This window comes from Erythranthe guttata, chromosome 5, assembly GCF_056151865.1.
Source record: "Erythranthe guttata isolate IM_541 chromosome 5, IM_541, whole genome shotgun sequence".
NCBI lineage: Eukaryota > Viridiplantae > Streptophyta > Magnoliopsida > Lamiales > Phrymaceae > Erythranthe > Erythranthe guttata.
This window is the reverse complement of record NC_142537.1, coordinates 14,752,238-14,823,181: the sequence shown is the minus strand read 5'-3', so window position 1 is coordinate 14,823,181 and position 70,944 is coordinate 14,752,238. Positions and strand designations below refer to the sequence as shown.

Sequence of the window (70,944 nt, the reverse complement as noted above, 5' to 3'; positions counted from 1 at the left end):
ACCCCGTTTTGTGGACCCCAAATCTTACTTATACCTAAGAACCCTACCGAGCTCTATGTAGATTATGGGCTTAATTAATTCCAACTTTTTGTTTAGCTAGTTTCACTTGATTATATGCCATATAATTAATCCAACTTTAGAAAATTTAGAGGTTCGTCATCTTTCCTCATATATATATATATATATATATATATATATATATATATATATATATATATATATATGTGTGTGTGTGTGTGAAGATTCTTTGTATGTATGTACACACAAGAGTGTACTGTTTCCAGTTAGTATGATTTTCAATATCCATAGGCGACTCGGTATGCATTTTTATTTGGGTTTTTTCATCATCGAAACATGTATTAAAGTGTTATTTTGGTTATTAGTACACATAATCTGATATTTGATGCCGAAAAAGGAACTGAAAATTTGATTTTCCGCTGTACTTCTCTTGTAGGTTATGCTCCTCTTTCATTGCACCGAGTAGAATTTCTAACATGAAAATATTATTTTTTCTTTTCTGTATTATTTCTAGGATCAAAGAATATGATGCAACGGTAGAGTGCTTTTATCAAAATTGGCTGGAAAGAAGCTCTATTGAGAAGGTATTCAACGAACCCTGTCCGTTTCTTCGAACCTCCTACTATCAGCTGTTTCGTTGATTATATCATTTCTATTTACTGTGCTCATTTTGCTTTTGGGGTATGTTGGAAATTAATCGAGGAAAAGGATTGGGTCTTGATGGCTGTAATTACGATAAGAAACATTTCGGCCATTCTTAACCATTTTCCTTTTTTTTTTTTTTTTTTTATTTATTTATAATTACTAGTGAAAAGTCGATTTATCCAGGCTACGGCCATCCTCGATGGAGATTTTAAAATGGGTCCTCGGTATATTACAAAATACACATTTAGTGACTTGTTAGAACTTCATAGTCTCGACAAAATATAAATTGATCAACGGGTTCTATAAAAGTGAGTTTTCTTGTGAATTTCCTAGGAATCTTCAAACACAAACTTGAATTAGGTGAAATTTTTTACAGTCTTTGGGAAAGTCGTTATTTTTGGAGATCCACTTAGTTCTCCGTTGGGGTCGATTTTTTTGGCCTATGTCTCGTAAAAATGCGGCTTAGTGGAGTTTGAAGACTGCATTGAGGATGTATACAATATATTTCCAATGTTACGGCCCATGATGGCGGCATGTTTACTCTTTATATAGTTATTTATCAATTTTTCCTCGTGTGTATGTTGTGACTTCCTTGTTATGCACTTTTGATTTCCATGGAAGTGTGAAGATTTGCTATTGAATGAAGCGGAGACCAAAATTAGACATTTAATTGTGTAAAGTGCGACAGTTGTCGATGATACCGTCAAATGATAGATGCCTGTCGTTTTCTATCTATCGGCCTATTCGTTTCCCTAATTGTTGTCTGTTGAATGTATTTTAGGGTTTATTCTATGTTGCAATGCAATGAGTAAACTCCAAAAAGTACCCATGTGTAATCTTCAAATAGCAAAAACCCCCTGTGATAAATAAACTAGCAAAAACTCCCCTATGAAATTTAGTCAAAGGCAAAAATCCCCCCGGTTGACTTAAGTGTGGCTCACTCGCGGTTGCGCGATTGGTAGTAGGTTTTTGGACGTGAAATGATGAAATTGTCCCTAAAAATGTATTTATATGTATAAATATAATATGTATATATATATATATATATATATATATATATATATATATATATATATATATATATATATATATATATATATATATATATATATATATATATATATATATATATATATATATATATATATATATATATATATATATATATATATATATTTTAATTTGATTGTTTAGAAATTAAAATATTGTTAAAAAATAGTAAATAATTAAATTTAAACATTATTAAAAATTTGTAATCAAATTAAGTATAGATTGTTTTTAATATATAATAACGGAATTTAAATTTTCTTTTGATGTAGCGATAATTTAAAATATATACAAAAACTATGTGATAATAAAAACAAAAATAAATTAAAGACCCCATTGTTCCTTTATAATTAAGATATAACAAAAATAAAATAATTAAAATATTTAAAAAATATAAGAATTTATTAATTGCAAAATCCTGGGGTATTTGTGTCTTTTTGTATGAAGTCAACACTCAAATGATAAATAGGCCAAGTGTGTTATTTAAATAATTTCACAGGGGGTTTTTGCTAGTTTATTTATCATAGGGGGTTTTTTGCTATTTAGAGATTACACAGAGGTACTTTTTGCAGTTTACTCGCAATGCAATGGGTGAAGTATATTGGGCTTCTGAGATCCTACGCCTGGTGAAATACACCATCTTGTTTTAAACCGGGGATCTGTGTAAATAACTACCCACTAAGCACACATACACATGAGTGTGTGTTGTTATGTGTAAATCAATGGTGTAAAGTTACGCAGTGTGATCCGGAATGGAAATTCTTAAAGCCCAAAAGGTCTTACTCAGCCCAAATCAGAATACCTCGTGAGCACTTGGCCTTAAGGCCCAATGAAGGGTGGGCCAAGGCCCAAACCCCCTCGACTAGAACATCGACCTCCCGAGGGGAACAGCTCCCGTGGGGTTCGTGGGTCCCTTCCAAGGCCCTTTTAGCGGCGATGAGAAGGACAGCATTAATGACGATTGACAGTTGCCCAGTGGACCGGTTCCGGCGCATTAACTACCCTGTCAAATTGCATTTAATGCCTGAAGGCCTGAAAGACCCGCCGTTAGTAAAAAGTCATTCTTCTGGGCTAGCCCGGGAGGTACGGAGGGAAGCCGCTCTAGCCTCCCGAGGGAATGATGCCCAACGCCGCCCGGAGAAAGGGGAAAGGCAGCCACCTCGGCAGTATATCCGGCTTTCCTGGAGACTCCAAGGTGGAGGGTTATAAATGCCTGCCCACACTCGGTAGGTAAAGGCAAGTAAGAATCCCAAAAAAAACATATACAACACTTTCCTCCATTCAAACCACTGGAACCAGTTGCTGACTTGATCGTCGGAGTGCTAACCCCGGCATCAGTCCGGCTAGCCCTTCTGTGCAGGTTAACAGGTTAGCAGCTCGTGTTGAAGTTAGAATACCTCAAAACACTCCGCCAAATCTCCAAGGTGGTTTCGGGAGGATCAATTGGCGCCGTCTGTGGGAAGCGCTTACTAAAAACAAGCCAATCTAGACTCCGCCGACAGGCGGTAACATCCGGCCCGTTCTAAGTAAAATAGAATGGGTTCCCCGTCTGGCGTCGTTCGTGACCTATCCAACCAGATGGAGCAAGAAGCTACCCCTCCCCCTTTGGGAGGAATAACGCGAGACCCAAGTTTGGAGCCCGTAGGACTCGGGACCACACCTGCTGAAGCAAGCACCCTGCGGGGAAATGAGGCTTCTACAGTGACCCTTACAGTGGAGCACTTGCAGGCCCTCATATCCGCTGCATCCAAGGGAGGACCTCTCCCAAGCCCAGCGAGCAACACGCCTCCCAAGCGAGGACCACAAGGCCATCTTGAGCCACATTGTGCCGACCAGGAGGAGGACGCACCCTTGCTCGAGGAGGACTACGAAACCGAGGGAACACCTTTCACTAGGAGAATACAGGGAGGTGGTCTGCCGGCCACGTTCCGACCTATTACATACGAATACACGGGGGTGACCGACCCGTGGGAGCACATATCGCGATTTAGTACCACCGCCTCATTACATCGACTGACAGATGGGGTTAGGTGTCTGGTGTTTGCAACCACGTTAGCGGGGCCGGCTCAGAGGTGGTTCAGCCAGCTCCCGAGAGACTCAGTGGACAGCTTCGCCCAACTAAGAGAAATCTTCTTAAACCACTTCGCGAGCTCCAAGAAACAAAAGAGAAGTACCCTCACGCTGTTCGCTGTTCGCCAGCGGGAGAACGAGCCATTGCGAAGTTATGTGCGAAGATTCAACACAGCAACATTGGAAATACCCACGACTAGCGAGGAGGTACTCATAAACGCATTGGCACAAGGACTGCGTATGGGAGAATTCTTTGATTCAATTTCTAAAAAGGCCCCGACCTCTTTCAACGACCTACTGAAGAGAGCGGAGAAGTACATAAATGCAGAAGAGGCACGCCAAAGCCGGGCCTCCGAAATAACGGGGATACCAGAAAGAAGAAAGGAAAAGGGTAAAGAAGACGGGAGGAAAACCCCGGAGGTATTCCCCCGAAGGGAAGGGGGCGCCGAAAGGCGCACGGGACCGCGATTTGAGAGTTACGCCCCCCTAAACGCGCCACCTTCGGAAATCTTGGTCGCCATCGCTAACCACCCGCGACTGAAGTGGCCCCGGACGTACTCGGAAGTCCCCAAAAGGCCAATAGGAACGGGTGCATACTGCCGTTTCCATAATGATCACGGCCACTCCACCGATGATTGCCAGCATCTGCGTGATGAGATAGAGAGGCTGATAAGAAATAGGAATTTATCGGAGTTCGTGAGGGAGGACCGAGAGGCGGCACCCAAGGGGCAAAGGAAACCCGGGCTGCCCCCGCCAGGTACGGAAAAGCTAGGAAAAAGTGAGGCCCCTCAACCCCCCAACAACTACATTCACACGATTTTTGGCGGACCCGCTGGGGGAGATTCGAACCGGGCTCGGCGAGCCCATCTGCGCGAGCTGCAGGAATTAAGAGGAGAGCTGGCCATGATGTATCGGGTGTCCCTCGCTCCACCAATCACGTTTGGGGTAGAGGACGAGACTGGTATACACCAGCCTCACAACGACGCGCTCGTCATCACGGCAATGGTAGCCAACTATGATGTCGCGAGGATATTAGTAGATACGGGAAGCTCGGCGGATATAATATACTACGACTGCTTCAGACAAATGCGTCTGAATCTGGAGGTACGACGAGTCGATACGGCGTTGGTAGGCTTCGCGGGAGAAGTAGTACAGCCAATGGGAGAAGTTACCCTACCTATATCCTTGGGGACTGAGCCCCTCCGAGCCACCCGATCGGTTAGGTTCCTAATCATTGACGCTCCGTCCACCTACAATATGATAATGGGCCGCCCTTCCATGAACGTCTTCGAAGCAATAGTATCTACCTTCCATATGAAAATGAAGTTCCCGGTAATGGATAGGGTAGGAGAAGTGAGAGGCGACCAGGAGCTCGCGAGAAAGTGCTACAACCTCGCCCTGCGGGAAAGCCGGCGCATCAATCCCGTAAGCTGGGGAAAAACAGAAAGGCCCCAGGAAGATGACATAGGAAGGTCCGAGGAAAAAAGACCCCGTATAGACCCAGAGGAGAAAGAAGAAACGCATATACAACCAATGGAGGAGCTAGCAGTAGTGTATTTAAGCGAGGAGGACCCAAGTCGGGTAACAAAGATGGGCACTAGAATGAGCCCGGATATCGCGGAAGAGCTGCGGTTGTTCCTCCAAGGAAACCAAGACGTGTTCGCGTGGACCCCCCGCGACCTGCGAGGAATTGACCCCACGGTCACGGAACACTGCTTAAACGTCAGACCTGACGCTCGACCGGTCAAGCAAAAGAGGAGACACTTTGGCGCCGAAAAGGACAAGGTGATAGAAGCTGAGGTTAAAAAGTTGCTTGAGGCAGGACACATCCGAGAGGTAAGATTCCCGTCCTGGTTATCAAACGCGGTCCTCGTCAAAAAAGCGGATGGATCATGGCGAATGTGCGTGGACTTTCGCGACCTCAACCAGGCCTGTCCCAAGGATCATTATCCGCTCCCGAGGATCGACCAGCTGGTAGACTCAACAGCCGGGTGCGCGATGTTAAGCATGATGGATGCATCCCAAGGGTACCACCAAATTCGTCTAAGGAAGGAGGATCAGGAGAAGGTCAGTTTCGTTACTTCCACGGGAACATACTGCTACGTAGTAATGCCTTTCGGGTTGAAGAACGCGGGAGCAACGTACCAAAGGCTGGTGGATAAAATGTTCCGAGAGCAGTTGGGAAAAAACATGGAAGTCTACGTGGACGACATGCTTGTCAAAAGCAAAGAAGTCGACACACATCTAAACGACCTAAGGGAGACATTCGGCACGCTGCGCAAGTATGGGATGAAGCTTAACCCATCCAAGTGCGCGTTCGGGGTACAAACGGGAAAATTTCTAGGCTATATGGTGACACAAAGAGGAGTCGAAGCCAACCCCGAAAAAGTGCGAGCCGTCATAGAAATGAGGGCACCAAGAAGCATAAAGGAGGTACAAACACTAGCGGGAAGGATAACCGCTTTGAGCCGTTTCATTTCCCGGGTGGCGGACGCCAGTCACCCATTTTTTAGGATCCTGCGAAGGAGTCAACGGTTTGAGTGGGACGAGACCGCCGACAAGGCATTCGAGCAATTGAAAGTAGCCTTGACACAACTCCCACTCCTAGTAAAACCAGAAACCGGGGAAAAATTATATGTGTACATGGCCGCAGGAGAACAAGCCATCAGCGCAGTGCTCCTCAGCGAGAGGAATAGGGCACAGCACCCGATCTACTACGTAAGCAGGATGCTCAAAGGTGCGGAGAAAAGGTACTCGGAAATCGAGAAGATGGGACTCGCGTTGGTTACTACTGCTCGGAAACTAAGGCCATACTTCCTCTCTCACTCAATTGTCGTCAGGACCAGCTTCCCCCTCAAAACAACTTTGGGGAAAATAGACGTCTCCGGGAGAATGGTCAAATGGGCAGTCGAGTTAGGGCAGTTTGATATAGAGTACGAGCCAAGGATTTCCATCAAGGCTCAGGCTTTAGCGGACTTCTTGCAAGAAACCACGCGAAGTGAAGAGGAGCAAGTGTGGAAAATATATATTGACGGGTCATCAAGTCCGGTCGGGAGCGGGGCCGGCGTGGTTATAACAAGTCCCGAGAAGGAAGAGTACGAATACGCTATCAAACTGACATTTAAGGCTTCTAACAACGAGGCCGAATACGAGGCCTTGATACATGCACTTCAGCTAGCCGCCGAGGTAGGAGCTGATGCGGTAGAAATATATTCAGACTCTCAATTGGTGGTACAGCAGGTCAACGGAACGTTCGAAACAAGGGACGAGAGGATGGAAGAATATAGGGCAAAGGCGAAAGCCTTGATGAGTAACTTTCGTCGGGCAGTCCTCGAGCAAATCCCTAGGGAGGAGAACGAGAAGGCAGACTTCTTGGCAAGAATAGGGAGCCTCTCCGCAGAGTGCTCCTCTAGGAACGTAACCATTCTGACGGGACTACCTAAGAAGCCGCAGGAGTTGTTTAGCACGGAGGCAACGGTCGATTGGCGAGCCAAAATCATACAGTGCTTACAAGGTGGAGTGATCCCGGACCGGCGAGAGCAAGCCAAGATGGAGTCCAAGGCCCGGTACTTTTGCCTAGACGGAGGCATCCTGTATAAGCGGGGATTTACGAGGCCACACCTCCGGTGTTTGGGGGAGGCAGAAGCTTCCCATGCTATCCGTGAGGTACACGAGGGATGTTGCGGAGACCACGCGGGCGGAAGGACCGTGGCGTTGCGATTGCTGAGGGCGGGGTACTTTTGGCCCACAATGAGGAAAGATGCATTTCGAATGGTAAGGAGTTGCGAGAAATGCCAGAAATACGGCCCTCGCATACATGTCCCTGGAGCAGACATGACAATCGTAGACGCACCGTGCCCGTTCGCGCAATGGGGAATAGATCTCGTCGGCCCTCTGCCTATGGCCTCGGGCCAGCGAAAATTTCTGGTAGTAGCCATCGATTATTTCTCCAAGTGGGTAGAGGCGGAAGCACTCGCCAGAATCACAGATACAGAAATAATGAAATTCATTTGGCAGAACATCTGTTGTAGGTATGGGATACCTAGGAACCTGGTATCGGATAACGGGACGCAGTTTAATTCTGCGAGAATCAGCAAGTGGTGCGAAGGGATGGGAATCAAGCAAAGGTTCGCAGCGGTGGCACACCCACAGGCCAATGGCCAAGTTGAGGTAACGAACAGAACGTTGATGGAGGGAATAAAGAAGCGTTTGGAAAGGGCGAAAGGCAGTTGGGTGGAAGAACTCCACTCGGTCCTATGGTCTTACCGGACATCTCCTAAGGAAGCCACGGGGGAAACACCGTTCGCACTAATACACGGTACTGAAGCAGTAATACCATTAGAAGTAGGCATGCCCTCGAGCCGTATACTAAGTTTCCATGAGAGGAGAAACAATGACGAAATGAGGGGGGACTTGGACTTGATCGTAGAGAAAAGAGAGCAAGCGGCGATCAAAATGGAAGCAAGTAAGGCCAGGATGAAGAACGCATATGACAAAAAAGTAAAAACGAGACAATTCCAAGTAGGCGACCTGGTCTTAAAGCAAGCGGATGCCTTGAAAGCGGTTGGAAAAATGGGCCCCAACTGGGAGGGCCCTTACATTGTCAAGAAAGTACTCAAAGGAGGGGCATACGAGCTGGCAAATGCGGAGGGAAAAAAATTGCCCCGGCCATGGAACATAGGCCATCTGAAGAAGTTTTTTACGTAAAACGAAGGATTGATATTTTGAAAAAAAAAAAAAAAAAAAAAAACGAAAAGTGTATTTTGAGGAATGTTTTTTGTAGTCGCGCGTCAACGTCGACGCCCATGTATTTTGAAGTAGTAAATGAAGAAGGTGTTTTGTGATAACTTACTGATAGGTTCGTCTGATATAAAGATATATTACGAGAACCTTGACCCCAGAGCTCGAGCTCGGGGCGAGACCTTGGCCCTTGGAAATTTTTTAGACAAATTTCTTCCAACGGTTAGGGTGGACCAGCTGAGCTCGAGCTCGCTGGCAACCGAGAAACTTGACCCCAGAGCTCGAGCTCGGGGCGAGACCTTGGCCCTTGGAAATTTTTTAAACAAATTTCTTCCAACGGTTAGGGTGGACCAGCTGAGCTCGAGCTCGCTGGCAACCGAGAAACTTGACCCCAGAGCTCGAGCTCGGGGCGAGACCTTGGCCCTTGGAAATTTTTTAAACAAATTTCTTCCAACGGTTAGGGTGGACCAGCTGAGCTCGAGCTCGCTGGCAACCGAGAAGCTTGACCCCAGAGCTCGAGCTCGGGGCGAGACCTTGGCCCTTGGAAATTTTTTAAACAAATTTCTTCCAACGGTTAGGGTGGACCAGCTGAGCTCGAGCTCGCTGGCAACCGAGAAGCTTGACCCCAGAGCTCGAGCTCGGGGCGAGACCTTGGCCCTTGGAAATTTTTTAAACAAATTTCTTCCAACGGTTAGGGTGGACCAGCTGAGCTCGAGCTCGCTGGCAACCGAGAAACTTGACCCCAGAGCTCGAGCTCGGGGCGAGACTTTGGCCCTTGGAAATTTAAAAAAAAAAAAAAAAAACAAATAAAATAAAAAATTACGAAGAGGCCACTGAAAAATCTCGCGGACAGAAAATCTATATTGGCAAAATAGAATAGGCAAAATAATATAGAAGCATTCCAAAGACAGATACGGATAATCGAAAAACAAACAAAACAAACATGTCTTAAAAACTGGAAAAACAAAACAGAGTCTGATCACAAGGATCGTAGCAAAAATCTAAGATTGGGCAGAAGAGGCGCGAGGATCGGGAACAGCTGCTGAAGTTGGCGGACCCACGGGCGCAGAGGCGGCAGGCAAAGAAGTAAGGCTGGAGGGAACCTCTTGAGCAGCCACAGATGAAGCAGGAGCAGACACACGGGTAGAACCCTCGGTGGGAGAGGGCCCCAAAGAAGCAAGTAACTGCCTAGTGAGGGGTTCCCACCATGGGTCGCCGATGAGCTCTTGTGGGTTGCCCTTCCAGAGAGGAAGCTCACGACGCATCTTGCTCAGGACTGATGTGGGAGGAAAGTCAACAGACACCCCCTTCTCTCCAGAAAGAACCTCGCAGGCCCGGATGGTCTCCTTCACATAATGCATCCCAATAGGGCAGGCTTGACTAAGGAAGAGCTTGGTGTGGGGATAGCGATCGACGAGGAGGGCTCGATATCGGTCTAGCACGGCCAGTCCTTCGGCCGTAGACAAGGTTTCTCCCAGGGATTTGTTTCTTTCTTCAGAGAGGCGCCGCTCCATCTCGACTCGACTCTCACGAGTCAAAACCTCGAGCTGCTCTAAAGCACGATCCCGCTCCTCATAAGCACGAGCCAACCGACCCTCCATCACACTCTTTATCTCATTATACCTGGCCATAGCATCAGCAAGTTTCTCCGAGAGATCTTCGCACTGTTTAACCACAGCCCCATTCTCGGTCATCAAAGCGTGAAGACGGGCCGAGATCCTTTCACTTTCGGCGCGAACCTGAGCTAGTTGGTCACTAAGCTCACGGTTGATTTGACATTGGGCTGAAGGATCCTCGTCGCCAAAACCGGAGGCCATGATCGAGCTCGCCTAGGATGTGGAAGGAAAAGTAGCGTCAAAAGTGTGCGCATTAAAAGATAACAATAAAAGAAAGAGGAAAAAGCGGGTTAAGATACCTGGGCCAAACATAAGGCCAACTGGGCGCGCTTCGAGGGATGAGGAAGACCGCGGAGATACGTGGCATCTGCGGAACTTTGCCCCCGGGCCAATTGGAGAAGCACTGAATCAATCTCGGCGGTAGGGTCCTGAATGGCGAACAAACAGGGAGACTCTGAGCAAAACCTCTTTGCGGGGGGAGAGAAATCACTCACGAGGGGTCGCTTGGAACTCACCCCAGCTGACTCACCCTGGGCCTCGGCCAGTCCATGGCTCGGGCTTGGCAGAGCGGTGGCCGTGTTGCCCCCCGTCTCGCTCCCGAGTATGTCAATCACCAGCCTAGGACTTGCAGAGGGCTCAGCGGGAGGAGAAGGACGAGGACTTGGCGAGCTTGAGCTAAGGGAGGGGGCTTGAGCCTCCCGGGATGGTTCACCAGTGGCACCGACCCCAGTAGAGGGACAAGAGGGGGCAGCCAGGCTTTTCTTCTCGGCCTCTGCCATTTCCATGAGCATGTCCAACATCATTTCACCTGCAAGAGTATTTTCTCGAGGGTCAATAAAAGAAGCATAAAAGAAAATGGGACTAAACAAAATAAATATACCCCAGGAGCGAGGGTCAGAAGAGGGAGTCCGCCAAAGGTGGGCGCGAGAGAAAAGGGATGGATTGTTCACTATCTTCTCAACGTTCCAAGAACGCGGTTGAGCAAGGGCAAGCAAGGAGGCCGTCTCGCTCTCATAGCCGTAATCCGTTTTAGCCCGTTTCGGGGACTTGGAGAGAGGAGTGGGATCAAAAGGCCAAGGGGAGGGCGAGCGGACAAAGAAGAACCGTCGCTGCCAAGAGTCTATTTTGGTAACCATTCCGCTGAAAAGGCGTTCGGGAATGCGGGTCGAGAGATGAAAGTAACCCGAGGCGGATTTATTATGGGTAAAAAGCTGAAAAAAGAAATCGGGCCTAGGGTCTATGCCATGACTAACACACACTATATAAAAGCACGACATGAACTTTATTGCATTGGGATGAAAATAATGTAAGGGAATTCGGTAAACTTGGCTAACCCCGATATAAAAAGGATGGAGAGGAAGGGTTAAACCCGCCCTAAATTGGTCTAGATACCATGTAAGGTACCCAGGCGGGGGTTGAGAAGGCAACTGAGAAGGGGTGGGAAGAAGAAGCTCGAAGGAAGGATCTAGACCCTGATAGGAGCGAAGGATGTCTAGATCCAGAGAGTCCACCAGAGAGTGGGTAGCCTTCCCCTTCGGAACGGCTCTCGCCCTCGAGGCTCGGTTCTGGGAAGGGGAGGAGCCCGAGGCTTTCTTCTTTAGAGGACGGCGCCGCCCCCGAGCAATCGGAGTGGGTCCCTGCCGGGGAGGAGAGGCCGTCCTCTCTGACGAAGAGGTGCTCCGGGAAATCATGAGCGGTCAATTTACTTTTACAGACTGAAATCAAATGAAAGGAAAGAGAAGGAGTACCTGTCAATGAGGGGAAGAACGTCAGAATGCTGAGGACAAAATAAAAAGAAATAAGGGGAAAAAGAGAAAGCAAGGAGGGAAAAGGCAAACGACTTTGTTTTCTTTTCAAATGCCCAGGTCACCATTAAATGAGCGCAGGAAACGAGGGGTCCCTCCGTAGGAAGCACGGTTTTCTAGGTAAAACACAAAAAGTCGGCAGACAAGGCCCAGGATGAGCCACGTGGCCTGAAGCTTGAATACTCCGACCCTCCAGGTCTCCCCTTCCGGTCGTAGAAGGCTCGGAGTGGGGGACTAGTTGATCCGGAATGGAAATTCTTAAAGCCCAAAAGGTCTTACTCAGCCCAAATCACAATACCTCGTGAGCACTTGGCCTTAAGGCCCAATGAAGGGTGGGCCAAGGCCCAAACCCCCTCGACTAGAACATCGACCTCCCGAGGGGAACAGCTCCCGTGGGGTTCGTGGGTCCCTTCCAAGGCCCTTTTAGCGGCGATGAGAAGGACAGCATTAATGACGATTGACAGTTGCCCAGTGGACCGGTTCCGGCGCATTAACTACCCTGTCAAATTGCATTTAATGCCTGAAGGCCTGAAAGACCCGCCGTTAGTAAAAAGTCCTTCTTCTGGGCTAGCCCGGGAGGTACGGAGGGAAGCCGCTCTAGCCTCCCGAGGGAATGATGCCCAACGCCGCCCGGAGAAAGGGGAAAGGCAGCCACCTCGGCAGTATATCCGGCTTTCCTGGAGACTCCAAGGTGGAGGGTTATAAATGCCTGCCCACACTCGGTAGGTAAAGGCAAGTAAGAATCCCAAAAAAAACATATACAACACTTTCCTCCATTCAAACCACTGGAACCAGTTGCTGACTTGATCGTCGGAGTGCTAACCCCGGCATCAGTCCGGCTAGCCCTTCTGTGCAGGTTAACAGGTTAGCAGCTCGTGTTGAAGTTAGAATACCTCAAAACACTCCGCCAAATCTCCAAGGTGGTTTCGGGAGGATCACAGTGCATTTCATCAGGTGTAGGTTCTACAAAACCAGTATATTGGGTATATCATATTCATTCATTCACACGAGTATAGAAATATTCGTGTTAGTGTAGATGAATTTTTAAGAAGTTGAAAGTTTCAATTGATCTAGTAGTAAGTAGTTGTAGGTAAGCGTTAAGATGGAATAAATTGAATTATCCACTATTAGAAAGTTTGGTTTGATTTCATAGTTTTGACAAAAAAAAATTAAAAATTGAAGACACCTCGTTCTAATTATTTTCTTTGATTTGTGTTCAATTCAAATACTTGAGCTGGAGTCACAAGTCACAACTCTGATTTAATGATGTAGAACAAGATGATTTTGGAGAATGTATATATATATATATATATATATATATATATATATATATATATATATATATATATATATATATATATATATATATATATATATATATATATGCACACATATATGGGTAAATTACAAAGATCCCTTGAACTTATGCTAAATTATAAAATATACCCCCACAAATCCGTGGTTACCAAAATCCTCCAATGTTTGTTTACATCTTACACCGACCTCTTTACTGATTCCCTTACTGTGTGATTTTTCATGGGCCTTTTTCATTCCAAATCATATTTCTCGTAAAATGTCGATTCTATTCTACTGACATGATATTTTTGTATGCTACTTTTTAAAGGCAAATATTACCCAAAGGAGCTTTAGACGAAATCTTTACTTCTTAAATATTACATCTTCACAACTTTTTGTTGGTAAGATAAATTATTATTAATTAAACAATGGGACATTATTTGGTGCTTGACTACTACAATATTCAATTAGAACAATGTGAAAATTAATTTCCAAGTAATATAAGCCTTTCTTTTAGTTTCCTGAGCAGTTTTATATTTGGAGTTTGGACTTTTCTAGTTCAACTGTATAATTGAATCTTAATAAAAATATATATTTTGATATTTTGACTAATATCGTTTTAATAACCAACAAAGCCGGATTTTTTTGGGAAATAAAATAGTATTTAATAAACTAACGCGCAACAATGAATTACAATTATTGATCTTGAACAAGTGTGACCGTGCGTCCGTGCCGTAGGCTTATGAGTTTATATTGTAGATGTATAAATAGTACTATTTCCAACTTCAAAGTATCTCAATTCAATGATTCACCATCAAATATTATAAAATATTATAAATATCCTTAAAAAAATTTATAATACATCACGCTTCATTCTATTCATTTAAGGGGGTCATTATAACAAATTCTAACTTTTGCTTACTTGAATACTACCAAGTTTAAAACCAAAATTGAGTACATATTTATAAGTTTTTTTCTTACTTTAATACCAAAATAAAAAGAAAAGTACAAAAACACCCTTTCATACAAAATATCAATTATATCAATTTTTTTTTGAAATTACCTATTCTAAAACCAAATAAAAAAATTAAAAAAAAAACTCTTTGTTGTAAAAAAAAAAAAACCCTCCACCATTTCTTCTCCTCTCCACCTTCGTTCACCGTCGCTCCAACCCTCGCCGCCGAACGCCGCCGCCGCTGAAACCTCCATTGTTATCAAGCCGCCGCCGCCTTTGTTGTACAAGTAATATTTGTTTTCGAATTTTTTTTTTCTTTAATATTTATTTAGGATTTGATTGTTTGATATGGGTAATTAGGATTTGATTGTTTTAGGTACAAATGATCGTTAATTAGTAATGGGTGCATCTAATTTCAGTCGATTTGAGCATTGATTTGAGATTCGTGGGTCGGTTCTTCGTTCAAAATAATCGACCTGTATATGTCGATTTTTTCAGGATTTTCGACAGATTGATGTCGAAAATTCTACGAAATTCGACATGTAGTTGTCGATTATTGTGAACGAAGGTTTGGTAATTCGACAGAACACTGTCGAAATGTGCTAGAAAATTCGACATCTATCTGTCGAATGCATTCTGTGTAATTTTTTTTTTAATTTTTTTATTAATTTTTTTTCTTTCCTATTTTTATTTGCTTGTGTTTATATTATGTATATTTATTTTTATTTGTGTGTTATTTTGCAGTGGAAGAACCACGTGAACCTCGTATACCTCCGACTGTCTCGAACCGTAAGAAGATGAATGAATTATCCGATAAGGGCAAGAGCAAGGCAATCACGACCAAGAAGAAGTTTGGAGAGGGTTCTTCCTCAACGAATCCGGTGCCGGCTCTACCTTCGACTGTGGACGTTGGTGATTCGAGCAACGAACCGGTCAGAGGTCCCGAGATACCGGAATTGTACACAAATTTTGATAAGCACATTGCTTATCATATTGTGAACGGAGGTCCAGAGCGATCGGAGCGCGGCTCAGAATTTCGAATTCGAAATCACACAGGAACTTTGAAAGGTTGGGTGCCGGCGCCGTTTATTACAGAGGCAGTACAAAGAGCTGAATTAATGTCAGTTGTACAAGCATCGTACAACACTGTGGACGGCCATCTACTTAGAGCCTTCATAGAGGGATGGCAGCCAGCTACCAACACATTTCATTTACCTGTTGGAGAGATGACCATCACACTTGATGATGTGAGTACGTTGGTCGGTTTGCCAGTTGTTGGGCGTACTGTATCTTGCGAGCGTTTGATCCGTGATTCCAAAACGAAGCCCAGTAGTTTGATGTTCGAGTTGCTAGGTGAGTACCCGGACGATGTAGACAAGAAGAAAGCGGTGAAGTTGGAATGGTTGAAGGCTAAATTTAGCAAAGTGACCATGAGAGACAGTGCGGAGAAGAGGACATACGCCATTCGGGCGTATTTGTTATTTTTGCTCGGGTGTTACTATACTGTGCGACAAGACCGGCAACATAGTAAGCGTGGAGTATCTAAATCTCGTCTCTGATTTGGATCGGATCGGCGAGTATGCTTGGGGCACTGCATGTCTTTGCCGGTTGTACGATGAGCTTTCGTCAGAGTCACAAAATTCAACGAACTCGATGGCTGGCTGGCTGACGCTCTTCCAATCATGGATTTATGAGCACTTTCCTTATTTGGCGGGTGGCACATTGAAGACGGAGTTCGAGGGGCCATTAGCGAGCCGATGGGAGCCTCGGTCAAAGACTACTTCAACGCCTGAACGAGCGACGTACTTGCGATCTCGATTAGATGATTTGATCCCCGATCAGGTAAAACACCACTTTAATAATTTGTTATTACTACTTAAATAGGTTTCTAAATCTAATTTTTTATTTCTTTTACTAGGTTTTATGGTGACCGTATACGGCTATTCGTGATCGTTTCCCGATGCCAGATTCTGTTTGGTTTAGTGGGATGATATGTTGCATGGACCACTTCGAGGCATATCATCCGGACAGAGTGTTGAGGCAGTTCAACCGGGTGCAAAGTATTCCAGGTCGTGTGTACATGTCAAAAGATATGTACAAATCTCTAGTTAACAAAGGTCGATCAGTCCAGAACTCAATATTCGTTGCGTATGGCGAACGATTCTCTGATCGGTGGGAGGAGTATTGTCTGGACGAGGAGTCAAGGTCCGTTGAAGTTGAACTCGGGGAGGCGGACACTTCGCCCGACTACATGAATTGGTTCCGGCCCAGATGCATGTTTCAACTCAGTAGGCATGGAGCCCATCCACCTCGACCCCAGGCGGATCGACCTCGACCACGTGAAGCTCGTCCAGGGGGTGGTACCGATAAGGAGGTCCAACTTTCACAAATTTTGGAGTTGGTGAAGGGTACACTTAGCGAGGTGCGGGGAATTGCGCCATCCGACGCTCATACGGTCATGTGGGGGACCCTAAATGATATTGTCAGATAAATCGAGCCGGATGCCCCCACTTTCACCTCCATCGAGCTCGTCGGATGCCCCACCACCACCTCCAGCTAGCTCGATAGAGCCACTTCCACCGCCATCAAGCTTGTCCGATGCCCCACAAGCAGTTGTGAAAGGCGTGTTTAGTAGGAAGAAAAAAACACAAGATTAGTCTTGTGTGTTTTAGGACATTTAGTTGATGGATTGTGTGTGGTTTAGATGGGTTTTTTTTTAGATGGATGTTGTTTGATGGATTCTATTTGAATTTACATGTTTTTTTTTAATTTAGTTTAATATGGATTTTGATTGTTTTAAATGGAATTATTTTTGATAATTTGAAATTTTTATTTTTTTTTGTCCAAAAACACGTAGAATATGTTTTTATGGTTACATTGCAATAGATTTGGGGTTAATTTCACAAAAAAATAAAAAATTGCAATTTATCAAAAAAAAAAAAAAAAAAACAGATTTAATTCGACAGCTAACTGTCGAATTTGTATTGAAATTCGACAGCTAGCTGTCGAAACTAGTCTGTTTCAATTTTTATTTTTTTGATAATTTGAAATTTTTAATTTTTTTTGTCCAAAAACACTTAGAATATGTTTTTTATGTTACATTGCAATAGATTTGGGGTTAATTTCACAAAAAAAAAAAAAAAAAATTGCAATTTATCAAAAAAAATTAAAAAATTAAAAAAATAAAACACAACACTTAATAACATTGAAACCATCACCAGTAACTTTACATAGTTTTGTTCGGAGAACTATCACCATTGTCCGATATAGTAATAATCTCGAAACTCTCTCGCGTGGCAACAGTTTGACCTATTAGTTCTCGGAATGTTGTAATCCGACCATCTATTTCTGCAGGCTTCCAACCATCAGCTTTAGGATCATGGCATCGGTACCAATAATCGACGATAGGAGGTATTGGACAATTGTTGTTCAAGACAACATGCACGAAGTGACAGTTGTCGACGAATGCCATTCCGTGCTCTTGTCTCTCTCTGAAAAGCATTCGATCGCTCGATAGAAGAAGGAACGCGAGACACTGATACTTGGATAAGTAGACAAGCACAATATTGTATGTTGAAGCAATTACATGACCCATATTTGGAAAAGACATCCAATGGTCACGAGTGGCAGAAACATCCCAGTTACTCACAATAGTTTGCATGCTTCTAACGGTTTCTTCGCCACTGTGCATGGCCGTGTAAATGGAAAAATTAGAAGTCAACTCCCGTAGCATGTCATCTCGTACTCGACCCCATTCATCTTCTCCAAATCCCATCATAGAGGCAACTGCCCGAAATCCATAATGTCCATCTAAACCGACATTGATGATTTCTCGAACATGCATACGAAATCGTGGATGGATCGTCTCAATGTACTTATTCTTGCCGATCAAACCTGGTGGCAATCCCACATCTGCATCTTCAAATAATAGTTTGAACGACTCTTGCGTCGGTATAGTGTTTTTTCCTGACTCTTGAGTTGGTATAGTGTTAATAGAATCATTCGAGGGCACTCTTAATATTTTCAGTACAGGTTGTTTGAAAGGTATAAGCTGCAGTATATTACACAAAATTACTTAACACAATTATAAAATACAACAACTACAATGAAATGAGACGATAGTAGCGACATTTACCTTTGAAGAACAACTAGCTTGCTTCGATTTTTTTCTCTTTGGCTCCACATACTCAAAATGTGATTTGTCACAAGTGCTTGATTTGTCTTTCTTATTTTTTGCCAGTCGACCTTTGCTAACAACTTTTTCACTTGGCTCCGTAAGGTTAGTCTTCTCTGGGTGGGTAAAATGTCTCAAATGGTTGCGCAATTGAGTCTTTGTATCGAGATCGGCACATTCAAAGAGCTTCTGGTATTCCGATAATTCTTCGTCGACGGTTGGTAGGATGACTTCGTCTGTGGTCGCGACGGGCTTTATGCTCACGTGTTTCCAATACGAGCCTATTAACTCAAGTGGGATAGGACATTTGTTCACAACAACATACTCATGAAGTTCATGGCAACATGGTAGACCGTGAGTTGTTCGGATGGCGCAACTACAACCCATATCGCTCGGTTGCAATAGTTTCGCATTGTCCACCTCAACTTTGAGTAGTTGCAGAGCGAATTTTGAGATACTTCCACGAAGCTCATTGTATATCAACGTTTTGAAAGTGTGTTCGTAAGTATTTTTACTTACTTCAAAAGAAGCTTTGATGTCATTGTGTTGTTCGACAATTTGGTTGTGGACTTTCGTATACAAATCCACAAATGTGCCAGTTGAATTATGCACATCCCTTTTCATTCGTCCGTGTGCCCCCTCCACCCTACTAGAAGTGTACGTTCCAAAATGAGTACACTTATTTGTCCACACCGATACAAGTCTCTCCTTGTACGGATCCAACCATGAATTAACTACATATGCTATAGCCGGCGGATAACCGATAAATGTTCTTTTCATTGAACACAATCCTTATTGAACTCCTCTATGGTATTTCTTGCAATAAAAGCCGAAAAAACCGACTGAAATTGTTTCCATTTGGTGATGTCCTTTGTGAACAATTTCTTACAATTGGCCAATATATTCTTGTTCACATGCCACCGATACAGCAAGTGATGACTCGATGGATACACATTGGCCACTTCTTTCATTAAAGCCAAATCTCGATCTGTTACAATGCAATTAGGCCAAGGACAACTTGTCATGGCCTCCATAAAACAACGCAATGCCCATTCGAAATTTTCCGTCTTTTCGTGATCCAAGTATGCAAAGGCAATGGAGAACGTCATGTTGGTACAAGTAAAACCCACAATCTCAAGAAATGGGAGTCCGTAACGATTGGTCTTGTACGTGCAATCGATGACGAATACGTACGGATACGACTGTGCCAACTTAATGCATTTCGGGTGGATCCACAACAAGTCGGTAATCGCATTCAACTCGTTCGATCTATGGTACGAGAGGTATTCATCTTCTTTCAACTTGACGAACAATAATTGCAATTGAGATCTCCCAGATAATTCACTGAAATTTAACTTAGAGATAGTATTGTAAACTGTCTTCATACCAGTTACATTAGACGGGTCCTTTTCCTTCAATAATCTTAGAATTGCCCTTGGTTTCACCATTGCTTTCTTCAAAGTGTGAACAAAGGAAGTCTGCTCCTTTGATAATCTTCCAGCATAAGAGTGTCCGTGCAAGTTTCCAAACAAGTTGTGGTTGTGAATACCACTATAAACATCCAATTTCCACTCAGCCTTTTCATCATCCTTGGGTTCTTTTGTCCCCTTCAATTTAAACGGACAATTGCATTTCTTTGAACCGGTGCTCCTTTTTCACGGTCTTTGATCATCTTCACCGGGTACCTTCTTGCCAACATAAAGGCCCCCACGCTCACAACGAACAATCACATACGGTGTCCTACGTCCTCTATCCCCGTCACTCAAACCCGCAATCATTAACACCATTCCAATTCTTTTACATACTTCACGAACCCATGCCAATAAAGCTTCTTTTGTTGGGAATTTTTCTGACGTGGTAAATTAATGGGTGCAATCGATCTACACAAAAGTGGAGAAAATATTAGACAAGTAAATTTGCAACAGGCAAAAAATCGACATCTAAGTGTCGAATTTGTCCCCTACTTTCGACACATAAGTGTCGAAAACATGGGAAAAATCGACACTTAGGTGTCGAAAATATTGGGCAAATTTGACACTTAGAAGTCGAAAATAGGGGTCATTTTCGACACGTAAGGGTAAAAAATAGTAGCAAAATTCGACGGGTAATTGTCGAATGTTACTGATATTTTCGACACTTAAGTGTCGAAAATGAGTAAAATATCAATTATTATGTTGTTCGACACATACATGTCGAAAAATAAGCACATTTTCGACCTGTATGTGTCGAAAGTTGATGGCGAATTTAAAAAAAAAAAAATCAAAATCGATGTTTTAGCTCAAAAAATACATGAATACATACCTTAATGGGTTCTCCTTGCTCGTAAACTACCATTCTATTGTCATTTGACGCCATTTTGCAAGTTGTGTAAGGTTTTGATTTTTTTAGTTTTGAGGTTTTTTAGGAGGGTTTTTGGGGGAGGGAGAAGAAGGAGGTGGAGGAGGTGAGGGGTTTGTGAGTGAGGAGGGAAATGGTTTTTTAGGGTTTTTGATTATTTGGTATTTAAGAAAGAAAAATAGTATTTGTAATATTTTTTTGGTTTTAATTTTCATTAAGGGTATTAAAGTAATTTACAATTAATTATTTATTTTTTTCTTTTTTTGGTATTCAAGTAAGCAAAAGTTGGGATTTGTTATAGTGACCCCCACACTCACTTAATCCTTATGTGTTCTAAGTTATTTTTATTTTATTTTATTTTTAATTTTTTTCTTATTATTATTTTATTTATTTATTTTTGCAATGAAATATTTATTACAAGATATTAAACTTCCATATCAGATGACCTACATATTATGTAATTTTTATTTTTAGGAAACGAAATTATATGAAGTCAAACTGACCAATTCTGAAGGAAGTTTAGGATCTTCCGTACAAGCAATCTTAATTTATTTATCAAAAAACGTGAATTTTTGCTCCTTTTGACCTTCGAAAATATTATTACTTTGACGAAAGTATTATTCAGTTAAGATGGAGAGGGTGAGATTTCTAGTGAAAATAGTGGAGTTTTTTTTTTATTAAGATTTTAATTAGTTTAGTGGTAGATGGTTTATAAATTTGTAAAAAATATAGGTGAAAGAAGAAGAAAAAGGTAAAATAGGTAATATATTTAATTTGGTGGTGAAAAAAGATAATTTAAGGGTGAAAATAGCACGTCTCATAAATTAAATAATTACTCAATAATCATGGATTTGTGTTATTATGTATAGATAAATGACGTATAACTCCATGATGTATTTCACAAAACATAGGTTCTACAAAACCTCACCTGCCGCACATAAAATATTCATTATTCAAGATTTCTTCAGTCAAAAGAAACAAATACACATCGTTTTCAAATTCAATTTAATTCAAATCAAGCCCTATTAAAAAAATAAAAAAATAAAAAAAAATAAAAAAAATAAAGATAAAATAAACTTCCTGTAAATCAATATGTTGACTAGGCCACTGTCCAGAATTGGTACACACATGAACTTGTCCTCCTAGACTTGGTTGTCTTGGACTTTGTAGTAAATGACATTGTCTCCTTTTTCTAGCAGCTCACCATACAATGACTTGGCTCAATTAATTAAATCCTATATATATATATATATATATATATATATATATAATCATTCAGCTTAAGACAACATATCATAGTCATCATCAGAAAAATGTCTCAAATAATAATCCCACTTCTCTCTCTCTTTTGTGCCCTCATGATTTTGCAGTTGTCTTCATCAACTGCAAATGATTTGTCGTTAGAAACTTACATCGTTCGTGTCGATTCACCGGTTACCCAACTTTTATCCGATCAATCGAACGAGCACTTAGAAAGATGGTACCGTTCATTCTTGCCAACAACTTTAGCTACCGAAACCGAAACACCACGAATAATCTATTCCTACCGGAACGTGTTCTCCGGTTTCGCAGTCAAACTAACGGCCGACGAGGCGAAAGAAATGCAAAAGAAGACGGGTTTCATATCCGCTAGGCCACAACAACAATTGTCTTTGCACACGACCCACACGCCTAATTTCCTCGGTTTGCACCAAAACTCGGGACTTTGGAACGAATCGAACTACGGAAAGGGGATCATCATCGGTGTTTTGGACACCGGGATTGTGCCCGATCACCCTTCGTTTAGCGACGAGGGAATGCCTCCCCCGCCTGCTAAATGGAAGGGGGCGTGCGAGTTCAACTTCACAGGCGCGTGCAACAACAAGCTCATCGGAGCGAGGCATTTCGCGGAAGGCGACGGGACCCCACTCGACTTCAACGGCCACGGGACCCACACGGCCGGCACCGCCGCGGGGAACTTCGTGAGAGGCGCAAACGTGTTCGGCATCGCTAATGGCACTGCGGCCGGAATAGCGCCCCTCGCTCACCTGGCGGTTTACAAAGTGTGCTCGCGCGGCTCCGGTTGCTCCGAGAGCGACACATTGGCGGCTATGGATATCGCCATCGAAGACGGAGTGGACATTCTCTCCCTCTCATTAGGCGCACCTTCCAGGCCCTTTTACAACGACTACATTGCGCTCGGCTCGTTCAGCGCAATGGAGAGAGGGATCTTCGTGAGCGCTTCGGCGGATAACAACGGTCCTTTTAACTTTTCGTTGGCAAACGAAGCCCCGTGGATGCTCACCGTCGGTGCGAGCACAATCGACAGGAGATTAGCGGCCAACGCCATTCTCGGAAACAACGAGGAGCTCGAGGGCGAATCGGCCTATCATCCGATGGATTTCCCTCTGACGCAGTTGCCTTTAGTGTACCCTGGATCGAACACTAGCAACTCCGGCGCCGCCTTCTGCACCCAGAGGTCGTTGAACAACACCGACGTCAGAGGAAAAATAGTTTTGTGCCGCATTGGTGGCGGCATCGCTGGAGTCGCAAAAGGACAAGCGGTGAAAGACGCCGGTGGGGTCGCAATGATCCTCGTCGGCATCGAGCAGCGGGGCTTCACCACGACAGCCGAGGCTCATGTACTTCCCGCTACAAACATCAATTATCGGGACGGACAAAAAGTGATGGCGTACATAAATTCGACCTCTGCTCCAACCGCAGGGATCGTGTTTAAAGGAACCGTCATCGGCGACAAAAACTCGCCGGCTGTGGCTGCTTTTTCTTCCAGAGGCCCGAGCAGGGCTAGTCCTGGGATACTGAAGCCGGATATTATAGGCCCCGGAGTCAACATTCTTGCAGCACATCTTACTTACGTCGAGAATAACACCAACACTAATATCACATTCCGATTCGTCTCCGGCACCTCAATGTCATGCCCTCACCTTAGCGGCGTAGCAGCATTGCTCAAAAGTGTGCACCCCGATTGGTCTCCGGCCGCCATCAAGTCCGCCATCATGACCACCGCAGATAATGTGAATCTCGAAAACAGGCAAATACAGGATGAGAGGCATCTTCCCGCCGATATTTTTGCCACCGGTGCAGGCCACGTCAATCCAGTTAGGGCGAGCAATCCAGGACTTGTTTACGACATCGAGCCACGAGACTACGTGCCGTATTTGTGCGGTCTCAACTACACGAATCGGGAGATGAACATAATCACGCAGCGTAAAGTGAATTGCTCTACGGAATCGAGGATCGTCGAAGGGCAGCTGAATTATCCTTCGTTTGCTATCAGGTTCGGATCGTCCAATCAGACGTTTACGAGGACGGTGACTAATGTTGGGGAGGCTAGTTCGAGTTATGCCGTTGAGGTTGTCGCGCCGCAAGGCATCGACGTGATTGTCGAGCCCCGGAGGCTCGATTTCTCTCAGCTGAACCAGAAATCGACGTACGAGGTTACGTTTAGCAGATCAGCATCAATTACCGGCAATACCTCTGTTTCTCAAGGATACATTGTCTGGAAATCAGCTAATCATTCAGTTAGGAGTCCAATTGCTGTGTTCTAGCCAACTGTTTAAGGGTGTGGTTTAATTTGATTAGCTGATTAATATTGTTGCATAGTAATTCTTATTAGTTGAAATTCTTTTATATATTGGAGCACTTTCCTCTGAAATGTGGAATATCTGTATTATTCTTGGAATTTAATTAATTAATATTTAATTTGTGTTATTTCCTAGTTTCGTTTCAGAAGATATTGGCAATTATTTGTGAGTTTAATTAATTTTAGGGGTTTTTATGTATAAGTTTCGTAACAACCACAGTTAGTATTCCAGGTTAAGATGTTATATTATTTTTGCTAATATATCCATCCATTTACCATGTAATGTAATTTAAGGTAATCTTAATGTTTATGACAAAACTACCCAACCCTTTAAATATAATTCGTAATTGTAACTCAATTTAACTCCAATTTCATCAATCTTGATCACAAAAAAATCAATTTTAACCTTTACTTTTAAAACTTTTTTGTTTTTTTTTTTTTTTCTGCCGGTTTCTGACGTTGACTTTTTTTTTTCCCTAATTTTTTTTTGGCCCGACGCAGATCATTGAAATTAATATTACTATTGTTAATAGCAAAGTTGAAAAAGTCTCCGTATTAAAAAAAAATAGCATTAATGCCCTATGATGAGTTTTATTTAGCCTACCGCTCCTTACTTTAAATTTGGCTATTGACTTTAAATAATATAGATAATATAGGGGTAATATGAGCCCCTCAAATCAAACATAATTTGAACTAAATGACATGTCTAAATCTAATCTTTTAATTAAATTCTTAATTTGAAATAATATATAACTCACATCCCTAATTGTTTTTTAATCCCTATCTTGCCCTCATACCTTAAGTCTTATAACTTACATATATCACATTTCTCATCTCAGATTTATTTCTCTTCTTCCGTTTTCTCTCTCATCCCTAATTATTTTTAATCTCTATCTTGCCCTTATACCTTAAATCTTATAACTTACATATATCACGTTTCTCATCTCAGATTTATTTCTCTTCTTCCGTCATCTCTCTCGCTTTTTCTCTTTCCCCTTATCTCTCGTCTTCTCTCTCTCTCTCTCTCTCTCTCTCTCTCTCTCTCTCTCTCTCTCTCTCTCTCTCTCTCTCTCTCTCTCTCTCTCTCTCTCTCTCTCTCTCTCTCTCTCTCTCTCTCTCTCTCTCTCTCTCTCTCTCTCTCTCTCTCTCTCTCTTACATCTCTACCTCGCTTCTCCATCAAGCACAAAGGTCGGCGACCGAGAGAGCAGGAGAGCGACGGAGGAAGTGGTGGTGGAGGCGGCAACGACGGGGTGCTGTATGGCGGTGGCGGAGAAACAGGTTTTTCTTATTTCTTTTTTATAAAGATTTGCTATCTTTCTTCACCTTTTTGTATAGATCTGTGATTAAAAGTATATTTTGACTAATTGCATATGTTTTATTTGATTTGTTAAGAGTTTTAGCTTAGTTTGGATCTGATTAGCTATTTTTATTCGATTTGTTACGGGTTATTGAGAACGTTCTTAGGGCAACGATTGCGTGGCGGCACACGTTAGGGTTCAAAATTCCAGATCTAGGTTTTTCAAAAGAAGGTAGGTGACTACGGGTACGACGACTGCAGTTATTGGCTGCTAGGGTTTGACGGCGGCTGCATCGACTGCTAGGGTTGACGACGACTGGGAGTTGTTGGCGGCTAGGGTTTGGAATAATACACCGTAGTATTCCATAGTAGTGCGTAATACACCATAGTACACCGTAGTATACTACAAGTTGATGTACTGTATATATATAAACAACCAAACAATGTCCGAAGAAGAAAAACTCAAGTTTTAGATGCCTACAAGCATGATAATGAATACGGTGACTATGGATAACTCCAGTTATTGATAGAAGATAAAAGAAATAGAAAAATAATTAACTTGAATTAAAAAATGAAAAAATAACATTTTTTTTTTAATTTTCGATGTTACGTAGAAAAAAAAGTTTTTTTTTGTTTAATAGTGTATAAAATGCTAAAATGACAAAGGACAAACCGGTATTCTTTAAAAATAAAACTTAAAAACGTTAGACGGAAAAATGAAAAAAATATTAAATGCAGAGTAAAAAAATAATAAATACAGTTTGAATTTACCTAAGGTAAATTTCGAATTTGGTAGGAGAAGGGCATTTTTTGAATAAATTTAATAAAGGATGTGGTACAAATGTTTAGTTAGACTTGTCATTTAACTATAATAAGTTTTCTTACTAGCTACTATATCTTAAAGCCCCAAAAATATAAATGATTTGTAGGAGAAAAAAAATATAAAAAAAAAAGAGAGAGAGGAGGGTTGCCAACTCATCTTCTTGTTCCCAACGTTATTCGACATAACAATGTGTCTCACACTCTCACTCCATTTTCATGTTCTTGGGCTTTTAATGCACTGGCAAATTAAAAAAGAAAAAGAAAAATCAAGAACTATAGTAAGTAACAATGAGAAGTAGATGTATTCTTTGATTTCGTATACATTAGTACTGTAAACAACACAATGATCGAGATATGGTAATTAAATAGCATCAGATATTTCTTGTTATCTAATTGAATATTTCAACTAAAATTGGATGAGAAAACAAATTTATCTTCTGTAATAGAGAAGTTTGTTGTTGCAATATTCCAAACAAGAAACAGAGGGTTCAATTGAGAATTTTGAAAATTTTATTTCGGGCTTACAAAAATTCCAGGGCGAATTAGTAATTTTTGGAAATTTTGATTTAATGGGTATTTAGGTCTTTACAGACCAAAAACCACACCCCGGTTGCATAATGGGAGAGTGTAGTACACGATCGTGGTCTAGGGGGCTTAATTACTTTGACTAAGTTTTATTGGGGTGAATGCTAATTGTTTTAACGTAGGTTTTTTTTTCCGACAATTAGACTTATCACAAGGGTGCGTTGCTAAAAACTCGTACTGTATATGTAATTATAAATCATGCAAACGTTGTTCCTCATCGTAACTGAAATATTAGAGTAAGAAATTTAATGTAAGGTGATGTAATCGAAATATAATGTAATCAGATTAATTTATGCATTATTTGTCACATGATTAACTTCATAATAAAACCTCCAAAAGATCACAATAACCCAATGTTCCATCATCTATTATTCAAAGTAGAAATGCTAATTCATCATATATCATTGTGATGAGGTGACAATCACAGAGCCAATTTCACGGAAACCGGGATTCTAACGGTATGCTTCGTCGAAATCCAGGAAATGGATCCTTGAACATAAGATCCATTTGTAGTAAACTCTTGTCTGTTGAAGTAAACCTTGTATGTCAGCTTCTGCTTCAACTCGGTGAAGCTAAGTACCGTAGGCTCGACGGTTATGTTCACTCCCGGGACACTTTCTACTCTCGCATAGTATGTCGATTCTGCCTCCCCAACGTTCGTCACTGTACGTGAGTATATGTAGCCGGTATATCCAAGAACAACTGAAAATGACGGATAATTCAGCTGCGCTTCGGGTACACCTGTGTATTTCGGTCCGTTGCAGCTGATCTTCTTGTGCACGATGGTCGCCACTTGTTGCTCCGTGTAGAGAAAACACAAGTACAATATGTAATCATCTGTCGAAATATCGTAAACGAGCCCCGGATCCAACGCCATAGGTGGGTTTACGTGTCCCGCCCCAATGGCGAAGACGTCTGCAGGCAGATACTGTTCGTCGAGAATTGGATTGTTGCCGAGGTTTATCTGAGTGCTGGAGGTCATTATGGCCGACTTAATCATCGCGGGAGACCAATCAGGATGCGCGCTTTTGATCAGTGCCGCGACCCCGCTGAGGTGCGGGCACGACATTGAAGTTCCCGAAATCATGTTAAATGTGGCCTTTTCGTTAGTGTAGTTGTCGATAGATAGAGGCCAAGCTGCGAGAATGCTAGCGCCGGGGCCGATAATATCGGGTTTCAAAATACCCGGACTAGCCGAATTTGGACCTCTCGAGGAGAATGATGTGACCGTTGGTGCATTCTTGTCTCCGATTACCGTCCCACCGAACGAGATTGCTGCAACAGGCGTTGTTGACGAAGAGTTTATGTATGCTTTGATCTTCACCCCCGCGTCGTGACTAACAAGTGTTGCTGGAAGTACGTGCGGTAGAGGCATTGTGAAGTAGCCGTCGATTTCGTCGTTCATCAGAATCATGGCGGCACCACCGGCATCTTTCACGACTTGCCCTTGTTCGACCGGTCCAATGTCTCCGCCCATCTCACACAACACTACTTTCCCCTTCACATCGATGTCGTCCAAAAATCCCGAGTCGTCGCACCACGCACCGATAGTGCCGTTTCCGCCGTACACGAGAGGCAACAATTTGGGCGAACCTTTCGGCTGGTAAAGCGATTCGCCGTCATAAGCTTCTTTATATCCCACAAATGCGGTTGCTTTTATCTTCCTGTCGATAGTGCTAGCACCGACCGTGAGAATCCACGGCGCTTCGTTCGACAACGAGGAATCGTCCGGGCCGCCGTTTCCGGCCGAGCAACTGACGAAAATGCCCTTCTCAACGGCGCTAAATGCGCCTATAGCGATGCTGTCTTCGTAGAAAGGAGTGGAAGGTCCTCCGATGGAGAGGGAAATTACGTCGACGCCATCCTCAATAGCCGCATCCATTCCCGCCAATATGTCGCTTTCCAATAGGCTACTCAACGAACCTACTTTGTAAATAGCGAGGTGGGCGAGAGGGGCGATACCGGACGCCGTCCCGTTGGCTTGGCCGAAAACGTTTGCACCAGAAACGAAATTTCCTGCAGACGTGCTGGCCGTGTGGGTCCCGTGCCCGAAGTCATCGATAGGTGGGCCCGGGAGCTCACTGGCGAAATTTCTCGCACCGATGAGCTTGTTGTTGCATGATAGCGTCCCGTTCAGTTCGCATTTGCCTTTCCACTTAGCCGGCGGAGGTGGCATCCCCTCATCGTCGAACGAGGGGTGGGCCGGCGTGATTCCGCTGTCGATCATTCCGATAATCACACCCTCGCCGTAGTTTGAGCCAGGCCACGATCCGACGAACTGATGGAGGCCCAAGAAGTTGGGACTATGGGTTGTGTGGAAACCGTACTTCTTCTGCGGTCTCGCGTACAAAAATCCTCGCTTCTTCTCCATCTCTTTCACTTCGTCCGGCGATAGTTTCGCCGCGAAGCCCGTGATCACATTGCGGTATGTGTGAACTATACGGGACGACGACGGGTTATTACCGTTCGGCTCCGCTTCGGGTTCTGATGGCAAGAACGAATCGTACCATGGCTCGAGATCTTCCGATAGTAATTGTCCGAGTTCGGCCGGCAAGTCCAAATGTACTATATAAGTTTCAAAGCTGCTATTTGCAGAGACTACCGAATGACAAGTGAAGATGCAAATTGCAGCCAGAAGAAACATGCAATCCATTTTTAGGGTATGGCTAACAAAACAATTACTAGCAAAATTGTTTATTTATAACCGTTTTTTTGGATAAAATGAAACCTCGATTTTAACAAAGGCCGGTTTCTGGATCTTATGTTTGAAGGATAGTTAATGAAGTAGCTAATTATGCCTCGGCTAATAAATATAATCGTAACTAAACATTGTTTTGCTCACTGTCATTTGAAATTATAGTAAGATATTATACGTTGAATTATAGATGGTAAAATATTCTCATAGGACTCATCTAAATGTGACAGTCCTTTGTCTTAGTCACTATCTCAAGGTAGTGCATGAAATGTGTAAATACAAATTTCGAGTTCGTAGATAAATAAACAGAAAATTAGGTACATAATAGAATTTTGTTAATTAAAGAAAAAATTGGGTTACAATCTCTATTTTAAGTCCCATAGTTCTTCTTCTCAAGAAAGGTAGTCTTGGAAATTTGTAATATCGAAAGTCCAATCGTTTTTTGATCTCCTCCGGTTAGTATTAGCATTACTATTAATAATAGTAGCAGTAGCAGTAGCGTTAGCGTTTGCGTTAACGTTAGTATTGTTACTAGTATTGGTATTAGTATTAGTATTCGTATTGGTAATACTATTAGTATTAATATTAAAATTAATATTAATATTTGTATTAGTATTTGTATTAGTGTTAGTATTAATATTAATATTAGTATCGGTAACAATAGCATCAACAACAACAGTAGTAGTAGCAATACCATTAGTGTCAGTGTATAGTATTATAGTATTACTGTTAATGTTAATGTTAATGTTAGTATTAGTATCCGCATGTGTTCATTTAGCCATAATCAATTTACATTATTAGTAGTGATTAGGTGTGAATAGTTAGTAAAAAATAAATTAAAATATAAAATACTCATTATTTTCTACCAACTTTAAAAGCATGAATATTTTTGTTTCTTAATATTTTTGTACTTTCTATTATGCCCCTTATAACAAAGTTATACCATCAATTAGTTAGGGTCAATTGTGTAATAATATAAATGAAAATCTAAATTAATATAGCTTAATATATTGATAAAATATCAAATGTTTTTTCATGTGCTATATGTATACCAAGGTGAGAGTTTATTTTCTTCTTATTGTAATTTTTCTATACATTGAAATTTTCGATGTAATTTAGTTTGTAGAAAACTACATCTGAAGAGTTTTCTAATGATATATTATAAGCATATATATATGTAAAAAAAATATTTTAAAATAAATCCTCTTGTTTTAAGTTAAGAATTAGATACCTAAAGTAGTTTCAAATATTAAATTAATTCTTATATAATTTTTATTACGTAAATTTGATAAATATAAAAATATAATAGTATAATAGTGTAAATTCAAAGTAATTACAATTTACTAATACCAGTAATAATATTTATCTTATAATTAAATTAAAAGTACGATCATCTTTTCATATATCATAATTTCTTTCAGAAGTCAAAGTTTATTTTCATAATTTTTTAAAGAAAAAATATTTCATATAAAACTCATAATAGTGTTTTTCAGTGACATATCATAAACATGCAAGTGACCGTCCATGTAAAAAAAAGTTTAGCTGGGCATTAGAAACTTAATGTACTTTTGATTTTCAAATTGTTGAACTTTTCATTGTAGATGTCAAACTAATTAAGGAATATTTAAAAATAAATTAAAAATAAATACTCATATATAAGAAATATGTCTAGAAATAAGAAAAAAATAGTTGCGAATGACAGTGATTAAATATAAATATTGAGGTTAAATAAATTCTTAAATTTTATTTACTATCGTTATTTATGCATTTTATTAGTATAAGTGGTATCATGATTTAACCATAGTCAATTATGTAAAAAATATAAAAAAATAAAAAATAAATATAATAAGTAAATAAATGATAATGTATATTACTTATTTTTAGTAATATGATTTTAATGTCAAGGACCTGTTAGTATACTAGAAAATGTGTTAAAAATTGTATTTTTTTTGTTATCGTAATTATTTTTATTCATTAAATTTCAACCATGTTTTTTCTTTAAAGTTACATTTCAAGATTTTTTCAATCATCATAATATCATATGTATATAAATAAGTAATCATATAATAATGACTATACATTTTTAAATTGAGGGCTTCACATTTAATATATTTTTAATCTATAGATGTAATAATTAGTTTTATTGTATACTCCCTCCGTCCTATATTAGTGTTGTTTTGGGTGGTTGCGCGTATTAAAAACTCAATAAATATGCATATATTATATCAAAAATAACATAGTAAATACTAAAATATCGTTGTCAATAATTATTTTTCAATTAACTAATTAAGAGTAATTAAGAGTTATAAGGGACAAATTTGATAAAATTGCAATTAATGCTTTATTGGAACTCTAAAATGACAAATAATATGGGAAAAAAAACACCACAAAAAGATAATAATATGTGACATATGGAGTACTTAATAATTAGTCTTATGGTGTATTTAAGTAAAATTTATAAATATTATATTGTAACTCAAACATTAATATTAATGAAAGAATTTATGAAAATAAAGTAAAAATTTAAGTTGCAGACGTGGATGATCAAAAATATTTTTAATTTTGAGGTCAAATAAAGATCGAAAGTAAATATAAGGATGTACACGCATAATTAGACCGAAGGAAGGATGCATAATATTTTAAATTAGAGGTAGTATAACTGTAATTACACCAAATACCAGTGCCCTGATATAGTAAATTTACACTTTCTTTAAGGAAATTGTTGGTAAATTTGACCAGAGTGATCATAACATACGAGTAACACGAAAAAAAAACTTAATTGTTTCAACCAATAATTATGCAGAGAAATTGAAGATAACGAAAATGATCAACTATCACAACAAAATAAGATAAATTTTAGTGTGAGCATTTTCCATATGCATGAATTAATATATAACAATTTATTTTAGTTGTTTTCTTGTGGTTTTATAATCTTATTGATTTCAATTTTAGAATAATTTATATCATCATACTCTTTGATACATGAAGTAGAACATGAAGTTTTATACTTATTTAATTTTATTTAAAAATATATTTTTTTGTAAAGTACGGTATGTAACTTTTATTAATTAATCATAAGTAATAAATTACGTAAAATCATACGTAATCACGTGCAACGCTCGTGGTACTTGCTAGTAATTATGATAAGTATGATACAAGTGCCAATTTCTTAATAGTTAGTTTGTTATGTTGGCAGCTGAGTTAATATTAATTCAGTAAAGCTTTTCTAACCCATGATTATATGACCAACTATATTTCCAACATTACAATGCTAGTCGATCATCATGTATTCCGGCAGTGATATCATAATTCACAGAGCCAATTTCATGGAAACCGGGATTCTAACGGTATGCTTCGTCGAAATCCAGGAAATGGATCCTTGCACATAAGAACCATTCGTAGTAAACTCTTGTCTGTTGAAGTAAACCTTGTATGTCAGCTTCTGCTTCAACTTGGTGAAGCTAAGTACCGTTGGCTCGACAGTTACGTTCACCCCTGGAACGCTTTCTATGTTCGCATAGTAAGTCGATTTCGCCTCCCCCACGTTCGTCACTGTCCGTGAATACACGTAGCCGGTATATACAAGAACAACAGAAAACGAGGGATAATTCAGCTGTGCTTCCGGAACACCGGTATATTACGATCCACTGCAGTTGATCTTCCGGTTCACAATAGCCGCTACTTGTTGCTCCGTGTAGAGAAAACACAAGTACGAAACGTAATTATCGGCCGTGATATCGTACACGAGCCCTGGATCCAACGCCATAGAAGGGCTCACATGTCCCGCCCCAGTGGCAAAGATGTCGGCGGACAAATGCCGTTCGTCGAGGATTGGATTGTTCCCGAGGTTTATCTGAGTGCCGGAGGTCATTATGGCGGACTTGATCATCGCAGGGGACCAATCAGGATGCGCGCTCTTGATCAATGCTGCAACCCCACTGAGATGCGGGCACGACATTGAGGTGCCCGAAATCACGTCGAAAGTCGCCTTCTGGTGAGTGTAGTTGTCGATTGATACAGGCCAAGCTGCGAGTATGGCAGCACCAGGGCCGATAATATCGGGTTTCAAAATACCCGGACTTGCCAAATTGGGACCTCTGGAAGAGAACGACGCAACTAGTGGAGCCGTCTTATCTCCTATTACCGTCCCACCGAACAAGATCGATGCGATAGGGGTCGTCGAGGAGTTTATGTAGTCTTTGATAATTTGGCCCGCGTAGTAACTAACAAGTGTGGCAGGAAGTACATGCGGTAGAGGTACCGTGAAGTAGGCGCGGGCCTCTTCATTCATCAGGATCATGGCGGCACCACCGGCATCTTTCACGGTTTGCCCTTTTTCGACTGGGGCTATTCCTCCACCAATCTCACATAAGACTACTTTGCCCTTCATGTCCATGTCGTCCAACGATCCGGGCCCGCACCACGCAACGACAGTTTCATTGCCGCCATACGCTAGAGGCCGCAATTCGGGATAACCTTTCGGCTGGTAGAGTGATTCACCGTCGTAAGCCTCTCCATTACCCAGCAACGCGGTTGCTTTTATCTTCCTGTCGATAGTGCTAGCACCGACTGTGAGAATCCATGGCGCCTCGTTGGACAATGAGGAACTGTATGGGCCGCCATTTCCAGCCGAGCAACTGACGAAAATGCCCCTCTGCATGGCGCTAAATGCGCCTATGGCAATGCTGTCTTTGTAGAAAGGAGTCGAACCCCCTCCTAGAGAAAGGGAAAGTACGTCAACACCATCATCGATAGCGGCATCCATTCCCGCCAATATGTCGCTTTCCAAGACGCTAGTTTTCGAACCGATTTTGTAAATAGCAAGGTGGGCGAGAGGGGCGATGCCTGACGCCGTTCCATTGGCTTGGCCGAACACGTTCGCGTCGGAAACAAAATTCCCGGCGGCCGTGCTAGCGGTGTGGGTCCCGTGCCCAAAGTCATCGATGGCAGGGCCCGGGAGCTCACTGGCGAAGTTTCTCGCGCCGATGAGCTTGTTGTTGCATGTTAGTGTTCCGTTCAGTTCGCATTCACCTTTCCATTTAGCAGGGGGAGGTGGTATTCCTTCGTCGTTGAACGAGGGGTGGGCCGGTGTGATACCGCTATCTATCACTCCGATAATCACACCCTCGCCGTAGTTTGAGCCGGGCCATGATCCGACGAACTGATGGAGGCCCAAGAAATTGGGACTATGGGTTGTGTGGAGATCGTACTTCTTCTGCGGCCGAGCGTACAAAAATCCTCGTTTCTTCTCCATATCCTTCACTTCGTCTGGCGATAGTTTCGCTGCGAATCCCGTGAGCACATGTCGATACGTGTGAACTATGCGAGACAATGCTGTGGGTTCGAATGGCATGAATGAATTGTACCATGGTCGGAGATTTTGTGATGATAAATTGTGTCCCGAAAATCCGACGTCGGCCGGCGATCTGACGTGGACAATATAAGTTTGATAGCTGCTATTCGCAGACACTGAATGGAAAGTGAAGATGCAAATGGCTGCAACAAGGAACATGGATGCCATTTTTCGATAAAATATTCGACTACAAAATTAATCAGCATTGTCTATTTTATAACATGCAAACGTCGATTTTGTCGAAGGCCGGCTTTTTGGAGGTTCTGTTTGAAGGATCTGTAGCCTGCTGAGGAAGGACAACATTGAACATAGTTTGCGTCAGGGTGATAATTTGTATTACAATCAAACATAATTAACCAAACAATGTTGATTAAAAATTAAATGGCAGTCTAAATCATATAAACAGATGGCATTAATGTTTTGAATAAAAAAATGGCAGTCTTAATCATGCAAGCTAGAATATATAGTTAGATTGATTAGAGTTAGCTGATTCTAGCTTTGTCATCTGCCACGTCTGCCCTTCATCTCCTGGTCTGGCTGCGTTGTCACCTGCCACGTCAGCATATGTTGACTTTTGACCGTTGACTTTTTCGACCATGTCATTCTTACTCGTTTTTTCGCGTATAATTTAAAAATTTTGTATGTTTGTGCATATTATGAATATTAGGGCTCTTTTGGTTCAATTGATTAGCCCTGATTGACAATATAATCCATACGGTACCGGCATTTGGTTCATGTGTCACGTAACCCGGGATTGATCCTCGGCCCGCATTTGTGTCCCTTATTTGCGTGATAAGTCATCCGACCAGAGAGGGTGGGTTCATGTAATCCGACGTCAAACTGATTGTGGGAGGAGTAAAATTTACTTGGACACCCTCACAATGAGTCCATTATTTCACTTGAACCCGATATAAAAGCTCTTATTCTCTCCCAAATCGTTCTCACCAGCCTTAACCCTGCAACTCGTACATCACGACCTTCTTCCCCCTTCTCATCTATCTCTATGTTATGTACAAATTATTGCTCCTTAATCTAACTATTTCTCAATTTCAACATTATTGAAGTGGAGAATCGGGAATTATGAAGGCAATTGTTTGCAGTTTCGGCGTTTTCCGATGATATCTGGACGTTTTCCGGTGAATTTATCGTCGGATCTTGCAGTTTCAACTTTATACGCTTCAACTCTTTGAGGCTAGTAGTAACTTAGAGTAAACTGCAAAAAGTACTCATGTGTAATCTCTAAATAGCAAAAAACCCCATGTGATAAATAAACTAGCAAAAACCCTCCTATAAATTTAGTCTAAGGCAAAATCCCCCGGTTGACTTACGTGTGGCTCACTCGCGGGTTGCGGGACTTGTAGTTGGTTTTTGGACGTGAAATGACGAAATTGAGCCTAAAAATGTATTTATATGTATATATATATTTTCCTTTTAATTTGATTGTTTAGAAATTAAAATATTGTTAAAAAAATAGTAAATAATTAAATTGAAAAATTATTAAAAATTTGTTAATCAAATTAAGTATAGATTTTTTTAATTAATACATAATAATGCAATTTAAGTTTTCTTTTGATGTAGAGATAATTTAAAATATATACAAACATTATGTGACAATAAAAATAGAAATAAATTAAAGACCCCATTATACCTTTATAATTAAGATATAATAAAAATAAAATAATTAAAATATTTAAAAAATATAAGACTTTATTAATTGCATAATTCCGGGGTATTTGTGTCTTTTTATATGAAGTCAACACTCAAATGAGAAATGAGTTGAGTGTGCTATTTAAATAATTTTACAGGGGAGTTTTTGCTAGTTTATTTATCATAGGGCAGTTTTCGCTATTTACAGATTACACAGGGGTACTTTTTACAGTTTACTCTAGTAACTTATACCCTTGGTTCATATGAGTTCTTACTTTCTTCCTGTAACCCTAGATTTTTGGATTTCCCATTGAAGAAGAGGAACCCTGCAAACACGAGTCCCCCTTTTTCAATCAATTTTAGTAAAAATAAAAACCCTTTACACCCCATTTCATGAATTCCAGTGGAAAACGACTAATTTCCTTTTGAGCTGCGCGATTTCAGGCATTAATTTCATGTTTGGTGTGAATGTTTACATAAGTAATTAATATAGTTTATTTAATTAATTAATATAGTTTATTTATTTCGGAAATACAGTTCCTTAAAGATTTAAACACTATTTTAAGCATGTAGCTGATTTCAGCAGCATGTGTTATAATATATGTGTGACATTCGAATACAATTGTGGGATAATTATGTACTGTCATCACAAGTCATACAGTATGTCTTGGCTAATAATTGAGATAACTGCAAGTTTATGAGCTATTTTAAGTGACCACAATCCCAAAAACATAGTAGAATTTAGAATCATATTATACATATTGGTTAGGAATTTAATCATATTAATTACTACAATTTTTTTTGTTACAGTAAAAAGCCGTAATAAAAGGTATTTTTTATTACGGTACAACTTTTGAGTCGTACTAAATGCTAAAATTTACCATATTAAATAAATATTTGTTACGGTATTTTTGTCACGCCTGTATATACTACGGAGCAAAATTGTAGCAAATGCATAGCAAAGTCATAATAAAAAGCAATTTTTCTACTAGTGAAATCTTGCTAACTCTATCAAGTCTCGATCTTCTTCAATCAACTATTCGTGGAAATGAGTAGTTTGAATTTAAATTATTAAATTTTACCTGGTTGCAATATTTTTGTAATATTTTTATTATGTAGACGTGTATATATATTTTATTATTTTTAATAGTCGGTTAAATATCGTACTATACGATGAACGACACGATATACACGAAAACGATACACCGATATTTTCCGATTGGATAAGCACCATACAAAAGTTGAATTAAATTTGACCTAAAAGTGGCTTCAGATTTATAATAGAAGCAAATCAGAAACTAGCATATATATATATATATATATATATATATATTAAACATCCCTAAAACAAAAGAAAATAAATTAGCACAAGTACTAATCCAAAACAGGAACTCCGAGACATGATAATAAACCGTCTAATTTCTTAAATTCAACGAGGCCCCTTCAAGAACACGGTGGTAAGAACCCTGTCAGTCTCAAGAGAAGCCTTCAACAACTTCACCGCCTATATATGCCAAGTCATTACAACAATTATTAATTATGTCACCTCATTATCAAATCCAAGACAAAGGAAAATTACATATATATACATAAATACATACCTGAGGCATTCCAAGATGGACAACTTTTTCTTGCAAAGCACCAACTTCCTTAACATTAAAATTGTTGAGAAGAGTCAGGGTGGAGATAGTAGACATGGGCTTGACCACCAAGTCATCCATCACCATATAACTCACCACCCCTCTAACAAACCCAACACCTTCTTCACAGTACCGTTTCTTCCCACGTGGGTAAACATAATGCATGGCCATGTTTACAAACCGTCGACAACTCGGACAAACAGCGGTCGGGTTATTACAGGTGTAGAAAGAATCTTCGAGAGCAAGCAGAGGAACGTAGGAGCACGAAGTTGGAGGGATGATAACAGCTGGTTTCAGATAGGTGTTCTTGTTCCTGTTTGGCTGTATGTATGAATCGTTCAGATTTTCTATGCTGTCGTAGAGGTTCGCCAAACAGCCCACCATTTGTTGCTTTCCGACAAGACTTATGAGCTTGGCCACAGGCAAAGAGAGTACGTAGAACAGGAAGTCAACGCAGTCTTTGCTTGCCTCCGCATACAGTACCCTTCCGGCTTCCTTGTCAATCAGGAGTTTCATGCTTACTGAGGATTTCGCCATGTTTTTTTTTTCTTTTAATTCTGGAAAATGCCTGATTGATTTTATAGGGGCTGCCTCTGGTTGGTTTCACACAGATCGATGTGTAGTGATTATTAGGGTTTTGCTTGTTCAAGTATCCAACATGCACGTGCACCTGCACCTGGTTCTTCCACATCCAGTTACGTTTACGAGGAAAAGCTTTGAGATTTCATCCATTATACTTTAACTTTCTCGATATTAGATATTAACTTTGGATCAATTTTCTCGTCTCTTTGGTCTGTAATTTTGATGTCTTCGATCGTAGTATTACTGTCTCATTAATAATATTATTGTTTGGAATAGTAAAATTAGTAATATTGTTGTCCAAAAAAGTAATATTCATAATATTACTGTCCGAGACAATAATAATTTTGTTTAGGTATTCAATATTACTATTGCAAACAATAACTTTTTTTAACACAGTAATTCAGAGAGAAAATAAATTATAAAAAAAAAGTCAACCTCGAAGATCGGTTCATCTGTCGGAAAAAAAAATTCTAAAAAAAAGGTCAACGCGGGAGACCAGCGGTCTTCGACGGTGGCTGGTCAAAATTGAAAAAAGAGTCAAAATCGATTAACTGGTGAAATTAGGCTAAATTGGTTAGGGTTTCAATGAATTGATGATAATATTTGTATATATATGATTTTTTTATTTGGAGATAAGTTTGAACGAGTTGGAATTATTTGATATATAAAAAGGTTAAATATCATTTTTTAATTAAATGGCCTCGCTAATTTTTGCTATTTAGCTATGAGTAAACCTAACATTATGTTTCATAAATAAAGAATAATTAAGAATATGCGGCTTTTACAGAAATGAAATGCGAATCTCGATCGAGATACGCAAATCAAATACAAATTGAGGCAGATAGGTTGGATATGCGCCTTTTACAGTAGTGAAATGACTGAACACTGAACTCTCAGAGCAATGAGTGAAAACCTAAACACTTATTGCAATATGGGCCAAAATTGTTTTTATTGTTCACCCAAACATCCTGCACCCTACGTGTTATTTCTCAGTGTTGTTTTCTTTCTTTCTTTCTTTTTTGCCGAACGACAAAAAGGCCATCACATGGGACGTAAATTTATTTGGGTTCATAAAAAAAACAGTGTCTCAATTAAACTCATCTCTATGTCTTTAGTCTAAAATACACTCCATAATATAATTCTTATCAATTCCACCCATTATGCTCTAATTTCCTTAATATTACATATTGACTCCGGATTTAAACAAATAAAGCACATTAACCCCCAAATTTTTTTTTCAGAAAATAATTTTTTTTCTGAAATATTTTTTTTTTTCCGGTCAGATTCCGACGTTGACTTTTTTTTTTTTTTTTTTTTAAACTTTTTTTTTTTCCTGAATTTTTTTTCCGGCCGGTCAACCACCGTTGACTGCCGGTCTCCGGCGTTGACTTTTTTTTTTTTTTTTGAACTTTTTTTAAAAATTATTTTTTTTCTTGGAAAAAAAATATTTTAATTAATATTACTGTCTTGACTACTAAATTACTGTCTCAGACAGTAATATTACAGTTTCGGACAGTAATATTATGAATATTATTTTCCCGAACAGTAATATTGTTAATATTATTGTCTAAGACAGTTAAATAAATACCGGAGACAGTAATTTAGCAGCCAAAACATAATATTAATTAAAAAAAAAATTTTTAAGAAAAAACATAATTATATAAAAAAAAAAAAAAGTCAACGCCGGAGACCCGGCGGTCAACGCCAGTTGACCGGTCGGAAAAGAATTTATGGGGAAAAAAAATTTCAAAAAAAAACAAAAAAAAAAGTCAACGCCAGTCAACGGCGGCGGCCGGCGGTCTCCGGTGGTGGCGGGTCAAAATTGAAATTATGGTTAAAATTGGTTTATTGATGAAATTGGCTAAATTGGGGTGTAAATCATGAAATTGGAGTTGAATTAGGTTTCAATGAATTGAGGGTAATTTTGGAATATATAAAAGGATTTTTCTTATTTGCAAATAAGTTTGAATAAACTGGTTTATTTGAAAAACAAAAAAGTTGGATGTCCCTCTTTTAAATAAGTGCCATTGGCATGAGCCTATTTGCTATTTGCCCTTCTTTTTTATGTTTATTATTTATGGATGTTACTATTTGCAGCGGGTCTTTTACTGAAATTGTCTTATTTGCGGCGAAACCTTTTTTATTTAATTTTTTTTTTTGAAAATTCTCTCTCCTATTCCCAAACTCTATCACTGAGAAAAAAAAAAAAGGGCAAATTACCAAAACCCCCCTGAGGTAAGTCTGAATAACGAAAATCCCCCCCATGTTCCCGTAATTACGAAAATCCCCCTTGACTAACAGTTGACCGAGTTTTTTTAACCGAAAACGTGAAATGTCTATTATATCCTTCTGTTAAATATGTGAAAAATAAAAGAAAAAAGCTGAAAATGTGTATAGTCTATTGTACCCTCTGTTAAATCGTGCTAACATTGTTAAAACACGTTTCTTTTTGTTCCTAACAATAACAACGTTTTCAATATCTGATCTTTTCACTTTTATTTTTCACATTCATCTTTTTCATCTGTCACGACTCCCCGTCTTCACTTGGAGATTAGAGAAGATTAGGGTTGAACCAAAGAAATTGTTATCATCACCTATCATTGCTCGAATTGCGAAGTTTACGTCCAGAATCAAAGGTTTGTATGGATATTTTGTTCAAGTTTTTTAGGGTTTTAAATTTCGGTAAAAAATTAGGGTTTTTTATTTTTGGTTTCAAATTTCTTCTTTTTCTTGTTTCTACTTTCTGATCTTTGGGTTCTTTGTTTTCTATTTTTTCGAGTTTCAAAAGGTACTATATTTTGTTCAAGTTTTTTAGGGTTTTAAATTTCAGTAAAAAATTAGGGTTTTTGATTTTTGGTTTCAAATTTCTTCTTTTTCTTGTTTCTACTTTCTGACCTTTGGATTCGTGAAGGGAAAATTAGGGTATTCTGATTAGTTTGGTGAAGGGGAATTAAGGAAATTAGAGAAATTAGGGTATTTTGCTTCTCGTGAGGGGAATAATAAATTACAGAAGGTAGGGAAATTAGGGTATTCTGATTGGAATTTCTAATTTTTTTATTTTTTGGTCTTATTTTTTTATTTTTGGTTTATAATTTCTGATTCCAAAGAATTAATTTATGATTTTGGGGATTATTGCAAATGGTGTCTAGTTTCTTTTTTTGGATTTTCTAAAAGTTTGGATTTATGTTTGTATTTGAATCTGATATGTTTTTTGTGTTTGTATTTGAACTGCAGATGGTAGATTTGTGCTTTGTTATTCTACACTACAGATCAAGTGAAGTTAAATTTGATAATATTGATCCTGACAAGTATAGTTATGAGGACTTATGTGTAGCCATTAGGAGATCATTTCCTAGTATTAATGGGGGTATTGAAGGGTTAAAGATGACATATATTAATGAGGATATTGAAGGGTTTCAAGGGTTGAGCATGGACTGTAACTTCGATGTAAAAACAATGTTTGCCTTATGTGTGGATAATTGCTTCCATGTGTTAGTTGAGGATAAAGATCAGAGAGTTGAAGAAGACTCTGATTCTGATTTCCAAGCCAACATTGATGAAGATGACAACAGAAGTGAAGTGCCAAGTGATGAAGCTACTGATGATGATGATGCACTGAGTGGATATGAGTCAGATAATCATTGCGAGCATACAAATTGGTCTGATGAGGAGCTGGATAATGATCCATTACAAGGAGGCATGGATTTTGGGGATACAATATTCACTCATGAACCTGGGGAAAAGATCAAGTTAAAGAAAGGTCAGGTGTTTACTGATGTGTATCAATTTAGACAAGTTTTGAAAGATTACATCATTCAAGAAGGCTTTCACTGTGTGAGAGATAAGAATGAAAAGCAGAGGGTTAGAGTACATTGTGGGGGTGAAAACTGTGCTTGGAGACTTCATGCCTCCACTTTACCTGATAATGTAACATATATGATTAAGGTTTGTCCATGTGAGCACACATGTACCAGAGGGGCTGTTGATAATGAGGTCAGTGCCAAGTGGTTAGCCTCAAAGCTGATGGATCTCTTAAGATCAGACCCTGATGCAAACCTGAAGGCAATGAGGCATGAGGTGACAAAATATGGGGTCAAACCACAATACATGCAGTTTTACAGGGCTAAAAGCATTGCACTTGATCAGATACAAGGAAGCCATGCAAAATTGTTTGAAAAACTACCATATTATGGTGCTATGGTTCTTGCTACCAACCCAGGCAGTGTAGTTACACTACAATGTGATGTTGAAGATGAAAATGGGTTAGGAGTACCACAAAAGCCACCTACATTCAAGAGGTTTTTTCATGGGACTTGCTGCACTGAGAGATGGATTTTTAAGTGGGTGTAATCCATTTATTGGCTTTGATGGATGTCATCTTAAAGGGCCATATGGTGGTGTGTTGTTTTCAGCAATAGCACTGGATGGCAACAATGACCTATATCCAATAGCATTTGCTATTGTTGAGACAGAGAATAGGGACAGTTGGAGTTTCTTCTTTCATAATCTCACAATCATGCTGGGAGGATTTTCTGATGGAAAGCCATGGACATTTATGACTGATAGGCAGAAGGTAAAGTCATTTGAGGACTTTCATAATATCTTTGTTATAATTATGTTTTTTGATCAAAATAATTTCATAATGCATTTTTTTTTTCTTTATGTCAGGGACTGGTGGAGACAATTTCAGAGATGGCCCCCAATGTAATGAACAGAAGGTGTGCTAGGCACATTTGTGCCAATTTCAGAACTCATTTTGCTGGAGGTGCACTAAAGAAATGGTTTTGGTCAGCTGCCAGGTCATATACTCCCTCTGGTTTTAACTTTGCAATGTATAAAATGAAAGAGTTGAATGTTAATGCATATAAGTGGTTGCTAGCTATTCCATCTGAGCAGTGGTCAAGGTATGCCTTTGATAAAAGGCTTAAAAATGACCATGTTACTAATAACATTTCAGAGTCTTTTAATAATTGGATTGAAGAATTTAGACCTATGCCTTTCTTGAGTTTGTTAGATGGTCTTAGGTGTAAACTAATGAAAAGGCTTACAAATAGGGCTGCAAAAGGGCAGAAGTCCACACATGAATTAATGCCAACTGTAGTTGAGAGGTTAAATATTGCAGTTGAAGAGTGTAGGAAGTGTGAGATTGTAGTTGCTGGAAATGATCAGTTTGAAATTAAAGACAAAAGAAATCATTTTGTTGTGAATTTATCAAACAAGAGATGTGACTATGAAGAGTGGGATTTGTCTGGACTGCCTTGTAAACATGCCATAGTTGCAATCAAACACAACAGGCAGAGGCTTGAGGATTATACAGATAAGTGTTTTTCCAGGGAAATTTACATGACAGTTTATAGTCATTTTATCAATCCTGTTAACCACCCTGATTTCTGGCCAGAACACCTAGATGCCACTCCAAAGGATCTGCAACCTCCTACTTATAGGAGGTTGCCTGGGAGACCTAAAAAAAATAGAAGAAAAGAGGCTGGAGAAGGCCAACCACAGAAAAGATCAACTGTGGTTAGATGCAAGAGATGCAAAGGTTGGGGGCATAACATTAGAACTTGCAAAGGACCAACTCAGTCTAGGAGAGGTGCCACAACCACAGCTAATGGGGTATGTTGTACAGTTTATTATTTTTACTTCATGTGTTCTTACAATTTGTTTATATGTTTCTAAGCAAATACATATATATTGTAGGAAAATACACAATTTCAAGCCTCTAGCAATCCAGAAAGACAAGGTGAAGCATCCGTGTTGACTAGAAGAAAAAGAGCAAATGCTAGTTCCAAGTCCCAGGTATTCTGTTTTTTTTTAACTTTCTTATTATGTATTTTGGTTTTCTTATTATGTATTTGGTGTGTTCTGTATTCTGTTTAATTTTTTAATATTTACCTTTTTTTACTTTATTACAGAGTTCTGCTCAAGCCTCTGCTCATGCATTTGATGATGATGCCCAAATGACTGCTCAAGCCTATGCTCATGCATTTAATGATGATGTCCCAGTGACTGCTCAATCCTATGCTCAAGCACCTAAGAAGAGAAAAAAGACAAGTGCAGCAGCACCATCTTCAAGTGCAAAAGCACCATCTTCAAGTGCAGCAACACCATCTTCAAGTGGAGCAGCTAAGGTGGTCTCAAAAGGCAATGTTGCAGCACCATCTTCAAGTGCAAAAGCACCATCTTCAAGTGCAGCAGCACCATCTTCAAGTGCAGCAGCTAAGGTGGTCTCAAAAGGCAATGTTGCAGCACCATCTTCAAGTGCAAAAACACCATCTTCAAGTGCAGCAGCTGATAATATTGACAACATTCTGGCAGCAAAATGGTATCCCACTGACTTTGACAAATTTATGGCTTTCATCAAGAGGTAGAACATCATAGACTGTTTTTTTTTTTGATGTTTTGTAGTCTGTTTTTGGGATGTTTCATAGAACATCATGGACTGTTTCTTGTGTTTTTTTGTAGCCTGTTTTTGGTGGTCTTTTTTACAGGCTATTTTTTGGGCTGATTTGATATGTAATTATTCACTAAACATGTTTTTTGTAGCCTGTTTTTTGTGGTCTTTTTTACAGGCTATTTTTTGGGCTGATTTGATATGTAATTATTCACTAAACATATGGTGCTTATGGGCTGATTTGAAATACTAGTTTATGTTTGATATATCATAAATGTACAATATTTTATTGCAGAAATAGTAGTACAGTTATTTTACATATCATGTATAATGCTAGGATTGCTAGGTTTAGCACTACCAAACTACGAACTAATCCATCTTCAATCTTGCCATTCTTCTTCGATTGAACTTGATTTGTCGATGCACTTGTCACCTCACTGTCATCATGCTTTCGAGTAGCTATTGTATCACCATGTGAGCAACTATAACCAACTTCAAATGGCTCACACCAATGTGAGAAGCCGTGTTCGGGGCAACAATAAAAGAGCCTTCCCGGATTTTTTCTCGTCTCCGATATCATAATTGTTGTTTTCTTTCCACAACTCTTGCATTTCTCCTTTTTATATTTTAACCCACTGATTTGAGAGGGTGTGCTAGAAGAATCCATGGAAGCAATAGAGAGAAGTGGAGAGAGAGGTGAAAGAGAAGAGAAAATTCCACCTTATTTATAGGGATGCAAAAAACGGTCATATTCAACAAATTACTCAAAACTTACAATTAACCCCCTCATATATTAACAGGTATAATGCAACGGTTATATTTCAGTAAGTACAAACTATGTAACAATATGACCCCTCATAAAATAAAATGCTTACAATTACCCCCCTAAGGGTAATTTCGTCTGTAAATAGAACTATCAGAATGTTCCACGTGTACAAGGGCAAAATTGGTAGTATCCGAGGAATATTCGGGAGAATCAAAAAGATTCTATCAAGTTTAACACCGTTAGAGCGATTTGTAAGATGTCTGCATACCTCAGAGGGATTTTCGTAATTACGGGAACATGGGGGGATTTTCGTTATTCAGACTTACCTCAGGGGGGTTTTGGTAATTTGCCCAAAAAAAAAAAATTAATACCCATATTTCCGTCCCCTAAAGGACGGGAACTTCAAAGTTTTTTTCATGCCCTACGTGCTGCACAGCACAATCTACCTTTTTTTTTTTTTTTTTTTCTTTTTTACCTTGTAAAAGTAATATGGATTGGCCAAAAAAAAATGTTGTGTTTGGTATCGAATTTGTCGAATGACCTTTAGATTCTAAAAGTTTTTGACTTTTTATAGTTAAAAGAGTTTCAATTTTTTAGAAAGTTAGAAAATTGACAAATAAGACTACTGCTGCGAATAATTCAATTTCAATAAAAGTCTCGCTACAATTAGCATTTCAAAATTTGTTTGTAATTACTTTGTTGCTGGCTGACTGCATGCAAACACTTTATTTTTAAATTATTATAGCCACTGTTACTATTATCCTTATATATATTCTTCTATTTTGTTGTTTCATCTCCACTAATCTATTTTCTTTTTCTTTTTTGAATTCGTTCCTAATGTTTTTACTGCTATTTAAGATCTATTTTTTGCTACGCAATATAATATGTGTTGATACTGACAAACTATTATTGTATCGACAATGTACAATACCCTTCTTTCGGTCTCTTGGATATTTTTTCCAATATATTATTTGGCCTTTTCAGTTGCAACCCGTGCAATTCACGTGGCACGGTTACTAGTTAAACTAAATACAAGAAATTTCAACCCTCTTGATTTTTATTATGAAAATCCTATGCCCAAGGATTTCACTTTACAAAATTATTTAATTTTGAAATACAACTGCTATAGGACTTCTAACAGAGTATTCGGCTGTATGCCATCTAATAAATCCTTGAGTACTACTATTCATCACCCCTTTGTTTGTTCTGGTGAACGTCACACTATAGCTCGATTTATCGCCCAACTTCGGAAACACGAGTTTCTTAGGTTCCACTTCCACATTAACACCGTCGGGGGAAACAATCTCGACATCGTATGATGAATTAGCCTTGCCAACATTCGTCAATGTTCTGGTATAAGTTTGAGGACTTGATCCAAATATTATCGAAAATGATGGATAGTTCAATTGAGCCTCAGGAATGGTCTTCTCTTTCGAGCAATCCACCTTACGTGCAACAATAATGCCGACTTCTTGGTTCGTGTAATTCAAGCCACACAAATAAGGGATATAATCATCAGGCATGATATCGTAAACCAATCCCGGATCATTTGCCCGTGAAGGATTAACATGGCCCGAACCAATAGCAAATACATTGGCGGGCTGCAATTGTTCATCCTCTATTGGATTGCCTTGGAGGTTCACTGAATCGGCCGTGGTCATAATTGCGGACTTGATGGCGGCTGGCGACCAATCAGGATGCACGCTTTTGAGCAATGCTGCAACACCACTGAGATGCGGGCACGACATTGATGTACCCGAGATCATGTTGAATGTCGGAGACTTTGTGTCGGTTTTACTATTGTCGACAGAAGCGGGCCAAGATGAAAGTATGTTAACTCCAGGACCGATAATATCGGGCTTCAAAATTCCAGGGCTCGGTACACTAGGACCCCTTGAGGAAAATGTAGCAACTACTGGAGCTCGATTGTTACCGATAATAGTTCCTTGAAACGACATTGTGGCTGTGGGATTCGAAGTTGAGTTTAGGTATGCTTTTAACTTAAGGCTATCGGCATAAGTGATTTGCATCGCCGGAAGGACGTGTGGCTCTTCGAAAGTTGTGTCCCCATCAAATTTATTGTTTAGTAGAATCATAGCGGCGCCACCCGCACCTTTGACAGTTATTCCTTGTTGGACTCGAGTTACTAAGTACTTCATACCTTCGCACACAACTATCTTTCCTTTAATATCGGTGTTGAAATGGCCGTCAAAACAACGTGACATTCCGGTATCATTTGATCGAGGGTAAACGAGGTCTAACTTTCCGATGGCGGGGAAACCGGTACCCGTTTCGCCCTCTAATTCCTCCCCGTTTCCGAGGACTGCGTTGACCGTTATCTTCCGGTCAGTAGTGCTGGCCCCAACAGTCATGATCCACGGGGCCTCGTTATACAGAGTCTTGTTTTTTGGGCCGTCGTTTCCGGCGGAACAACTGACGACAATTCCCCTCTCCATGGCCCGGAAAGTTCCGATGGCCATAATATCATCGGCGAAATGTAAGTGCAATGCACCGCCGAGGGACATCGAGAGCACGTCGACGCCGTCCTCGATGGCGGCATCAATGGCGGCGGCTATACCACTGCTGCCGCAGTGGGAGCCCGTGCACGGTTGGTATATCGCCACGTGAGCGAGCGGCGCGGTTCCGGAGGCCGTGCCGCGGGCGTTGCCGTAGAAATCGGCACCACCGACGAAATTTCCGGCGGCTATTCCGGAGGTGTGTGTCCCGTGGCCGATTTGGTCGATCAGTGGTTGCACAAACAACGGAGGACTGCGGTAAAAGTACCTAGCTCCGATCAGCTTGTTGTTGCAGGTCCATCGGGGGGAAGTGAACTCGCATTTGCCCTTCCATTTCGCAGGCGGCGGCGGCACCCCTTGATCGTTCAACGAGGGGTGGTCCGGCGTGATTCCGGTGTCCACCAAACCGATGATAATTCCCTTGCCGTACGACGAGTTTTTCCATATGCCCGTGTTTTGGTTCAACCCCAAGAAATTGGGAGAATGAGTGGTGTGCAGATGCATCATCCTTTCGGGCCGGGCTGAGATGAAACCCTTCTTCTTCCGCATTTCATCGACATGTGCTGCCGATAATTTGGCGGCGAAGCCCGAGAACACGTGGCGGTATCGGTACAATATTCTCGGCTGATCCTCACTGTTTGAGGTTACGTTAGAAGTCGTCGGCAAGAATGAATCGTAAAACGTTTCGAGATCGTCGGATTGTGTCGGTTCAACATGGACTATGTATACACCAAGATTTTCTGCTTTGAGGAATTGATTAAAATTGAGAATGCAAATGATAAATAGAAATGAAGTGAACCCCATATTGAAGATCATATATATGTATTTTGATAGGTGAAGAAAAATGGAGATGATTGGATTAGTTTATACTTTATATAGTTGCCATTAGCAAAGTTTTTAAATTGAATAGGACGGTCAAACTTACATATAAGGATATAAATTTCTACGGTCAAACTTGAAATTCTATTACGGTTACAGAGATTTTTGTTTCTAATTCTATTGACTTCTTGAAATTAATTATATATATATATCACCATAACTCGTTTGCCTTACATGTAATATATGAATGAATTATTTGATTTTGAATACAAAGCTTATGATTTCTATGATTACGGATTTTACGTTTATTATTTATAATAAGTAAGTAGATTCATTAATATTATATGCCCGCAATAATCAAAAGAATCTAGATGGTTTCGTCAAAATAAATTCGTGTTTTGACTAAACAGTTACCGGGAATTGGGTTGTTATTGGGTGAATTGCGGTTTGCACCCGGGTGAATATTCATAATTTGACAAAGTTCACCCTCAAATTATGAGTATTCTTTTATTAGAATTATATTTGATCACACCAAAGAAAACTTTCATTTCAAAATGCTATTTAAAGATGAAATTGTCACAATTAACCTTAAAATTTCTAAAGTACATAGTGCACTAATTTTTTTTGGGGATGCGAACTGCGAAAATGCTACATTATGTGGGTGCAAAGTGGAAATAAGACAAATATTTAATATAATTTATGTTATTATATTTTTAAATAGTATTAATTTTCTAATATAATTTATCTAAAAAAAATATATTATAAAAATATTATTTGATTATTAGTAATTAATTAATTCAATTTTAATTTATTCTGCCATTGTGAACCAAAAGATCAACTGCAGCCGTGGATCGGAATACACGGGTGTGCCGGAAGCACAGCTGAATTATCCGTCGTTTTCCGTTATTCTTGGGCATACTTGCCACGTGTATTCACGGACAACAACGAATGTTGGGGAGGCGAAATCGACTTACTATGTTTCAGCATGAATGTAACTGTCGAGCCTACAATACTTAGCTACTGGGATCTATTATTGCCTGAATTTCGACTAAGCATATCGTTAGAATCCCGGTTTCCGTGAAATTGGTTCCGTGAGTTTGAATTACAATTTACAAATGTCTTATTCGCAACAGCAGAATATTATTGTTCTGTAGAGTTAATTCATACTCCCTCCGTTCCAAAATATGTGTCGCTTTGGGTTGTTGCACACATATTAAGAAAATTAATAAATGTGTGTCGATTTTATAGAAAAGTATATAGAATGACTAAAATATCCATGTTATTAATGTTGTTTAATTCTCAGTCAATTAATGAATAGTAATAGGGGTAAAATTGAGAAAGTAGTAATTAATGCTTCATTGAAATTCTAAAGTGACAGATAATTTGAAACAAGAAAAATCTCCCAAAGTTACAGTTAATTTGAAACGGAGGAAGTAGCAATTAATTACTTCCCTGCAAATTTTAAAAATTCTAAATACCAAACTCAAATTTTATTACAAAATTACAAATAACAAGCAAACAAAAAGAAGAAACCTGACTCCAATTTAATTCTCAAAGACTATATCATCCAATTACAACAGCTATTGGACTCCTAACAGAATATTTACCAGAATGCCACGTCACAAATCCCTGAACGTAATCATCGGTCGTCAACGTTCCACCGTCCGATCGGGTAAACGTCACATTATAGCTCAATGCCTGACCCAATTTCGTAAAATCAAGTTTAACCGTTTCAACAACAACCGTAACTCCTTCCGGAGAACCGATTTCGACATTATACGACGACTCGCACTCGCCGACATTCGTAACCGTCCTCGTATACGTCTGAGGCGTCGATCCAAGAACAATCGAAAACGACGGATAATTCAGTTGCGATTCGGCAATTCTCGTTTCTTTCGAGCAATCCACTTTCCGCTGAGCGATAACCCCGACTTGGCCGTCGGTGAAATTCATTCCACACAAGTACGAAACATACTCATGGGGCTGAATATCGTAAACCAAACCCGGATCGTTCGCGCGCGACGGGTTAACATGGCCCGCACCGATAGCAAACACGTCGGCCGGTTTAAGAAGTTCGGTCTCGATTGGATTTCCGCCGAGGTTGACTTGATCGGCCGTGGTCATAATGGCGGACTTTATGACGGCTGGCGACCAATCAGGATGCGCGCTTTTCAGCAATGCTGCAACACCACTGAGATGCGGGCACGACATTGACGTACCCGAAATCATGTTGAATGTGGACTTTGTGTCGGTTTTATTTTCGACGGAAACGGGCCAAGCGGCAAGTATGTTAACACCGGGCCCAATAATATCGGGCTTCAAAATTCCCGGGCTCAACAAGCTAGGTCCCCGGGAGGAAAATGCAGCAACTACCGGAGCATGATCGTCGCCTATAACAGTTCCTTTAAATACAATTGTGGCTATAGGATTGGGATTCGAACTTACATAGGCTTTTATTTTGAGGGCATCCACGTAATTAACGTGGATCGCGGGGAGAACGTGGGCTTCGGCTCTCGTGGTATCGCCTTGAGCTTGTTGATTCATTAGAATCATGGCGGCACCACCGGCGTTCTTTACGGCTTTTCCTTTGTCGACTCGCGTGCCCGTTCCGCCTATTTCGCAAAGCACAATCTTCCCTCTAACGACGTTTTCGTCCAATGCGCCCTCACCGCAGTACAAAGACATATTTGAAATTTGACCGGGAAAAACGAGGCCTAACTTTGTAGTGGAGGGGAAATCGTTCGGCTGGAAAGCCGTTTCGCCGTCGTATTCCTCGTTGTTTCCGAGGACAGCCGTCGCTTTTATCTTCCGATCGATCGTGCTAGCGCCTACGGTAAGAATCCAAGGCGCTTCGTTGGATAGCGACACGAGCGCGGGACCGTTGTTTCCCGCGGAACAGCTGACTAGAATTCCCTTCTCCATTGCCCTGAAAGCGCCGATGGCGATATTGTCCTTATCGAAAGCGGTAGGAGTACCTCCTCCAAGGGAGATCGAAATTACGTCCACGCCATCTTCGATGGCGGCATCCATTCCAGCCATGATGTCACTCTCAGAGCAGCCGGACGGGCTGCAAACTCTGTACATGGCCACGTGGGCGAGCGGAGCCATGCCGGCGGCGGTGCCGGCCGCGTTGCCGTAGATGTTCGCACCGCCGACGAAACTTCCGGCGGCGGTGGCGGCCGTGTGCGTGCCGTGGCCTTCTTCGTCGAACGGGGTGGTCGCGTTTCCGTTCGTGAAGTACTTCGCGCCGATGAGCTTGTTGTTGCACGCATTCTTGGAACCGAACTGGCATTCGCCTCTCCATTTGGGAGGCGGCGGCGGCATGCCTTCGTCGGAGAACGACGGGTGGTCCGGCGAGATCCCGCTGTCCAATAGGCCGACGATGACGCCCTTTCCGTAGTTCGAATCTTTCCAGAAACCCGAGTTTTGGATCAACCCCAAGAAGTTGGGAGTGTGCGTTGTGTGTAGAGGAAACACCTTTTCGGGCCGGGCCGATACGAAACCCTCCATCTGCCGCATTGCTTCCACGTCAGCAATTGATAGTTTCGCGGCGAAACCCGAAAACACATTCCGGTAGCGGTGCAATATCCTCGGCTGGTTATTATTACTATTGGCTGCTAGATTCGTAGTCGTCGGCAAGAACGAATCGTACGAGGTTTCGAGATTGTCGGATTGTGCAGGATCAACATGTACAATGTATACATCAAGATTTTCTGCTTTGAGAAATTGAATGAAATTGAGTATGCAAATGATGCATAGAAATGAAGTGAAACCCATATTTGCTGGAAATGAATTATTTTGGTGGTGATGAAAAGGTTATATATATATATATATATATATAGAAAAGGTTTGTGTGATTTTATTAAGGTATTTTCCGTACTTGGAATATATGAATCGTTACGTTGTTAATACACACGTTATGATTTTTATTATTACAGGATTTTGTAATCAATATTGTATTTTGAACGGCCGTACATGATTGAAATCATTATGAAGGCAATACTGAATACTGAGTAAAATAAAATGAATTTCCTTGATTTATGCGAATTTGCGTTGCGATTGTCATATGTTTCCTTTCTTGTATCAATTTTCAATTTATATTATTATTATTATTATTATTATTATTATTATTATTATTATTATTATTATTATTATTGTTATATTTTGCTTGTTATTACTTATTATAACTGATGATTACTGGATGACCAATCATTGATATTCATTCCAAATGAGGTTCCTAAACCAATAAGTTACTCTATATGTCCCATATTATTTCTCTTTTTAAATAGTTTTTTTATGTTCCAAAATAATTTGTCATTTTATATTTTCACTGAATTGCATTACGTCAATTTTATTCTTTATCACTCCTAATTAGTGTTCTAAAAATCGGCCGACGCGGCCGATTAATCGGTCGTCGATGCGGAGGCGGTCCAAAACATTTACGATTTTAGTGTAAAGGTTTGAAAAATCGATTTTTTGCCTGTGAGGCGGTTTGAGGCGGTCAAACCTTTAAGGCGGGTCAAACTTCGGTAGCAAACATCGGCAAAAAATCAGTCAAAAATCGGTTTTTTTTTTTTTTTTTTTTTTAAATCAAAATAAAAGTTGGGATTTTAATAAAAAAATATGAGTTTATGCTTTATTTTATTTATGTTAATTATTATTGTTAAAGAACTAATGATGTATGTGTTGGGCGAAAACCTACACGCAAGTGCACGTATCGTACAAGTAATATAGTGGACTAAAAGTCCGGATATCGAACCCACAGGGAATATTTAATTATCTAATCCTAGACGCTAAATTCTACCAATTATTATCAAGCCCACCCTACACAGTCGAATTTTAGAGAGAATTAACTAAATTAAACTAAATTAAAAGCAAGCAAAAACAAGAAAGCAATTTAAACACGAAGATCAATCAAAGTAGACAAGCCTAGGATTTTATTTTTCCCCCTATGTGATTATTACTCCCCCAATTCCTTCAATTATGCAAGTTATTAACCCGGATTATTAACCTGAGATGCTAAAATAATCATAACCCGCTTCCGCGTGTATTACGATTCTAATACTCTAGATTCAATTACTATATTCCTATGCAATTAATTCTAGAACACAGCATTAAGCACAAATCTCAATAATGGCTACCTATTAACTATATTCCTATGTTAATACCACAAAGGCTCTTCTACCACAGTTCTAATTATTAATCCGATCTTCCGATTCATGCGATTAACAATAACATAAAAGCACATAAGTTGATCAAGTTCATGCACTTAATAAAACAAGTAGAAGAAATAACCCGGAATTAAAACTTGCATAAAATCATAGAATTGGGTTCATAAATCCCACATAGGGTTCCAAATAAAATCCTAGAAATAAGTAATTTAGCTACTCATGATTAAAGGAAAAACGCAAATAAAATAAATCATAGACGATAAATCTATGCTTGGAGTCTTCGAATTCTTCGTCTTCGTTATTGCTTTGTTGCTCTTGAAATTGCGTGAAAAAGATTCATCCCCAATTGTGTGTTTGGCTTGGTCTTATATAGGGTGAAGAACTTGGGGAAGAAGGCAGTTTCCTTGTGCAATTAAAATCCCTTTACTGCGCAACTTCGGGGTATGGGACGGGGGTCCCATAATTTGCCCTAAAACTGGGACGGGGGTCCGAGCCTTGTTTCTTCAGAATTTTGATATTTTCACTTTTGACCCATATTTTCGCCAAAATTGCAGTTTTGACCCCATACTTTTCCAATTCTTCAATTTGTACCTAAAATACAATAAATCAACTTTTTAAGCACCAATTATCATTAAAACACACCAAAAGCCCAAATAAAAAGGTACGATAAAGTGTAAAAATATACACTTAACACACCCCCAAACTTGAACTTTTGCTTGTCCTCAAGCAAATAACTCAACTATTACATCTCATCACATAGATCAATGATCAAGTTCACGTTTTCAGAACTTGTAATTATAATGACAATTCTTAGGCATTCGCAAGCTCAAAATTCAACAACACTTAGTCACTCACCATTACCAAAAACCACAATTCATACAATTGCTTCAAGCATCCAATATTTGCAAATTAAAGATAGAAAGAATTTATACTTACATACATATGCTTGACTCCAAATACTCACCAAATTATTCTACTCTACTAATATCGAACATTAAGCTATTGGGATCATTGGGGCTTTGTGGCTTTCAATTGTTAGGCTCTTTGGTTCGAGGTAGGAAATATGGTTATGTGTGGCTATTCTTCTTGAATTTAGGTGATTACGCCAAAATTTGAAAGATAGGCGTTTGAAACAATGAATTCACCTCTACGGACTTTAATAAACTCGATTCTCAAAAGTTCAAAAGTCTCCACTTTTGCTTTTGAGACAATGGGTCGAGTTTTCAAAAATAATTCAACAACTAGTCCTTATTTCTCCCTTCTAGTCTCTTCTTCATCTCTTTTTCCCTTTTTTTTTTTTTTTTTTTTTTTTTTTTTTTTTATATATATATATAGAAGCATAGATATTTGTCTTCTTTTTTTTTTTCTTTTTTTTTTCTTTTTTTTTTTCGAAGAAGAAGGACCTTATAAAATTTTCGATCGAACTCCAAAGGGTAATTTTCAAGAATCTCCACCTATTCTACCTTACACATTGGCTAAAAGAAAGAACACCTTTTCTCCGAGGCTCAAATCAAGGTTCTAAGGATAATTTCGATAAAAATGTCGGCTTGAAAGGCTAAAACGGTTCAAAGAAGGCCCAAATCATATCCCAAATCACTAAATACTCAATACTTCGTATCATAAATTTCCTAAGGTGAGTTTTAAAACCGAACATAGCATGATCTAGCACAAATTAATTCCAAATTTAAAATACAAAACATTCAACAAAAGCAATGCACAAAATGTGATTCCTAGCAATAATTCGCTTCTAAGTCCCGTTGAATCAAAAGCTAAACAAACATCAAATCCTTATCACATAAAACAAGCAATTTCATCATCAAACATTGATCATCTCTCATCATCATAAATCATAGATGCATTAAACTCAAGCAATTTTTTTTTTTTTTTTTTTTATATTCCGGAAAAACGAGAAAAACAATAAAAACAAATAAAACCTAATGCATGCAAACTAAAACAAATAAGCACAAAAATAACATGTTTTTCACCCCCAAACTTAAAATTTTCGTTGCCCTCAACGAAATTAGCGCAAAGTTTTAAGGATAGAAAACACCTGATTTATTCGGAGTCGGTGTGATCGGGGTGCTCCTCTCTCGCTCTCTCACGCTCGTCCTCATCGGAAAGCTCGGGTACGGGCTCAAGAATGGGTGCCGGTAAAGGTGCCGGCTCGATGCAATCGGGCGTCCCGCATCCCAAGTGTTGGACAATAGCTTGTAGCATCTTGCTCGACCACCGTTGAAGTGCCTCCACCGTATTGACTTTATGCTCGACGGTAGTCAATCGGTTCCTAGTAATTATCATCTCTCGCTCTATCTTCTTTCGGAATCGCCGATCGGAGCGGGAGCTTGAGGCTTCGGGCTCGTCTCGGGCTTGAGGAGCGGCTTTGGAAGAGGAATCGTCGTTTTGGTGGCACTTTTCTTGCCTTTTCCTTTGCATTTAGAAGATGAAGCTTCTCTCGTGCGGCTTCTTTTGTTGGACAAGAAAGTTGGGAGAGAGGTTGGAATAGATTCGTTAAGAATTGGTTGACAATCGAACTCAAAATTTGGTTGGAGCAAATTATCGAACACCTTGTGGGCGTGTCTTGAAAGAGTACATATTGAAGATTTTGGTTCGATTCTCTTGCCTCCATTTGTGTGTGGGAGTTTGAGAGAAGGAATGAGGAGGGTTTAGGAAATAATGGGGGAGAAAATCTGATTTTTAAACATTTAAAACGCCCCAAATAGGTTCGGACGGCCGTCCCGGTTTTTGTGCTAAATTTCGGACGGCCGTCCGAATTTTTTTTTCCTTACTGGTTGTGGGACGGGGGTCCCACATTTACACCTATTTGTGGGACGGCCGTCCCACAGGCAGTGGTGCAATTTTTTTTTTTTTTTTTTTTTTTTTTTTTTTTTTTTCGGACGGCCGACTCGACCCTCGATCACGTTTTCGACCCTGAAAAGTAAAATTCAAATAGTGAATTAGAATGCATGCTTATGACAATAAAAAAAACGAAACGAAAAAATTAACGAAAACTACGAAAAACAATAAAGCTCGGGTTGCCTCCCGAGAAGCGCTAAGTTTAAAGTCTTCAGCCGGACTTTGCTTCTTTATTTTCAAGCAAAAGTGACCGAAGTCACTTGGCAATCTTCACTCGCTTCCCAATATGGTTTGAGCCGGCTCCGTTTTACGTTGAACGTACGATTTGAATCGCACTCCTTTATTTTGACCACCTCGTGAGGAAGAATTTCTTGGACAATAAACGGCCGCGACCACTTTGATTTGCGCTTCCTTGGAAATAACCAAAGACGGGATTTGCACAATAACACCGATTGTCCTTTGTGCAATTCCTTTTTGATTTTCTCCTTACGACCACAATAGCTTGACTCATCCTTCTCTCGTGACTTGCTCGAGCCTTTGGGTGGAAACATCTTCCTTGCATTCTCATTGTCGTTAAGACCTCGACTCGCATGACTTTCTCTCGGAGGATTTAAAAGTGAGTCCATGAAATAAACTTGCTCCGTCCTATTCCCATTTCCGCCATCATCTCCTGCACTCAAAGATGCTTTCCCATTGTCCAAGATCGAAACATCAAACTTTTCATTATTTGTAAAATCCATAAGCTCAATAGCAAAACAATCATTATTATCACATGGATTTTTATTAGCACTAAAAACATTGAATTTGATTGTTTGATCATGCACAGTCATTGTAAGATCACCACTAGCACAATCAATGAGAGTTTTCGACGTGGCTAAAAACGGTCTCCCTACGATAAGAGGTATCTCCCTATCCTCATCTATATCAAGTATAACGAAATCAACAGGGAAGATAAATTTATTCACTTTCACTAGCACATTCTCTAAAATACCTTTTGGGTAAACTAAAGATCTATCGGCTAATTGAAGAGTTATAGCCGTCGGTTCAATTTCTCCTAACCCAAGATTTTTAAAAGTAGAGTACGGCATAAGATTAATGCTAGCACCTAAATCAATGAGCGATCTAAAATTTTTACCTCCTATAGTACAAGGAATAGTGAACTTACCTGGATCGCCGAGTTTTTGTGGAAGAGGCCGAGTAAGAATTGCACTAATTTGCTCCGTGAGTTGGATCATCTCGTTCCCTTGCAATTTCTTACTTTTCTTCACGAGGTCCTTGAGGAACTTCACCCACTTTGGCATCTTTTGAAGTGCTTCAATGAAAGGAATATTTATTCGAATTTCCTTCAACTTGTCCAAAAATCTTTGATATTCGGCATCGAGCTTCTTCTTTATAAACTTTTGAGGATAAGGAATTGGAGGGACTTGTGAAGGCACCGTCGATGGTGGCTCGTCATGAGATGATTCGTTTTCCTCATTCTTTTTCGGCTTCTCGATTACCGTGCTTCTCTTCTCTTTTCGTGGGGCTTCCTCCAATTGCTTACCGTTCTTCAAGGTGACTGCTTGGCATGTCTCGACCTCGATCTTTTTCGTTAGCAATCTTTGTGGATATGGGATTGGCTCGACCCATTCGGCTACAGTGACTTGCGGCTTGATTTGAATTTCTTCCCTTTTTTCGATCTTGACGTCGATAGCTTGGCACGTCTCGAACTTTTGCTTTCGAGGATCTTCCGTATTCGATGGCAATGCTCCTTGCGGACGGTTCTCTTGATTCAAAGCTAATTGAGCGAGTTGATTCTCCAAATTTCGCAACGAGGCTTGGGTAGCGGTCATGAATTGTGCCAATATCTCCTCCGTGTTTGATTTTTGGGCCGGTGGATTGTTGCCTTGATAGATTTGTTGAGGAGGGGCTTGATTTTGGAATTGACCTTGAGGTCTTTGATATCCTTGGCCTTGTTGATTTCCTCCATATTGCCCCTGTGATCTCCACCCTTGATTTTGGAATTGGCGAGGCGCATTGTTGACGTAGTTGAGCGACTCCACATCTTGTTGGCATTGGAGCGTGTAGTGATTTCCACCGCAAATTTCGCAACATGGAGACTCAACGGCTTGGACTTGTTGTGGTGGATTTGCTTTGATGTGTTGTAGAAGGAGTTGATTTTGTTGAGCAATTTGGGTCACTTGAGCTTGAAGGGCCGTAATTGCATCTAACTCCAACACTCCGGGAACTTTCTTGGCTCCACTAACCGTCCTCTCACTTGACTTGGCAAACCGATTTTGAGCAATTTGATCCAACATGATGAAAGCATCCGGTATCGATTGACTCATAAAATTTCCCCCGGTTGATGCATCTAAGACCGTTCGTGCATTCTCGTTAATCCCTTGGTAGAAGATGTGGATTTGCCGCCATTGTTCGACTCCATGTGTTGGACACTGCCGCAAAAGAGTTTTAAATCTCTCCCATGCCTCGTATAATTGCTCGCCTTGCTCTTGGACAAAATTGTGAATTTCTCGTCGGATTCTCTCGTCCTTCTCGGGTGAGCTGTAAACTTTCATGAAAAGGTTGAGGAGTTGAGACCACGACGAGATAGAGTGGGGGGCTTGGGACATCAACCACTGGCGAGCTCTTCCTTGTAAGGAGTGCTTGAAGAGAATTAATTGTAGCGCCTCTTGGGAAACGCCGTTTTGACGGTGGGAGTTACAGGTATCTAGAAAATTGACAATGTGAAGATGGGGATCTTCACCTGCCAATCCACTAAATAACCCGTTATTTTGGAGCATCGTCAAGAGGCCTTGCTTGATCTCAAAATTGAGCGCCTCAATGGGTGGATATTGGATGCTCGGGCGGAATCCGTCATGAGTCGGGATTATGTAGTCTTGAAGTGCCCGTGGCCTAACTGCTGGCTGTACTGGAAGTTGAGGGGGTGGGTCTTGGACTTGGTTTCCGTTGGCCCCGAGTAAATTACCCGCTGCGCGTATGCGTTCTTCGTCCTCCATTGTATTGTTTGCGCGTTGAAGTCTCCTAGCCGCTCGGAAAGTACGTTCGATTTCGGGATCAAACGGTTCTCTAGCAAGATCGAGTCTCCTACGCATACACAGTACCTAAAAATAAAAATAAAATAAAACAAAAATTAAATGGGTGAATCGTGAAAATTGTTCAAATATAGAGCTAGAATAAAAATAAATAATTAAAATTTCCCCGGCAACGGCGCCAAAAACTTGTTGGGCGAAAACCTACACGCAAGTGCACGTATCGTACAAGTAATATAGTGGACTAAAAGTCCGGATATCGAACCCACAGGGAATATTTAATTATCTAATCCTAGACGCTAAATTCTACCAATTATTATCAAGCCCACCCTACACAGTCGAATTTTAGAGAGAATTAACTAAATTAAACTAAATTAAAAGCAAGCAAAAACAAGAAAGCAATTTAAACACGAAGATCAATCAAAGTAGACAAGCCTAGGATTTTATTTTTCCCCCTATGTGATTATTACTCCCCCAATTCCTTCAATTATGCAAGTTATTAACCCGGATTATTAACCTGAGATGCTAAAATAATCATAACCCGCTTCCGCGTGTATTACGATTCTAATACTCTAGATTCAATTACTATATTCCTATGCAATTAATTCTAGAACACAGCATTAAGCACAAATCTCAATAATGGCTACCTAAGAGATTAACTATATTCCTATGTTAATACCACAAAGGCTCTTCTACCACAGTTCTAATTATTAATCCGATCTTCCGATTCATGCGATTAACAATAACATAAAAGCACATAAGTTGATCAAGTTCATGCACTTAATAAAACAAGTAGAAGAAATAACCCGGAATTAAAACTTGCATAAAATCATAGAATTGGGTTCATAAATCCCACATAGGGTTCCAAATAAAATCCTAGAAATAAGTAATTTAGCTACTCATGATTAAAGGAAAAACGCAAATAAAATAAATCATAGACGATAAATCTATGCTTGGAGTCTTCGAATTCTTCGTCTTCGTTATTGCTTTGTTGCTCTTGAAATTGCGTGAAAAAGATTCATCCCCAATTGTGTGTTTGGCTTGGTCTTATATAGGGTGAAGAACTTGGGGAAGAAGGCAGTTTCCTTGTGCAATTAAAATCCCTTTACTGCGCAACTTCGGGGTATGGGACGGGGGTCCCATAATTTGCCCTAAAACTGGGACGGGGGTCCGAGCCTTGTTTCTTCAGAATTTTGATATTTTCACTTTTGACCCATATTTTCGCCAAAATTGCAGTTTTGACCCCATACTTTTCCAATTCTTCAATTTGTACCTAAAATACAATAAATCAACTTTTTAAGCACCAATTATCATTAAAACACACCAAAAGCCCAAATAAAAAGGTACGATAAAGTGTAAAAATATACACTTAACAGTATGCCAAGAATGTATGTAACTTAAAAAAAATGCCTTTTTACTTATATTAAGGATATTTATGTTTAAATATTTTTTATCTATGTTTCGAGTATTTATAAATAACATCTACAAATATATTATATTTAAATTTTAAAAACCGATTTACAATTAATCACCGCCGCACCGATTAATCGTGAGTCGGTCCCTGACCGCCTCCGACCCGATTACCGCTTTTTACAACCTTGCTCCAAATTAATTAGTTGAGAAAAAAATAATATCAAAGATATTTTTAGTGATTTTTATGTTTTTTTTACTATAATCTATGCACATTTTATTAATTTTCTTAATATATGTGTAATAATCCTAAACGACCTTGGAGGGATATTTACTACTACAATTTTGAATTTGAATTTGATGTAAACTTTGAAATAAATAAATATAAAATGCCTCCTATTTGAACTCTATAAACCAATAAATTACTTGGAATTCACAAAATTATATTAATTTAGTGGGCGGTGAACAATCCAACATTAATGTTGTTTGGATTTGAAGCCCCATCTTACGTTACAATCTTGTAACGTGCCCATGTATTTGTGCTATTAGCTCTGGTCACTTTCCTCAACCTTAACTCTAATCATGTCGTTTTTTCTCACAAACACCGATCACCGTCGACATGCAACCTTCGGACAACGGTCCGGCGAAACCTAAGGACTCCATAGGGTCCTCTCACAATGGCATGTCTGCACAACGTACGTCCCGCTTTAGTAGATAAAGTTCATAAGTAAAAGACTAAAATATCTCTCCACATTTATATACTTAATTTTCATCCATTTAACCTTAATTTTATCTTAATTCTAGGACGAGGGAGTTCAGTGAACTCATCGACTATGAACATCTACTTATGTATGCCAATATCATCACTGTATTGTAGCAGATGAGACTCAATTCACATATACTAAGTGTTAGTTTCAAACGGAAAATGCCACTATCCTAATTATTGGCGTAACTCATCGACTATGAATTTGTTTAATAGTTATCTTACCAAATGAATTATATCTCATGATTCTCCTAGATCAATTCATAGTAATTTAATAATAACTATATGGTCTATATCAATGCATAATAAAATGGGAAATGGATATAGCCTCGCAAAAATAGAATTTCATTAATGACCAAAATAGATTGTTTACAAGTAAATATGCAAATACCACAGCCCCAAGTTGGCTTATTTGTCACCTACTCTAACACTTTCTTCCTTCTCTTCACCCCTCTTCTATAGTTATCCCTTCGAATTGATGGAAAACGTGTTTATATATTATGGTATAGTTATAAAGAAGATAAATCGAACAATCGAACCAACAATTTTACGTAATAGTGTTTGGGAAATTTTGACTGTAGTGCAGTAGGGTAAAAGGGACGCCGCAATTGATGTGACCGAAACCCGAAAGCCGAAGACCTACTAATTCGACTAAGTATTGTAGCACATAAGAATGCGCTCTTGCTCAACAATAGATGATTTGCTTCAGATAAACTGACCTTATATTTCCAAGCACCTAAACAACTTATAAAAATTAAAAATAACTTAAAAGCTACATATCCAAATATCTTAGAAAATAATTTTTAAATCTTATAAAATATTTTAAATAAACTTATTCAACGGGCTCCCAGCTAGATCGGCGACCAATCCAATTAAAGATCAATATCATTAATGTGAAATGATAGTTGAAGATAGTGACGTTTTTTGTGACGGCCGAGAAGGAAAAAAAATAAATTAAAATTATTAAGCCACCCCCATGTTGGAAACAGTCAAAGAATAATTGCCGGCTTACTTCATTCGCATACTTTTATTTTCTTCCACATTTTTTTTATTAAACGCAACGCGTAGTAGTAGTAGTAGTTAATTACTACTCAAACAATTATATTTTATTGAACATTAATTAATTTCCATTCCTATGATTCACATTGCCTCACTCCACAAAACCGACAATAGGACTTCTAACTGTGTGCCTAGCAGAAGTCCACGTCAGAAATCCTTGTACATACACATTAACTATTGTTGTATTGCCAGATGATCTAGTATAAGTCGTTTGGTAAGTCAACGTCTGGTTGATCGCTGAAAATTGGAGAGTTGTGGGCTCCACCCTGACGTCGACGAGCGGTAACGCGGCTCGAACGGTGTAGACCGAGTTCGCCTCGCCGACGTTGGTAACCGTGCGGTTATACGTCGTTGAAGTGTTTCCGATAACAACCGAAAACGAAGGATAGTTCAACTCTGCTTCGGGTATGCTCGAAATCTCCGCGCACCTAACGACACGGTTCACGATTACCGCCACCTGTTGGTCCGTGTAGTTCAATCCGCAAAGATACGGTACGTAATCCTGCGGGCCCATGTCGTAAACGAGCCCTGGATCGGTTGCCTTGAGTATGTTCACGTGACCGGAGCCAATGGCGAAAACATCGGCTCGGCTTTGAGATTGATCCTCGATCGGATTGCCGGCTAGATTGACTAGGTCGGCGGTTGTCATGATGGCGGACTTTATTGCAGCCGGCGACCAATCAGGGTGCACGCTCTTCAGAAGTGCCGCGACTCCACTGAGATGGGGGCACGACATTGAGGTTCCGGATATGATGTTGAAGTTGGAATTCGTGCCGGTGTTGTTTTCGACCGAGACGTGCCACGCGGCAAGAATGTTGTGGCCCGGCCCGATAATGTCGGGCTTTAAGATGCCGGGGCTCGGCGGATTCGGGCCCCGCGCGGAAAACGCCGCGACCTGCGGGGCGCGGTCGTCGCCGATTACGGTCCCTTTGAACGAAATTGTGGCCGTCGGCGACGCCGTTGAGTTTAGATAGGCCTTGACTCTCAACCCGTCCGCATAGCTGAGATGTGTGGCCGGGACAACGTGGGAATCAGAGTTTGTGGTGAAGCCTTGGCGTTGTTGGTTGACGATTATCATGGCGGTACCACCGGCGGCTCTAACGGCCCGGCCTTTCGCGATTCGTCCGATCCCTCCTCCATTATCGCACAACACGATCATCCCCTGAAGATCGAGGCTTGTCAAAGACGCGGGCGAGCAAAACGAGTCGTTCGGGCTGTAAAAAAGAGGCAAGAGAGTCGTCGGAAAATTGGAAGGCTGATATGTCGATTCTCCGTCCAACTCTTCGTTGTTACCGAGGACTGCGGTCGCCCGGATTTTCCGATCAACCGAGCTAGCCCCGACGGTGAGAATCCACGGAGCACCATTTTGGATACTACCATAAAATGGGCCATTGTTTCCGGCTGAGGCGCTCACAAATATACCTCTTTCGATTGCACTAAAAGCCCCCACCGCAATGTTCTCAGCAAAAAAATCTTGAGCGGGCCCACCGAGTGAGAGAGAAATGATATCGACGCCGTCGTCGATTGCAGCATCCATCGCAGCCACTATATCGCTCTCCTCGCAGCCAGTATTGCAAACCTTATAAGTAGCTACATGAGCGAGAGGCGCGACCCCAGCCGCAGTTCCGTTCGCATTACCAAACACGTTGGCGCCCGGCACGAAATTCCCGGCTGCGGTGCTAGCGGTGTGGGTCCCGTGCCCGTTCTCGTCGGACGGGGTCCCGTTGCCTATCGTGAAGAATCTGGCACCGATGAGCTTGTTATTGCACCGCGCAACGGTGGAGTTGAACTCGCACCGCCCCCTCCACCTAGCAGGGGGCGGGGGCATCCCATCGTCGTTGAACGACGGGTGGTTAGGGTTCACACCGGAGTCCAATACTCCGATGATTACCCCTCTGCCGTAATTCGAATCCCTCCAAAAACCCGTGTTTTGATTCAAGCCCAAGAAGTTGGGTGAATGGGTTGTGTGGAGGGAGAGTGTCTTTTGAGGCCGGGCCGAGATGAAACCGGGCTTTTTCTCCATGGCTTTAACTTGCTCGGGCGATAATCGGGCCGAAAATCCATGGAAAACGTTATGGTAGGAGTAGATTATACTCGGCTCATCGGTCCACGACGAGGCGGATAAAGTAGACGCTAGAAATGTTTGGTAATAGGCTTGCAAGTCTTGTGTAAGAAGACTACTAGTGGTTAGAGTTGGGAATGAAGGCAACTCAACATGTACAATATATGTTTGTAAATTGCTATCTTTTGATCTTACAAAAATTGTATTGAAACATAGTACACACGTTAGTGTGAGAAAGAACGTGTAGTAACCCATGATTGAGGATTAATGAAATGATTGTTTTGTGAGAGAAAAAGAGAATGAAATAAGCATATATATAAGTATAATTCATGGTCCACGCGGTATAGTCTTCTCACTTTAATTAAATAATAGAGTAAGGGGGCCAAGGGGGCCAAATTGACTGGGACTATTTTGTCTAGATGTCAAATTTATTGGTTCTTGATTGAACTAGCTAGCTAGAAAATTGTAGAATGGGTCAATTTCAAAATTAAATTAAATGGAAATGTCACAAGTGATAGACTATTTGAATTTTCAAGGAAATAGTAAAAAGAAGAAAAAAACAAAAGGAGAAAAAATGAAAAGAAAAAGACATTGATAGTGTAAATAGGAAAGAGGAAAGAAAGAGATTGAAGTGAAGACCAAGACCATGTCATGTGCAGGATTATTCCGTGTTTTTCACTGGGTGTAGCATTCGATACATTCGATACAACATCGAGTCCTAAAGATGTTATACTTGTTGAAATACACCATTAATCTACACATAATAACACATACACATACACACATACACACTCATGTATGTGTGTATTGAATGTATAACTATTTGTATAAATTTATGGTGCAGGATCACCCGATGCTTTTCTACACCAGATGTAGTATCTTATAGACCGAGCGTCAATTTGATCTTCCAAAACTAAATAAAAATCTAGAAATATTCACTCGGTATAAATAACTAGTCAGTTACAAATAAATATTACTTTATTCCCTAAACAACTATCTCATAATATATATATTTTTATCCTATACATCCAACCATGCATGACACTTGACAGCTAGAATAATAATTGTTTCTTCTAATATACAAACAAATATAATTAACTAGTAATTCACCCGATGCACGGGATCAATTGTTTTTTAAAAATTATTTTGGTTAAAATAAAACGAACGAAAACTTTGACCAGTTGACATACATGTAAATAATACCAAAACAAAATGTTTTATTAAATCAAAATATACATTTGTTTGTGATTTACCTTCATATTCGCTGAAAATCTTTTGTGCACACAACATTGCTCGTAAAGTTAGTTATATCGCCCGATTTTGAGTTGATAAATATATTTATCTCAAATCTACTTTTAACTCTGGACATTGCGGCGTACAATTGCCGATGCCACCCTAATATTGACACTAATATTACACAAACAACAACTACTAATACTAATGTACTAAAACCAATTTGATAATACTAATACCAATATTAATATTAATACTAAAACCAACACTAATAATAAAAATATTAATGCTGATACCAATATTAATACGATGATTAATACTAATAGCCCAATACTAATATTAATATCAACACTACTATTAACCAACCCTCATACTCGTTTGTTATTGATAATGATACTAATACTGATAATGATACATATACTAATATTGATACTGATACTAATACTAATACTAATACTAATACTAATACTAATAATAATAATAATACTTTTACTAATTAATACTAATACTAATATTAAATACTAATACTAATACTAATACTAATATTAATACTAATACTAATACTAATACTAATATTAATACTAATACTAATAATACTAATATTAATACTAATCCTAATATTAATACAATGATTAATACTAATAGTCTAATACTAATATTAATATCAACACTACTATTAGTAATAATATGCCAATTCTAATACGAATATTTAATGTTCAAACTAATATGCCAATACCAACACGAACACTAATACTAATATCAATATCAATATTAATACTAATACTAATACTAATACTAATACTAATACTAATACTAATACTAATAATAATACTAATACTAATACTAATACTAATACTAATACTAATACTAATACTAATACTAATACTAATACTAATACTAATACTAATACTAATATTGATATTAATACTAATACTATTACTAATACTAATATTGATATAGTGATATTGATATTAATCTTAATACTAATATTAAAACTAATACTAATACTAATACTAATACTAATACTAATACTAATACTAATACTAATACTAATACTAATACTAATACTAATAATAATACTAATACTAATATTAATACTAATACTAATACTAATACTAATACTAATAGTAATAGTAATACTAATACTAATACTAATATTGATACTAATACTAATATTGATACTGATATTGATACTATTAGTATTATTGATACTGATATTATATTGATACTGATACTTATACGGATACTGATACTGATATTTATACACATACTTATACTCATACCCATACTCATACTCGTACTCATACTCATACTCATACTCATAGTGATAATTGATACTGTTATAATATTAATACTAATATTGATATTGATATGGATACTAATATTAGTACTAATACTAATACTAATACTAATATTAATACTAATATTAATAATAATACTAATACTAATAGTGATACTGATACTGACACTGAAACTGATATTGATACCGATATTGATATTGATACTGATACTTATACTAACACTCATACGTAAGTAATGTTGACATAATTATAAATTAAATGTTTAAATTTAGTAATTTTTGCTTAATGAAATTAGTGATTATTTGTTTACTATTAGTTGAATAAAATTATTATTATTTGAAACAAATAAGAAGAAGATACATAAAACATGTGTCAAATGTAGGTACTACTACTTGTCAAAAATATAGTTTTCATTCAAACTTTATATAGAATCATATCAATTAATATCCATTATTAATTTCTTTGTTTCTTAATTATTATTCTGAGTATATGATAAACAATAAAAATAAGTTTACGATTGATATACTTAAACATAAATTAAATAGCAAAAGGAAATTTCTAAAGGAAAAGAAAAAAGAAGATTAACACATATAATATGAAGTAAATAACAAATTATGAAACAAAAATCTGGAAATACAACTATCAATATATAATGGGTATCCAGAAAATATGTGGGTATCATCTATATATATATAATCTGAATATTAAAACATATTAAAATAATATTGTAGTTTTAATTGTATGTACTAATTTAAGACGATAAATAATCAAGTATAATTAAATTAAAAAAAAAATACAAATATTCAAATTTTATACAGATATTGCAAAAATTTTAAAATAATTAAAACGAAATGAATATTTTTTTTCAAATCATTCCAAATACACTAAAATTTCATAAATTATTCGATTGGATATTTAAATTACAAAATTATTAACATAACTATTTAATTAAAAATTTAAATAAAAATAATACTAAAAAAATCTAAATATTACATTTTTCGAAAAAATAAATAATAAATAAGATAATAGAGATTTAAAGAATATAAAATTTTAAAATAATATATATAGACACACACATGTGGTAAATCATTAAATGAGTGTAGAAATATTAAATATGTAACTAAAAACAAAATGTCAACTAATCAATTGAGGAATACACTTCATCAATTGAACTTCAACTAAGCAATTTGGAGATATGACATAGACATTTGTCACATTTCTTTCATAGATGTCATAGATCCTCCTTTTATACTATATATAGATGATAAATACAGTTCTATTTACAATAACAATAAAAATAAACAAATAAATATGATCCAAATTTATTGAAATAAAATTATAGAAACTAATATGAACGTACAAATTAATAATAATATATGTACATATGAACAAAATAGATAAAAATAGATAAAAATAAGCATTACTAATGGACACAAAAATTAATATTTTTACAAAAATATGTAAACGCTAAATAATCTATTACATGCTAAATCAAGTTCATTAATCTCAATTTTTTTTTTCATCGAAACCAAACTTACAATCATCTCATGTATAATATACACAAATCATATTTATGCGTGTTATACAACGTCGCAGGGCGATGCACGGGATCAGTTCATGTGAATCGAATATCTTATATATAGATATATATTATATATAGATATAATATTTTTTGAGGGCATAGATCCTCTTTTTATATTATATATATATATATATATATATATATATATATATATATATATATATATATATATATATATTCTCAAATATTATTGCATATGAAATAAAATTATTATTACCAAAATAAATAATGTGATATGCAAATACAATATATCATCCACTCCGAACTAAGGAAGTTTTTCCTCTAGTGATCCATATAAAGATACATAATGCACATAGGATTCTTCTTTCTTGAAATGTAGTAAAATAATTATAGAAAAAACACTTCATATTAAACATGTGAATAAAAATAAATAAATTAAAATATTAAAATAACAAAAATCTTCGTGTAAAAAATATATTAATGTAAAATATTAATACACAAATAATATATTCAAATAATATTATATTTAAATATATTGAAGTTATAATTAAATTACGATTTTAAGTTGAAAAATATTTACAATGCATAATATATTCAAATTAATGATAGTATATTTAAGTAATTATTACATTACAATTTTATTTAATTTTTTTTTCCATTTATACATTCATTGTACGCTGAAAAATATTTTTATGTTGAAGTGTTAAAATTAAAGATTTAATAAAAAATATAATGAATTATAGAAAATTTTAAGTGTAAAATAAATTATTCAATAAAAAGAAAGTTGTATTTCATATCACGTAATTGTATTTAGTTAAAACTTTTAGTCGTTTGAAAATCAATGTCATATAGGAAACTAGAATTAGATCAAATGGAACAAAATTGAATAACGCATTTATTCATTTGAATTATCATATAATTTATTTTCAAATTACAAAATGTACATAACCGGAAAATTAATATATTGTTTACGATTATTCAAATAAAAAAAATAAACTAAATTTACATAATAAATTACACAATCAAAAAACAAACACGTTTATAGCAACATTTTGTATGTCACATTATTAATTTAAAACAATAGATTGGTAGGATATAGCGTTCACCATCTTGTCCA

The 70,944-nt window shown here is 39.0% G+C and overlaps 11 protein-coding genes across 11 annotated transcripts in view; 3 read left to right on the top strand and 8 right to left on the bottom strand.

The window, feature by feature from the left end:
• The window catches only part of LOC105967388 (hypothetical protein), a 4,754-nt gene extending 3,360 nt beyond the window's left edge, over positions 1-1,394 (top strand). The window contains exon 4 of the transcript XR_001173658.2: positions 533-1,394. The gene's annotated coding sequence lies outside the window, so the exon portion shown is untranslated. The remainder of the gene's footprint in view (positions 1-532) is intronic.
• Positions 1,395-17,418: 16,024 nt separating this feature from the next.
• Positions 17,419-19,146, bottom strand: LOC148770718 (uncharacterized). Its single transcript, XM_088818020.1, has 2 exons — positions 18,328-19,146; positions 17,419-18,243 (listed from the first exon to the last, which is right to left on the bottom strand). The coding sequence occupies exons 1-2, from the start codon at positions 19,144-19,146 to the stop codon at positions 17,419-17,421; spliced, it is 1,644 nt and encodes a 547-aa protein (XP_088674146.1).
• LOC148770717 (protein FAR1-RELATED SEQUENCE 5-like) lies at positions 19,143-20,153 on the bottom strand. The gene is made up of 2 exons (XM_088818019.1): positions 20,052-20,153; positions 19,143-19,973 (listed from the first exon to the last, which is right to left on the bottom strand). Exons 1-2 carry the CDS (start codon positions 20,151-20,153, stop codon positions 19,143-19,145), a joined length of 933 nt encoding a protein of 310 aa, XP_088674145.1.
• Positions 20,154-21,990: 1,837 nt separating this feature from the next.
• Positions 21,991-24,414, top strand: LOC105967380 (subtilisin-like protease). Its single transcript, XM_012991978.2, has one exon. The coding sequence runs from the start codon at positions 22,017-22,019 to the stop codon at positions 24,249-24,251; it is 2,235 nt and encodes a 744-aa protein (XP_012847432.2). The 5' UTR covers positions 21,991-22,016; the 3' UTR covers positions 24,252-24,414.
• A 2,998-nt stretch (positions 24,415-27,412) lies between these two features.
• LOC105967387 (subtilisin-like protease) lies at positions 27,413-29,377 on the bottom strand. The gene has a single exon (XM_012991984.2). The coding sequence runs from the start codon at positions 29,360-29,362 to the stop codon at positions 27,413-27,415; it is 1,950 nt and encodes a 649-aa protein (XP_012847438.2). The 5' UTR covers positions 29,363-29,377.
• Positions 29,378-32,996: 3,619 nt separating this feature from the next.
• Positions 32,997-35,068, bottom strand: LOC105967374 (subtilisin-like protease). Its single transcript, XM_012991973.2, is given in 1 exon segment — positions 32,997-35,068. A coding segment is annotated over 1 exon segment (2,043 nt). The 5' UTR covers positions 35,040-35,068.
• Positions 35,069-38,042: 2,974 nt separating this feature from the next.
• Positions 38,043-38,864, bottom strand: LOC105967375 (hypothetical protein). The gene is made up of 2 exons (XM_012991974.2): positions 38,288-38,864; positions 38,043-38,190 (listed from the first exon to the last, which is right to left on the bottom strand). The coding sequence occupies exons 1-2, from the start codon at positions 38,861-38,863 to the stop codon at positions 38,116-38,118; spliced, it is 651 nt and encodes a 216-aa protein (XP_012847428.1). The 5' UTR covers position 38,864; the 3' UTR covers positions 38,043-38,115.
• A 2,597-nt stretch (positions 38,865-41,461) lies between these two features.
• Positions 41,462-45,279, top strand: LOC105967854 (uncharacterized). Its single transcript, XM_088818018.1, has 5 exons — positions 41,462-41,544; positions 42,143-43,481; positions 43,577-44,524; positions 44,609-44,707; positions 44,824-45,279. Exons 2-5 carry the CDS (start codon positions 43,215-43,217, stop codon positions 45,277-45,279), a joined length of 1,770 nt encoding a protein of 589 aa, XP_088674144.1. The 5' UTR covers positions 41,462-41,544; positions 42,143-43,214.
• Positions 45,280-47,107: 1,828 nt separating this feature from the next.
• LOC105967376 (subtilisin-like protease) lies at positions 47,108-49,394 on the bottom strand. Its single transcript, XM_012991975.2, has one exon. The coding sequence runs from the start codon at positions 49,386-49,388 to the stop codon at positions 47,172-47,174; it is 2,217 nt and encodes a 738-aa protein (XP_012847429.2). The 5' UTR covers positions 49,389-49,394; the 3' UTR covers positions 47,108-47,171.
• Positions 49,395-50,929: 1,535 nt separating this feature from the next.
• LOC105966750 (subtilisin-like protease) lies at positions 50,930-53,187 on the bottom strand. The gene has a single exon (XM_088818264.1). The coding sequence runs from the start codon at positions 53,178-53,180 to the stop codon at positions 50,967-50,969; it is 2,214 nt and encodes a 737-aa protein (XP_088674390.1). The 5' UTR covers positions 53,181-53,187; the 3' UTR covers positions 50,930-50,966.
• Positions 53,188-63,722: 10,535 nt separating this feature from the next.
• Positions 63,723-66,060, bottom strand: LOC105974855 (subtilisin-like protease). Its single transcript, XM_013000014.2, has one exon. The coding sequence runs from the start codon at positions 66,003-66,005 to the stop codon at positions 63,780-63,782; it is 2,226 nt and encodes a 741-aa protein (XP_012855468.2). The 5' UTR covers positions 66,006-66,060; the 3' UTR covers positions 63,723-63,779.
• Between the last annotated feature and the right edge of the window lie 4,884 nt (positions 66,061-70,944).

Excerpts from the sequence above, each read along its gene's own strand:
- LOC105967376 (XM_012991975.2), bottom strand. The coding sequence starts at position 49,388 with ATGGGGTTCACTTCATTTCTATTTATCATTTGCATTCTCAATTTTAAT.
- LOC148770718 (XM_088818020.1), bottom strand. The coding sequence starts at position 19,146 with ATGAAAAGAACATTTATCGGTTATCCGCCGGCTATAGCATATGTAGTT. Across the intron at positions 18,244-18,327 it reads AAGCTAGTTGTTCTTCAAAG|CTTATACCTTTCAAACAACC; the intron begins GTAAATGTCGCT and ends AATATACTGCAG.
- LOC105974855 (XM_013000014.2), bottom strand. The coding sequence starts at position 66,005 with ATGGGTTACTACACGTTCTTTCTCACACTAACGTGTGTACTATGTTTC.
- LOC105967375 (XM_012991974.2), bottom strand. The coding sequence starts at position 38,863 with ATGGCGAAATCCTCAGTAAGCATGAAACTCCTGATTGACAAGGAAGCC. Across the intron at positions 38,191-38,287 it reads TCCATCTTGGAATGCCTCAG|GCGGTGAAGTTGTTGAAGGC; the intron begins GTATGTATTTAT and ends TGGCATATATAG.
- LOC105966750 (XM_088818264.1), bottom strand. The coding sequence starts at position 53,180 with ATGGGTTTCACTTCATTTCTATGCATCATTTGCATACTCAATTTCATT.
- LOC148770717 (XM_088818019.1), bottom strand. The coding sequence starts at position 20,153 with ATGGTGTTAATGATTGCGGGTTTGAGTGACGGGGATAGAGGACGTAGG. Across the intron at positions 19,974-20,051 it reads GCCTTTATGTTGGCAAGAAG|GGGACAAAAGAACCCAAGGA; the intron begins GTACCCGGTGAA and ends TTTAAATTGAAG.
- LOC105967854 (XM_088818018.1), top strand. The coding sequence starts at position 43,215 with ATGGGACTTGCTGCACTGAGAGATGGATTTTTAAGTGGGTGTAATCCA. Across the intron at positions 43,482-43,576 it reads TTATGACTGATAGGCAGAAG|GGACTGGTGGAGACAATTTC; the intron begins GTAAAGTCATTT and ends TCTTTATGTCAG. Across the intron at positions 44,708-44,823 it reads ATGCTAGTTCCAAGTCCCAG|AGTTCTGCTCAAGCCTCTGC; the intron begins GTATTCTGTTTT and ends ACTTTATTACAG.
- LOC105967387 (XM_012991984.2), bottom strand. The coding sequence starts at position 29,362 with ATGGAGAAGAAGCGAGGATTTTTGTACGCGAGACCGCAGAAGAAGTAC.
- LOC105967380 (XM_012991978.2), top strand. The coding sequence starts at position 22,017 with ATGTCTCAAATAATAATCCCACTTCTCTCTCTCTTTTGTGCCCTCATG.